The sequence below is a fragment of the Rhinoderma darwinii genome, chromosome 9 (assembly GCF_050947455.1).
Source record: "Rhinoderma darwinii isolate aRhiDar2 chromosome 9, aRhiDar2.hap1, whole genome shotgun sequence".
NCBI lineage: Eukaryota > Metazoa > Chordata > Amphibia > Anura > Rhinodermatidae > Rhinoderma > Rhinoderma darwinii.
The window spans coordinates 15,473,342-15,545,430 of NC_134695.1; positions in this window are offsets into that span (position 1 = coordinate 15,473,342).

Sequence of the window (72,089 nt, forward strand, 5' to 3'; positions counted from 1 at the left end):
TATATATGTACTGATCTTGGTTCTGCTAGTGTATTTATGTAATGAGCTTTGTTTTGCTGCTATATTTATGCAATTAGCTTTGTTCTGGTGCCTTATTTATGTACTGAGCTTGGTTCTGGTACTGTATATATGTACTGAACTTTGTTTTGGTGCTATATATATATATATATATATATATATATATATATGCTGAGCTTAGTTCTGCTGCTCTATTTATTTACTGGGCCTTGCCCTGGTGCTGTATATATACACTGAGCTTAGTTCTGGTGCTGTATTTATGTACTGAACTTTGTTCTGGTGCTGTATATATATATATATATATATATATATATACACACTAACGTTCAAAAGTTTAGGGTCACTTAGAAATTTCCTTATTTTTTAAAGACAAGTACAGTTTTTTTTTCAATTAACCCCTTCCCGCTCCTGGACATACTATTAAGTCATCGTTTCGGCCGTCCTCCCGACGCATACAGGAGATGTGACAGCTGCTGCCTCGTACAGCAGCTGTCACAGCTCCTACAGCGGGGACCGATCGCTGTGTCCCCGCTGATTAACCCCTTAAAAGCCGCGTTCTATAGAGATCGCAGCTTTTTAGGGGTTAAGCTGCCATCGCCGGCCTGCTACGCGATAGCGGCCGGCGATGGTGACTATGGCAACCGGACACCAAACAATGGCATCCGGCTATGCCATAGACGGAAGCCTAGTGGGTCCTGACAACGTCAGGACCCACTATGCTTGCTGTCAGTGAGTAGCTGACAGTTCTAATACACTGCACTACGCATGTAGTGCAGTGTATTAGAATTGCGATCAGGGCCTCCTGCCCTCAAGTCCCCTAGTGGGACAAAGTAATACAGTAAAAAAAAAGTTAAAAAAAGATGTGTAAAAATAAGAAAATAAAAGTTTTAAAAGTATTAAAAGTAAAAATCCCCCTTTTTACCTTATCAGTCATTTATTATTAATAAAAATATATAAACAAACAAATAAACTATACATAATTGGTATCGCCGCGTCCGTAACGGCCTGAACTACAAAATTATTTCATTATTTATCCCGCACGGTGAACGCCGTAAAAGAAAATAATAATAAACCGAACCACAATCACAATTGTTTGGTCACTTCACCTCCCAAAAAATGGAATAAAAAGAGATCAAAAAGTCGCATGTACCTAAAAATGGTACTGATTGAAACTACAGTTCGTTACGCAAAAAATAAGTCCTCGCACGGCTTTATTGATTGCAAAATAAAAACGTTATGGCTCTTAGAATAAGGTAACACAAAAAGTAAATGATTGTTTACAAAACGTATTTTATTGTGCAAACGCCATAAGACATAAAAAAAAAACTATAAACATCTGGTATCGACGTAATGGTATCGCCCCGCAGAATAAAGTGAATATGTCATTTATAGCGCACGGTGCACGCAGTAAAAAAAAAAGAATAAAAAAAGAATAGTAGAATTGCTGTTTATTATTCACCACGCCACCTAAAAATAGAATAAAAACTGATCAAAAAGCCGCATGCACCCCAAGAAAACTACAATGGATTCCTCAAGGGGTCTAGTTTCCAAATTGGGGTCACTTTTGGGGGGTTCCCAATGTTTTGGCACCACAAGACCTCTTCAAACCGGACATGGTGCCTAATAAAAAAGAGGCCTCAAAATCCACTAGGTGCTCCTTTGCTTCGGAAGCCGGGGCTTCAGTCCATTACCGCACTAGGGCCACATGTGGGATATTTCACAAAACTGCAGAATCTGGGCAATACGTATTAAGTTGCGTTTCTCTGATAAATCCTTTTTGTAAAAATGGTATAAAGAGGATTTTCTGACAAAAAAAAAATGTAAATTTCACCTCTACTTTGCTCTAAATTTCTGTGAAACACCTAAAGGGTTCATAAACTTTCTAAATGCTGTTGTGAATACTTTGAGGGGTCTAGTTTCTAAAATGGGGTATTTGATAGGGGTTTCTAATATATGGGCCCCTCAAAGCAACTTCAGAACTGAACTGGAACCTAAAAAAATAAATAAATGAGGCAATACTTCGCTTCTTACATTATACTGATAATGAGCCGTGCCCACCCCGAGATGACCCAGTTTTGACCATTTGTATAAACGGAGACCCCTATTAGACCATTCCAGTGCCCGGTTTTCCCAAGCATTCACCCCCGAGAAGTGTATTTCTATTGATGAGTCCCTGGTACATTTTAAAGAGAGGGTTCAATTCCGCGATTACCTGCCGGGTAAGAGGGCAAGGTATGGCGTGAAGATGTATAAGCTGCGAGAGTGCATCCGGGTATACCTACAGGTTTAGGCTATATGAAGGGAAGGCCACCCCCAAACCAGACTGCATCCTGGACTACAATAGGTACATGGGAGGGATGGACTTGGAAGATCAAATCCTGAAGCCCTACAGCGCCATGTGGTGTGGTATAAGAAGCTGGCCGTGCACATCATACAGATGGCATTGTACAATGCATACGTGCTACGTCGATGTGCAGGCCAGACGGGAACTTTCCTGGAATTTCAAGAGGTGATTATCAAGAACCTAATCTTTAGGGACCAAGAAGGGGGGGCACCCAGTACTTCTGGAAGCGGGGCCACACGCATTGTACCAAGGCGGCAACACTTTCCAGGAGAAGTTCCCCAAACTGGCAAGAAGGGAAAAAGTCAAAAGAGGTGCAAAGTCTGCTATAAGAGGGCGATAAGGGATGACACAATATATCAATGTGACACGTGTCCCGAATAGCCAGAGCTCTGTATGAAAGTCAGTTTTAAAATTTATCATACATCCCTTGGTTTATAATTTACCCCAATTTTACTTACCCTGACGCACTCCGCACAGCTTATCCCCCCTCGTCTTTCCCCTCTGAGCCCTGCTGTGTGTCCAGGCAGCTGATAACAGCCACATGTAGGGTATTGCCGTACCGAGGAGAACCCACATTACAGTTTATGGGGTGTAGGTCTCTGGTCAAAATGCTCACTACACCTCTAGATGAATGCCTTAAGGGTGTAGTTATTAAAACAGGGTCACTTCTCTGGGGTTTCAACTGTACTGGTACCTCAGGTGCTTCTGCATACATGACTTCGCACTAGAAAATCCCCAGTAGGCCAAATGGTGGTCCTTTCCTTCTGAGCCCTCCCATGGGCCCAAACGGCAGTTTATCACAACAAATGGGGTATTGCGGCACTCAGAACAAATTGCGCAACAGAATGGGGTATTTTGTTTCTTGTGAAAATAAGAAATTTTCAGCCAAAACTACATATTATTTGAAAAAAATAATTTTGTTTTCATTCCCAGCCCAATTCAAATAAGTTCTGTGAAAAAACTATGCGGTCAAAATGGTCACAACACCCATAAATGAATTCCTTGAGGGGTGCAGTTTCCAAACTGGGGTCATTTGTGGTTGGTTTCTATTGCTTTGATACATCTGGGGCTCTGCAAATGCGACATGGCACCCGAAAACCAATCCAGCAAAATCTGGACTCCAAAGAACACACAGCGCTCCTTTCCTTCTGAGCCCTCCCATGGGCCCAAATGGCAGTTTATCACCACAAATGGGGTATTGCCGCACTCAGGACAAATTGGGCAACAAAATGGAGTATTTTATTTCTTGTGAAAATAAGAATTTTTGAGCTAAAATTACATATTATTGGAAAAAAAAAATTTTTTTTAAATTCCCAGCCCAATTCAAATAAGTTCTGTGAAGAAACTATGGGGTCTAAATGGTCACATTACCCATAAATGAATTCCTTGAGGGGTGTAGTTTCCAAAATGGGGTCACTTTTGGTGGATTTCCATTGCTTTGATACCTCTGAGGCTCTGCAAATGCGACATGGCACCCGAAAACCAATCCAGCAAAATCTGGACTCCAACAAACATATAGCGCTCCTTTCCTTCTGAGCCCTCCCATGGGCCCAAACGGCAGTTTATCACCACAAATGGGGTATTGCCGCACTCAGGACAAATTGGGCAACAAAATGGAGTATTTTATTTCTTGTGAAAATAAGAATTTTTGAGCTAAAATTACATATTATTGGAAAAAAAAAATTTTTTTTAAATTCCCAGCCCAATTCAAATAAGTTCTGTGAAGAAACTATGGGGTCTAAATGGTCACATTACCCATAAATGAATTCCTTGAGGGGTGTAGTTTCCAAAATGGGGTCACTTTTGGTGGATTTCCATTGCTTTGATACCTCTGAGGCTCTGCAAATGCGACATGGCACCCGAAAACCAATCCAGCAAAATCTGGACTCCAACAAACATATAGCGCTCCTTTCCTTCTGAGCCCTCCCATGGGCCCAAACGGCAGTTTATCACCACAAATGGGGTATTGCCACACTAAGGACAAATTGGGCAACAAAATGGGGTATTTTGTTCCCTGTGAAAATAAGAAATTTTGATCACAAATGACATTTTATTGGAAAAAATGACATTTTTTTCATTTCACAGCCCAATTCAAATACGTGCTGTGAAAAAACTGTGCAGTCAAAATGGTAACAACAACCATAAAGGAATTCCTTGAGGGGTGTAGTTTCCAAAATGGGGTCACTATTGGGGGATTCCTACTGTTTTGGCACCTCAACACCTCTTCAAACCTGGCATGCTGCCTAAAATATATTCTAATAAAAAAGAGGCCTCAAAATGCACTAGGTGCTTCTTTGCTTCTAGGGCTTGTGTTTTAGTCCACGAGCGCAGTAGGGCCACATGTGGGACATTTCTAAAAACTTCAGAATCTGGACAATACATATTTAGTATTGTTTCTCTGGTAAAACCTTCTGTGTTACAGAAAAAAAAATGAATAAAATTGAAATTCAGCAATAAAAATGGAATTTGCAAATTTCACCTCCACTTTGCTTTAATTCCTGTGAAATGCCTAAAGGGTTAAAAAACTTTCTAAATGCTGTTTTGAATACTTTGAGGGGTCTAGTTTTTAAAATGGGGTGTTTTATCAGGGTTTCTAATACATAGGCCCCACAAAGCCACTTCAGAACTCAAGAGGTACCTTAAAAAAAAGGCTTTTGAAATTTTCTTAAAAATATGAGAAATTGCTGTTTATGTTCTAAGCCTTGTAACGTCCAAGAAAAATAAAATAATGTTCACAAAATGATGCCAATCTGAAGTAGACATATCGGAAATGTGAAAAAGTAACTATTTTGGGTGGTATAACCGTCTGTTTTACAAGCAGATGCATTTCAATTCTGAAAAATGCAATTTTTTCAAAATTTTCTCCAAATTTTGCAATTTTTCACCAATAAACACTGAATATATCGACCAAATTTTACCACGAACATGAAGCCCAATGTGTCACGAGAAAACATTCTCAGAATCGCTTGGGTAGGTTTAAGCATTCCGACGTTATTACCACATAAAGTGAAATATGTCAGATTTGAAAAATGGGCTCTGAGCCTTAAGGCCAAAACTAGGCTGCGTCCTTAAGGGGTTAAGATAGCATTAAATTAATCAGAAATACACTCTATACATTGTTAATGTGCTAAATGACTATCCTAGCTGCAAACGTCTGGTTTTTAATGCAATATCTACATAGGTGTATAGAGGCCCATTTCCAGCAACCATCACTCCAGTGTTCTAATGGTACATTGTGTTTGCTAACTGTGTTAGAAGGCTAATGGATGATTAGAAAACACTTGAAAACCCTTGTGCAATTATGTTAGCACCGCTGTAAACAGTTTTGCTGTTTAGAGGAGCTATAAAACTGACCTTCCTTTGAGCTAGTTGAGAATCTGGAGCATTACATTTGTGGGTTCGATTAAACTCTCAAAATGGCTAGAAAAAGAGAGCTTTCATGTGAAACTCGACAGTCTATTCTTTTTCTTAGAAATTAAGGCTATTCCATGCGAGAAATTGCCAAGAAACTGAAGATTTCCTACAACGGTGTGTACTACTCCCTTCGGAGGACAGCACACGCAGGCTCTAACCGGAGTAGAAAGAGAAGTGGGAGGCCCCACTGCACAACTGAGCCACAGGACAAGTACATTAGAGTCTCTAGTTTGAGAAATAGACGCCTCACAGGTCCTCAACTGGCAGCTTCATTAAATAGTACCTGCAAAACGCCAGTGTCAACTTCTACAGTGGAGAGGCGACTCCGGGATGCTGGCCTTCAGGGCAGAGTGGCAAAGAAAAAGCCATATCTGAGATTGGCTAATAAAAGGAAAAGATTAATATGGGCAAAAGCATACAGACTTTGGACAGAGGAAGATTGGAAAAAAGTGTTATGGACAGACGAATCGAAGTTTGAGGTGTTTGGATCACACAGAAGAACATTTGTGAGACGCAGAACAACTGAAAAGATGCTGGAAGAGTGCCTGACGCCATCTATCAAGCATGGTGGAGGTAATGTGATGGTCTGGGATTGCTTTGGTGCTGGTAAAGTGGGAGATTTGTACAAGGTAAAAGGGATTTTGAATAAGGAAGGCTATCACTCCATTTTGCAACGCCATGCCATAACCTGTGGACAGCGCTTGATTGGAGCCAATTTCATCCTACAACAGGACAATGACCCAAAGCACACCTCCAAATTATGCAAGAACTATTTAGGGAAGAATCAGGCAGCTCGTATTCTATCTGTAATGGAGTGGCCAGCGCAGTCACCAGATCTCAACCCCATAGAGCTGTTGTGAGAGCAGCTTGACCGTACGGTACGCAAGAAGTGCCCATCAAGCCAATCCAACTTGTGGGAGGGCCTTCTGGAAGCATGTGGTGAAATTTCTCCCGATTACCTCAGCAATTTAACAGCTAGAATGCCAAAGCTCTGCAATGCTGTAATTGCTGCAAATGGAGCATTCTTTGACGAAAGCAAAGTTTGAAGGAGAAAATTATTACATCAAATAAAAAGAATTATTTCTAACCTTGTCAATGTCTTGACTATATTTTCTAGTCATTTTGCAACTCATTTGATAAATATAAGTGTGAGTTTTCATGGAAAACACAAAATTGTCTGGGTGACCCTAAACTTTTGAATGGAAATATACTGAACTTGGTTCTGGTGCTGTGTATATGTACTGAGCTTTGTTCTTGTGCTGTATTTATGTACAGAACTTTGTTCTGGTGCTGTATTTATGTAATGAGCTTGGTTCTGGTGCAGTACATATATGTTGAGCTTTGTTCTGGTACTGTATATATGTATGAGCTTTGTTCTGGTGCTGTAATTATATAGGATATGTTTATAATAACAAAATTGCTGGGAAGATGGAATTGTTGCAATTCATTGTTTATTTAATGGGAACCTGTCAGGTAGTTTTAACCTTTTGAACAGCCACTATGCAGTAATTCATGACCTGACAATGTTTCCAAACATTCCCCTGTATGTTTTTATCAGATGCAGCAAAATCTATAAACTCAACTTTTAAAACGATGCACCCTAGACGCTCATTACTCTAGCTTATTTCTGGTAATGTATTCATGTACTGAGCTTTGTTCTGGTACCATATATATGTACTGAGCTTGGTACCGGTACTATATGTATGTACTGAGCTTGGTTCTGGTACTGTTTTTATGTAATGGGCTTTGTTTTGTTGCTATATTTATGCATTGAGCTTGTTCTGGTGATGTATTTAAGTACTGAGCTTTGTCCTGGTGTTGTATTTATGTACAAAGCTTTGTTCTGGTGCTATATATGTACTGAGCTTAGTTCTGGTGCTGTATTTATGTAATGAGCTTTGTCCTGGTGCTGTATTTATGTCATGAGCTCTGTCCTGGTGCTGTATTTATGTACTGAGCTTGGTTCTGGTGCTGTATTTATGTACTGAGCTTGGTTCTGGAGCTGGACTTATGTACTGAGTTTTGTTCTGATGCTGTATTTCTGTAATGAGCTTTGTTGTGGGGCTGTATATATGTGCTGAGCTTTTTCCTGGTGCTGTATTTATGTACTGAGCTTGGTTCTGGTGCTGTATTAATGTACTGAGCTTTGTTCTGGTACTGCATATATGTATGAGCTTGGTTCTGGTGCTGTAATTATATAGTATATATTTATAATAACAAAATTGCACGGCAGAGGGAATTGTTGCAATTCATTGTTTATTTAATGGGAACCTGTCAGGTCGATTTAACCACTTGAACCATGAACCACCACCATGCGGTAACACATGACGTGACAATATTTCCAAACATTCCCCTGTATGTTTTATTTTTAGATGCAGCAAAATCTATAAAATAAACTTTTAAAATGCTGCATGCAATATGCTTATTACTCTTTAGCTTGGTTTTGGTGCTGTATTTATGCACTGAACTTGGTTCTGGCACTGTATTAATATAATGAGCTTGGTTCTGGTGCTTTATTTATGTAAAGATGCTTTGTTCCGGTGCTGTATTTATGTACTGAGCTTCGTTCTGGTACTGTATATATGTACTGAGCTTCATTCTGGTACTGTATATATGTACTGAGCTTGGTTCTGGTGCTATATTTACATACTGAGTTTGGTTTTGGTGGTATATATATGTACTGAGCTTGGTTTTGGCGCTGTATTAATGTACTAAGCTGGGTTCTGGAGCTGTATTTATGTACTGAGCTTTGTTCTGGTGCTGTATTTATGTACTGAGCTTTGTTCTGGTGCTGAATTTATGTACTGAGCTTTGTTCTGGTGCTGTATTTATGTACTGAGCTTGATGCTGGTACTGTATATATTAACTGAGCTTGGTTCAGGAGCTGTATATATGTATTGAGCATGGTTCTGGGGCTGTATGTATGTATGAGCTTGGTTCTGGTGCTGTAATTATATAGGATTTATTCATAATAACAAAACTGCAGTGCAGATATAATTGTTGCAATTCATTGTTTTTTTAATGGGTTTTAACCCCTTGAACCACCACCATACGGTAATACATGACCTGACAATATTTCCAAACATTCCTCTGTGTGTTTTTTTCAGATGCAGCAAAATCTATAAAATAAACTTTTAAAACGGTGCACGCTATATGCTAATTACTCTTTAAAGAGGGTCATAGGGTCATAGGGCGGTGCCGCTTTCCTGAAGAGTCACATAGTCCTGCCTCCAAACCTACCTTTCCATATTTGATTGACATCTTCCTAGCTGTTCTACATCACTACCAGTCTGCTCCAACTTTCTTGGATGTGCCATTGCCTTGTACTTCATGGGCACGCCCCAAGCAGCCAGGTGTGCTCTGCCCGACTTCATCGCTGTGCCCTGCATGCCAGGGGAGTACAAGGCATTAGCTCATCCACAAGAGTTGGAGGAGGCTGCTAGTTATGCAGAACAGCCAGGGGGATGTCAATCAAACACGGAAAGGTGGGTTTGGGGGCAGGACTATGTGACTCTGTAATTAGGATCTGGTGGTGCCATTTTAATTTTCGCCACAGGTAGCAGAAAAGCTAGATTCAGCCCAGCCCACACCAGATCCTAAAATAAACCCAGATCCCCAGACTAGACCCAAGCATGAATTTACATTCCATTCTAGATCCCTAAATTAATACAGATAGTGGGCCTTTCAGAAGTGTTTTTCCACAGTTTGTTTTTTGTTTTTTTTTATGGGGGGGGGGGGGGGGACTAAAATGCTGCAATTACATAAATATTAAAATGTCTACATGCAAGTGTGTGTTTTTGGGGTCAATTACATTTTTATCTAAACACAGCATGCTCTAGGTATGGTATTTTTCAGGCATTTTTCGCTATAGGTATTTCAATAGGCTGGTTTCAAGAGAAAATTTTCTCTGAAATCCAGGTGTTTTTGGAGGCGATTTTTTTTCTTTTAGAGCGTTTTTTTATTTTTTGTGTTTTGAGACATATTTTGAAAGCATTTTTTGAAGTGTAAATGGTAAATGGGAAAAATCCTCTTGTAAAATGCTTTAAAAAGTGACATGTCAGCATACAAATATGCTTTGCATGAACTACACAGTGTATTCCCCTTTAAAATCAATAGGAAGCTGTTTACAGACGTGCTTTATTTGCATTTCGGAGGGTAGTAAGAGTGTTTTACGCTCTGAAATATACCTGAAAATATGCAGTGTGAACATGGCCTAACCCCAGTTTGGGGAATACAATTACTGGAGAGATGTTTGCGACATATCAAACTAAAAATCCCAACAGTCCTAGTAGCACAAGAGGTTGGTGGAAAGGAAGATCTTCTGAATGTGAGAGGGAACACCGAATACTGTGATAGAATCAAGTGGATCACTCAGAGAAAGACAGGAGAAGAGCATATAAGGCTAAGGCTGTCCCGTGAAGCCTGCCAGATGTCCTGATGTGTCTGATGAAAATAACGACTTGACACTTGGTCAGGACTACGTGGTGCTGTTCCAGGATTGACATGGGAGTGAAATGTCAGCATGTGCTAAGTGTGAAGAGCTGGAGTTCCATGTATAGCATTAACATGGTAATGGAGCTAAGTTGCTGGTGTCAGTGAATGCCGAATGGGTCAGTGGTGTACACACTGGCCTTGGTGCCCCCTGAACCTGCTGCTTGGTACACAGCACACACTGGTGACATGACTCCGACACTGGACAGCATGCAGTGGTGTAACTACCGCTTTAGCAGCCATAGCGTCTGCTATGGGGCCCACAGCATGAGGGGGCCTGTGCCGCCCGCCGACATGCCCCCCATGCCCGGAGGCGCCGCTAGCAGCCGTTATGGTCATTATGGTCCTAAGGCTATTTTTTTACTTAACGACCATAACCTTCTTCGCAGGTCCCATTCACAGGGTCGTTGCGGGCCCCTGTTAAGGCGGTAGTGGTGTCAGTACAGACCGAATCACCGAAAGACGTAGATAGTGTTTGGTTAGATGACCGCGCGCGGGCCGAGCTGTATGTATATTTCAAGGGCGCATTAGGGGCTGACCTTAAGCAGGAGGTTCGGGAGCGTACATGGAAGGATGAGTAAGTAGAATTTTTTTCTCTCCTTCCGCTTGCAAAGTTTAATTTAGACAAAGGCAAGTGAGACGAGAGCAAAAAAGAGGAAGAGGAGATACAGCGCTATTGTCTTATACAGCAAACGTTTGTCAATTGGTTGCAGACGTTTGCTTTTTTGGCCAGCGTGATAGAGGACATCGTGATAGGGAAAAAGGCGCCAGATAATTGTTCCACCCTTTTCTGTTACTTGGATGCCATTAGCGAAGCTCATCAGGAGTACGGGGGACAGGCATGGCTCCGATACGACGAGCAGTTCCGTCAGCGTAAGGCGGTATGGCCAAGCATTCGGTGGGATCAAAAAGACATTGCGTTATGGCTGAAGGTAACCGCTCTGGTCTAGCCACGTCAGTCCTTTCCCAGGAGGGTCAACTTTGCAGTCAGTCAGTAAGGACAGGCTCGGGTTCAAAACAAAGCTTTATGAGGGTTTTTTTTGTTTGTTTTATTATCCCTTCCCCTCCCTATGCGGTCCTGTTTACTCATCAGAAAAAGTCAGCTTATCAGCATTCTGACGAAGTATCTGACAAACTCCGTAAAGAGGTATACTTGGGGTGCAGGGCAGGTCCTTACACTTACCCTCCGGTAGCTGATCTCGTGGTTTCTCCTTTAGGGGTGATACCAAAATGGCTTAATATGTTTACGTTGATCCATTATTTATCGTACCTTAAAGGGGCATCAGTTAACGATGGGCTAGACCAGGGGTCTCAAACTCGGCCGGGTAAGTGGGCCGCATATAGAAAAAATGGGAAGTTGACGGGCCGCATTACTTTCAAATTTGATGCAATACAAAATTATTGTTAATCAATTAGTTATTTGAACTACTATAACACTATATTACTAGAATAATAATACTACATTACGATAATAATAGCGCTAGGTTTAAAATGTGAGATATTTCTCCACGTGCTTATTTCAACAATCCAGCTTTCCAGTTTAAGTGTCGCTAAATGCAGTCCGGCGGCTCAGTTAGCACACATGTCAAGATTGGGCAGCCCCTTTTTAGATAGTGCCGCAGTGCCCTCTGTGGATGCTGCCGCAGTTCCCCCTGTGGATAATTCAACACATCCCTAGATAAGGCCACAGTGCCCTCTGTAGATAAGGCCACAGTGCCCTCTGTAGATAAGGCACAGTGCCCTCTGTAGATAAGGCCACAGTGCCCTCTGTAGATAAGGCCACAGTGCCCTCTGTAGATAAGGCCACAGTGCCATCTGTAGATAAGGCCACAGTGCCCTCTGTAGGTAATGCAACACACCCCTAGATAATGCCAGTGTCCTCTTCAGATACTGCCACACACCCACTTGTAGATAATGCCACAGTGCCCTCTGTAGAGGCTGCCACAGTGCCCTCTGTAGAGGCTGCCACAGTGCCCTCTGTAGAGGCTGCCACAGTGCCCTCTGTAGAGGCTGCCACAGTGCCCTCTGTAGAGGCTGCCACAGTGCCCTCTGTAGAGGCTGCCAAAGTGCCCTCTGTAGAGGCTGCCAAAGTGCCCTCTGTAGAGGCTGCCCCAGTGCCCTCTGTAGAGGCTGCCCCAGTGCCCTCTGTAGAGGCTGCCCCAGTGACCTCTGTAGAGGCTGCCCCAGTGATGTCAGGGGCTTGCCCAGAGCTTGGAGCAGAGCCGCTTCTGGCACTCTGCCTGGGATTCCAGCTCTACTCCTGACATCACTGTCCATATATGGACAGAGATGTCAGGGGCAACCCCAGAGCTGGAGTCCCAGGAAGAGCGCTAGTAAGCTCTTCCTGGGACTCCAGCTGTGCTCCTGACATCACTGGGACTCCTGCTCTGGGGAAGCCCCTGACATCATTGTCGAAGCCCCAGACATCGCTGTTCATATGTGGACAGCGATGTCAGGGAATTCCACAGAGTCCCGGAGCAGAGCCGACACCAGCGCTCTGCTCGGGACTCCGGCTCTGGGGAAGCCCCAGACATCGCTGTTCATATGTGGACAGCGATGTCAGGGAATTCCACAGAGTCCCGGAGCAGAGCCGACACCAGCGCTCTGCCCGGGACTCCGGCTCTGGGGAAGCCCCAGACATCGCTGTTCATATGTGGACAGCGATGCCAGGGAATTCCACAGAGTCCCGGAGCAGAGCCGACACCAGCGCTCTGCTCGGGACTCCGGCTCTGGGGAAGCCCCAGACATCGCTGTTCATATGTGGACAGCGATGTCAGGGAATTCTCCACAGAGTCCCGGAGCAGATCCGACACCAGCGCTCTGCTCGGGACTCCGGCTCTGGGGAAGCCCCAGACATCGCTGTTCATATGTGGACAGCGATGTCAGGGAATTCCAGAGTCTCGGAGCAGAGCCGATACTAGCGGCTCTGTGTCCCGCGGGCCGCAGATGACAGCCCCAGGGGCCGCATGCGGCCCGCGGGCCGCGTGCTTGAGACCCCTGGGCTAGACCCTGAATTATGTTCGTCGTTTACACCTTATTTGACAAGTCGGTAAAGTTAGTGGAGTCATATGGTGGCGGAGTTCTACTGGCAAAAACCGACATTGAGGCAGCATTCCATTTACTACCAGTACACCCTGATAGCCAGAGGCTCTTAGGTTGTTTCTGGAAAGATTGGTTTTACGTTGACCAATGCCTTCCCATGGGGTGCTCCCTTTCTTGCGTTTATTTCGAGGCGCTCAGTTCCTTTTGACAATGGGTTACACGGGAGGTGGCAGGGGTGAATTCAGTGATTAATTATCTCAACGGTTTTCTATATATACACGTGGGCTGTTCTTCTGTCTGCTCTAACTTGTTGCACACTTTGCAGCGGGTTACGGCGGATTTCGGAGTCCCGCTCGTACCGGGGAAGACTGAGGGTCCCGTTACTACTATTTGTTTTGTGGGTATTGAGATAGACTCTGTCGCGATGAAATGCAGGCTTCCCGAGGACAAGCTAGTGGCTCTCCTTCAGCGGGCTTGTCATCTTCAAAAAATAACTTTGCGAAATTTGCAGTCTTTGCGGGGAAACTTAATTTTGCCTGCCACATCATGCCCATTGGCAGGGTTCTTTGTTGGCGCCTCGTGGCTGCCACAACCAGCAAGTGCAAACCTAATCATTTTGCGTGCTTGGGGGCTGAGCACAGGGCCGGTTTGCGGGTATGGGACAGGCTTCTTGGTCAATACAACGTTCGGTCTCTCTGGATGTCCCGTGTACAAGACAGTGGTGATTTAGATCTGTTTACCAATGCAGCAGGAGGGGCAGGTTTTGGGGCATATTGCCAGAGTCAGTGGTGCGCAGGGGGGTGGTCTTCAAACTGGGTAGACGGTGGCCTTACGCGGAACCTAGCCCTGCTGGAGCTGTTGCCCATCATGGTAGCTATGGCCATTTGGTGGGACAGGATCAGGGACAAGAAGGTCCATTTTCATTGCGATAATTTGGGGGTAGTAATGGCCATTAATAATATCTCTGCGTCCTCTCCTCTGGTGGTTCAGTTGCTATGGCATCTGGTGCTAATGGGTTTATCTTTAAATGCAAGGGTAGTGGCGGTGCATGTGCCAGGTGTTATTTACTGTGTCGCTGATGCTCTTTCTGGCTCGCAGTGGGATAGATTCCGACAGTTGGCACCTGGAGCGGATCCTATCGGCACGGTATGGATAATCTATGGGAGCTGGTTTCCGTGCGGTGAGAGACTTGATTGAGAGATCCTAGGCCAGGTCGACGTGGGTCGCTTACTCTACAAGTTGGCGTCAATGGGAGGAGTGGGTAAGGTCGCTGTAAGTTACGAAGAAGACAGGTTGGCGGCATTGTTATACTGGATGGGAGACGCCTATAAGGCAGGTTACATGGTTGCTTTAGCTGAGTCACTTCATATTGGCCCTCGCTTTTTGCCTTAATCTGTGTGGGTTAAAGGATATTATGAAGGAATTCTTGGTGGGAAAGGCATTGAGGGGTTTTCGTAGGTGCAGGTCGGCACCTGATAGTAGACTGCCCATTTCTTTCCAACTTTTATGTTTGTTGGGTTCGGCGATTCAATCGGTATGGTTGTTTTGCCTGGCTTTTCACTGGCATTTTTCGGGGCCCTTAGAATTGGGGAATTGGTTTCTCCCAGCTCTTCGCGCTCTGGTGGCCATATGCAAGATGACGTCGATTTATACGAGGACAGGATGGAATTTGTCTTGCGCCGTTCGAGGACGGACCAAGCGGGTTTGGGACAGACATATCTGATTCTTTGCGGTTCCCTCTGTCTCCGTGTGCCCTGAAGGTTGCTTTGTGTAATTTTGGTTTTTGTATTGGCTTATCCAACACCCCATTGTTTCGACACGAAGACTGTACTTTTCTTTCAAGGTTTAAATTTTCTTATGTTTTTAAAAAAGTGTCTGGCGGTAAGCGGCTTCAGCTTGGGTTTCGTATTGGCATAGCGACTGAGGTGGTGCGGTGGGGGTTAGATGATGCTGGCGAATGACGCTTTGACCAGTGGGAATCGGATAGTTTTCATTCGTATGTTCGCCCACATTTGTTGTAATGACATTTTTTCTGTTGACGTGTTATGTTGGGTGAACGGTTGAGTTTAGTGTGTGTGGGAGGCGATTGAGGCTTGATTGCTTATGTGTATTCGTGTGTATTTTCTTTTAGCTTTAGGCGTGCGCCCATGTTTGTTTTTGATAATGAATCACTCCTATGTGCACTAGGGTGCCCTGTGAACTGACGTTCGGCCAGACGGTCACCAGCTCAGGATCCCTCTGGACGACGCAGTCCTGCACTGGCTGGGATTCCGATGCATGTTGTGGAGTCAGGTTTTACCCGAATTCCAGACTTACACACAGCTGGACCAGGTTCTGGAGATCCTGGTCCTTCACGTTGGAGGGAATGACCTGAGCTTACGCCCGTTTCAGGAGCTGATACGGTACATAAAACATGATTCTACCTTGCACCCTGGCCTAGTCACAGTGTGGTCTGACATCCTGCCTTGGAGGCGCTGGTGACTCGCTCATTCAGTTGAACGGCTGAATAAGGCTAAGATTAACGTCAACCGAGCTGTTTCCAGCTTTGTTTGTAGAAATTGTGGGGTTTCTGTGAGGCACAGGGACCTCAAATCAGGTGACTGTGGTTTTTGGAGAGAGGACAGTGTGCACTTGAATGAGGTTGGAATGGACTTGTGGAGCTTGGCCCTAGCAGAGGGGATCGAAAGGGCAGTGGTTGTTTGGAGGGACTCACAGGCTTGAGGTGGTCAAGGCCTGTTGCGCTGTGGTGGGGGGAGTTCTTGAGGTTGGTCAGTACAAACTGGTGGGGGGTTGCATCAGGGGTATGCATCCCCCAAAATATTTGGGAAGGCTTCTTGAGGTGTTATCCCTTAGAAGTATTTTTCTGGTCAGAGCCATCTGCAAAGGTCATCGATGCCTCCAAGCCGGGCTATGGCTGGAGGTAAAAATGATTGGGTGCAAATGGCTAATACAATTAATTAGCTTTAAGCCCTGTTTATTGATGTTGGTTATTTATTATTATTTATTTTTATTTATATGGTTATGCATTTGAGAATGCTATGACCCTGATAGGGTCAAGTTTTGGGTTGTTGGAATTCTGTTTTGGGGAATTCTATGTATAAGGCTCTATTCACATCTGCATTGGGGTCCCGTTCTGACATTCCGTCGGACGTTTCCAACGCAGCTGTGAGCAGAGCCTTAATGATATTTTGATGATACTGAAATTTTCAATTTCTGTACAAAATTTATAATAAAAGGCTGATGTGGAAATTAAAATGCAACCTCTTTTGTCTTTGTTTTTGTTCTCTAAGACTACATTCACATGACAGTGAAAAACGGCCGTGTGACTGACGTTTTTTTAACGGCCGTCACACGGCTGTTTTCAGAACATTGAAGTTCTATGGGTGTATTCACTTGGCCATTTTTTTAACGGCCTGTGAGTATTGGCCGTCAAAAAATAGGATATGTCATGGCCAGACGGCTCCCATAGATGTCAATGGATCAGTTTTTACCTGACGTTTTTCAGGAAACAATCCTTGTAACGGCCGGTAAAAACTGATCCTGGCCGAGGACACCACGCACACAGCGCTTCTTTGACCGCTGAGCCTGGGGAAGCCCTTGATATTACTTTCCATATAAGGGCAGTGAAGTCAGGGCTTCCAACAATGTAATCCCCGGCCAGAGCATCGCAAGATCTCTGGCCAGGGACTCCAGTCTTGTAGATAGAACCTCTCCATGTAGATAGCACCTCCCTTCCTGAAGATAGCAAACCCCCCATCCCGCGTAGACAGCGCCACTGTAGCTCCCTGTAGGAGCGGAGTCCCCGACAGCCAGAAACCGCTCTGGCAGGGGATTTCACTCCTGGAGAAGCCCCCAGCGTCACTATCCATATATGGACAGTGACGTCAAGGGGTTACTCCTGGAGTGGAATCCCTGGCCCTCTCCGGCAGGGGATTCCGCTGTCCTGACATCACTATCCATATATAGACAGAGACGTCAGGGGCTCCGTCTATGAGCAGAATCCCCGGCCAGAGGGATTCCGCTCCCACAGTGAGCTACAGTGGCGCTATCTACAGAGGAGGATGGTATCGACAAGGGGGTGCTATCTACAAGGGGGGTGTTATCTACAGGAGGGTGCTATATGGGGATGTGGCACTATCTACAAGGGACACTGTGGTGCTATCTACATGGGCACTGTGACACTATATGGGCTCTGTGGCACTATCTACAATGGTCACTGTGGCACTATGTGGGCACTGGCACTTTATATGTGGGAACTATGTCACTTTATATGTGGGCACTGTGGTACTATGTGGGCACTATAGCACTATCTATAGTAGGCACTGTGGCACTATGTGGGCACTGGCACTTTATATTTGGGCACTGTGGCACTATCTACAGTGGGCACTGTGGGACTATCTGGGCACTGTGGTACTATCTGGGCACTGGCCCTATGTGGGCATAATCTACATTGCAGCATTTTCTACATGGGCATTGTGGTGTTTTCAGGGGATTGGTGCAAAAAAACCCTGACAAACTAAATCCATCCTTTTTTTTAACGGCCATGAAAAATTTATGGCAAACGGATGACAAACGGGCATTAAAAATGGACAGACGGACTTGAAATGGATGAAAATTTGAAAACACACTGATGCAAAATGAAAAACAGTTGATCTGTCTTTAATGGCCATTTTTTTCACTGTCGCGTGAATGTAGCCTAATAGGGAGAATACAAGGTGATTGAAATGGTAAGAACAACATAACACACGACTCTACTTATTCAAGTCAAGTGTAATAGGAGTAAATGATTTTAGATATTTCAGATAGGTATTTCTTAAAGAGAACCTTTCATCAGCCCATACATGTGCAGCTGAGTGCACCATGTAATAGGCACTGCTGCACAAACCTTGTGTCACTTTAAACTATGTTTCTAGCCTACTTCGTTATTTAGATATCGGTGCCATTATATTTGGTGCCCGATATGTAAATAACCCCCTGAACTGTCAATGGGGCGTTTCTTTTATTGTAAATGGACAGTGTCAGAGTGACTTGTGCTGGGTGATCTCTCTCGCAAGACCACACAGTCTTGTCGTCTTTTTCTGTTGAGAGCAAAAGAGAGAATGAGAGCGTGCGCACAACAGCATGCATGCGCGCACGCCCATACGCACACACAGCTCTGATGTTGCCTCGCGAGAGAGATCACAAAGCAGAAGCCGCTCTGACACTGTCCGTAGCTGATTGGGCAGTGTCAGAGCGTTATGTATCACGCCCCCCTGCCATTTACAATAAATGAAACGCCCCATTGACAGTTCAAATATAACGGCACTGATATCTAAATAACGGAGGTGGCTAGAAACATAGTTTAAAGTGACACAAGGTTTGTGCAGCAGTGCCTATTACATGGTGCACATGTGTGGGCTGGTGAAAGGTTCTCTTTAAATATATACTATACATTATAAGGAAGGAGACATTCAATTCAGATTCATCTTATATAGCCTATTAAATTCAGCAGATATAATTGACATTAAAAATTTCAACATTGTGAGAAACTAGACATGGACCGCACATCCACAATATATACGTTGATCTGAGCAGCTAGGCATAATTTAGAAACATGAACATGAGGTTCTTTGTAAAAAAACACAGAAAAAGGCCATACTTACAAATGGACACAGCCAGGCCAGAAATGCTGATGAAAGGGCGAGCAGGTGCTTTAAATAATAATAGCCACTCCCACTAGTCTTGAGGGGAGTGGTGTGTGGTGCATGGGATGTGTAGTAAGAAATAATAAATGTTATCAAACTGTATAAGCCCACTTGCCACTTCACGGTGACCTCTTTAAAGTGGGTCCCTACTCTATCGGCAGCTGATTTTAATTCAGGAATGACCTCATAAGTGTTCCTGCTCTTGCTTGTGCTCTCAGTTCGCCACTGGGCGCGCATGGTAATGTGAGCTCATTCCATCTGTTCACATGTTGTGGTGCTGTATGGTGGTGTCTGTTGCTGTAGTGCTGCACTTGTGGGGGGACATGGCCCAGAGCCAAGGAGGCTTGGCACGGTCTGATAGCATGGGTGCTTTTGGACCCCTGGGTTGCTCCCTCTGCAGGAGCGGTGCTGCGGTGGCGGGGGCCGCCATGCGGTGCTGCAGCCGATAGAGTAGGGACCCACTTTAAAGAGGTCGCCGTGAAGTGGCAAGTGGACTTATACAGTTTCATCAAAATGTTTACAAAGAACCTCATGTTCGTGTTTCTAAATTATGCCTAGCGGCTCAGATCAACGTATATATTGTGGATGTGCTGTCCATGTCTAGTTTCTCACAATGTTGATAATTGACATTAAATTCACTGATAAAAATATTTTCTGATACAATAAATTTAACCCCTTCATGACTGCGCAATTTTTTGATTTTTGCTTTTTTTTTTCACTCCCCGCCTTCCAAGAGCCATAAGTTGTTTCTTTTTCCGTCAATAGAGTGGTGTGAGGGCTTATTTTTTGTGCGTTCGAGTCGTAGTTTCTAGCATTTAAACTACCATATAATGTAATAAGATACTGAAAAAAAAAATTTGCAAGATGAAATTGGATAAAACTGTGATTCCTCTGCAAAGGGAAGGGCGTCCTCCCTTTAATGGAGATGGAGGGGGAGGGTGTATGTATGTATGTGTATATATATATATATGTGGGTATGTCTTATTGTCCCATGAGCCAGATCTGTAGAAACACAGGCCTGGCCATGAGGACATACTCCTAACAGGACAGCGACAATTGGTCACTGTCCTGACTTGATGATCAGGGAGGGAGACAGGAGATACTACACGGCAGGGGGCTGGAGAGGTAATTGGGGATGCATCCTGTGCACTCGACTCCCCCCGCGAGCTCTTTAGCCGGCCGGTGACGTCATATCACCGCGCCGACACATGTGAGTCGGGCGCGAGCAGCACTATTGTGCCTGCGCTTGGCTCAGGAATGAGCGTGCTGGCGGGGACACATGTGAGCCTGGCACGAGCTGCACTATTGTGCCTGCGCCTGGCTCAGGAGCGAGCGTGCCGGCGGGGTTTAAATAGCCCTGCTCCGGTACGTTTGCTCTCTGTTTCCTGCTCCCCGGCTCCACCAACCGACACCTCCTCTCCTGGTCTCCTCTTCCCTCCTGGTCTCCTTTTTCCTCCTTTTCCCTCCTGGTCCCCTTTTCCCTCCTGGTCTCCTTTTCCCTCCTGGTCTCCTTTTCCCTCCTGGTCTCCTCTTCCCTCCTGGTCTCCTCTTCCCTGGCTCACCGCTCCACCGACGTCCTCCACTCCACCAACGATCCCCTGGACAACGAGCGCTAAGTATCTTCTGCCCCTATATAATGAGCTAATACCTATACCTCCCCAGCAACCCTTTCCTGCAAGCTCCACATTACCTGCACCCCTACCTGCACATTCCCATACCCCTGGTTAACTCTTTCATCCCTAGCAAACCTTCCCATCTGCAGTAACCCTTGCTGTCCCTGTCCCTGTTAACCCTTGCTGCCCTAAGTAACCCTTGCAGTAACCCTTGCTGTCCCTGTTAACCCTTGCTGCCCTAAGTAACCCTTGCAGTAACCCTTACTGTCCCTGTTAACCCTTGCTATTCTAAGTAACCCTTGCAGTAACCCCTGCTGTCCCTGTTAACCCTTGCTGCCGTAAGTAACCCTTGCAGTAACCCTTGCTGTCCCTGAGTTAACCCTTGCTTACCTGCATATCCCCTGGTACATGTTGTTAACCCTTTTACCTGATTAACCCTTAGTGTACAGAGATAGTCATTGCTAGGTGGGAGTGGGACAGAAATAGTAAGCGTGTATTGTATTGTAACCATATTCTTATGTATGTTTAGGTAAGTGGGTGGTGGTATAATGTAGGATTGTGATACCGTGTTTATACTGTACTACGTGTAGTGTGAGCATACTCAGTATATATTAACTTGTTATATGTATTGGGGTATACTGATACTATATGGTGATCAGTTACTGTGTTCTGTGTTTGGTGTATTTTATATGTGTAAGTGTGATTATTGTTAGTAATAAATATTACCTTTTATTCACTATACAATTGTATTTACTGTACGGTCTAATTCGCTTGAGTAGCAGCAGAATAATTAGATCAACGTTAGTATAAGGAAACTGTGAGGGAACTAGGCATAACCCTAGTGACCCTGATTATAATGAAGGTAGTAATAGTGGGCGACACGAGCCAGTGAACCCCACCACTATACCAGCCCTTTAACATATGGTGAGCCGAGGCCCAAACTGTTGTCAATTTATTTCTGTGTTTGGTACAATACAATTGTGTTAAAACGTGAACTAACATAGGCGGAGGGGCGTGGTCAGGTAACGTAAGTACACGGTGAAGTGTTGTTATACTGTACGCTTAGACCTTTGAAGTTCAAACGAGTAACACAATTTTATTTAAGGCTTAATACAGGATACAATTGGAAGCAGCGAACCTAATTGTTTTTTATTTTTTTCCAAGTTATTAACATTTATTTTGCTTTAGCGTGCTGTTATAAGCGATGAATCGTCGGGCGATCATACAGAAGAGTCTACGTCAGTCTCATTCAGAAGTCCAGCTGGTCGGGAAAAGGCTTTCCAAAAGAAAAAGGACCTTTTTCAAAGTAGCAGGGGATAAGGAGGACAACGCAGACGGAGATGACTTCTAGAACAGTGAGTATGGATTTCTCCACACCTCGCCAAAAACAGTACATTCAATCCAACAACACCCAGTAGAACAAATAAGTCAGTAGAACTGCTGTGGTCCACTTTATTGGACCGGGCTTACGCACACGACAAGTTATGCATTAGCAAGAGACACGTTTTTAACAAAACCTCCAAACGGCTCCAAATGTTGGCAAAGTTAGTGTATACTTTTGAGGACACCATTTGGAAGCCTGAACACGCTAAGACAATTGCTGACACAAGAATGGCAGGTGAAGTGGCCACAGGCGACTTCCACTGCCATTGTTGTGTCGAAAACATCAAGCAAGTATACACACTGGAAACTCAGCTACAAGAAGAGGCCCAGTGTACAGCCCAGAGCAGCAAAAAGTTTTGCGTGTTGGAGGATAGGCTCTCGGAGAAAGAGATGTTTTTTTCCGACATTGACACAGGGCTTCTCAGATCTAAAACTGAGATAAATCACTACAAATATAGAACAGCATCCATGGATGCAATGATAGAGACACTCAGGGGTGATCTAGCTGCAAAGTTGCAAACCATTGCGAGTTTGCGGCAGACCATCGTTCAGATGTCCTGGCCTAGTACTAATGGCTAGGGACTCTTGCCCACGAAACAGGTTCACAGATCACAGATCCAACATTTCGGGTTCAGATACTGGGGTACAGGTGGAGCAGACGTTGATTTTTTCTCCAACACCCTTGGAGAATAGACGAAGTAGTCGTCTCCACGGAGAGGATTCCACTTCGGGATTGGGCAGCGAATGGGATACAGTACATACCGCTTCCAATCCACCACCTCATAAATCACAAGAATTTTAACGCCGTCATAACAACATGGAAAGAATAAACTTCTTGTTAAGGATCTGTAAAAAGATCCCAAAGTATGATCCAAGTGTAGATCCGTTTACGGCATGCAATATTTTTGAGGGCCATTGCAGAAAATATTCCCTTGCCCCGGAATACCGCATGGAATTGTTTAAATTATGGTTACCTACGCACCTCAACCAGAGGTACGAGGCAACAGGGAGTACATATCCAAAAAACGGCCAATTTCTTGATGAGGAAGACCGCCTTTCAATACTCATGAAATTGGCAACAGGTCACTTAGATGTCACTCCAGAAATCCTTACAAAGTTCAAACCTTCAATACAGGATACGCCTTTGACTCTCTGTGGTCAGTTTGAAGCAATGTACAGGAAGGTTACCAAAGATCAAGGTATGGGAGTTCCACAAGGCATGGTCCGCATGTATGTGGAAAAATTTACATACCTTGACACTGCAATACGGCTGAGTGCAGCAAGGGAGCCATCGCTCATTGATGCAGCCATGATTATTGAACAGTATAGACAGGATATACTGCACAATAATAAGACCATAAAAGTTAGGGAGTGTGGGGATGTAAACGTTAAATCTCAAGATCAACATGGACATCATGCTATATACCAAGATATCAAGATATACCCATCTCTGCATCCCACAGCCCCATCATGGGAAAAGTCAGGCAGCATACGATGTGTTTACAATATGGTCACATGAAAAGGAACTGTGTTAAACTGATACACACGAATCGTACCTACCCAGAGAAGGATGGCAATAATAATGGTTTCAAGATGAAGCCTAATTATGCCAAACAGGTGGGGTCAACACTTAGAGAACAGCCAGGGACATTTACAGGCGCAGACAATGAAACATGTGGCACTTGTAAATGCTCCGGACAAAGCAGGTAATGCAACGTTAAGGGCAGAATCTCCCAATTCAGTACAGAACGCTCCAGTGGACAAATTGCAGGTGGCGATTTGTTCCACAGAAGTACCCACTGGAAGTCTGGTGCAAATCAACTGAAGGGTAGGGATCCCTAAAGATTTGTCTCCAGTATGTCATATCATACTGGATTCTTCAGGAAGACCCCACATTAAAGCCAAAATAAAAGACCAGGACATGAAGATCATGCTTGACACTGGTGCGGAAGTTTCCATTACCAATGTCAAACATGATCTGCACTCAAACAGCCCTCAATGTGTTGTGATCGGATTTGATCACCAACAAGGGGGGGGGGGTAAAAGCCCACAGGATAGATGAAGTTGTGGTTCAGATTCCCAGATATGTGACCCTGAAAATCACAATGTGGTATTACCCCGGCTCCGACAACATCATCAGTACCGATGTAATGACACAAAATGGATGGATCATTGACCTGGCAAACTGCAGTGTGGAGGGGCCCTAGACAATCAAAGGTATGTGTCATACAACGGCATTGTCACGAAGGGTCTGTGGACCCACTGGGCCGTACCGCCTTGGCGGTAAGGCAGCTGGCCAACAGAGCGCAGGGCAATGTCAATAGCTCGTATTGGTTACCTGTGTCAGCTCGGACAGTAGCAAAGCAGGTTTGGCTTGGACCAGGCAGCAGGAAGACGTCAGGCGAGGTGAAGCAGGTCAGACGTGGAAACAGCACGACACGACTTTGGCACAACACAGTGCTCGACCAGGATGGTATGGGAATGAAGGAACAGGAACAGGTACAGGAACAGGAAACACACTAGGAATCCATCACATAGACAAACTAGGGAACACAACAATGCTCAGGCATAGAAGCAGGGGGATGGACCCCTCTTATAGTCCAGGGTACTCACGGGTCAAGGTTCATCAGAATGTCCGGTGCGCGCTGCCCCTACGGGATCCGGCTGAGGTGAGTGGACATGAGTGCTGGTGTCTCCTGAGGAGGTGGCTGGGGCCAGCGCTTGCTGACTCGTAGCTGCTGCTGTCAGGAGGAGGTTGGAGCTGACAGCCCGCAGCACGGACATTACAGTATCCCCCCTCTTATGCCACCTCTTCTTGGGACCAGAGAGAGAGAGACATTTCTTCAGAAGAGCAGCTGGCATTGAGGTTCTCCTCTGGCTCCCAAGACCTTTCTTCAGGACCAAACCTCCTCCAATCCACAAAATAAAAGGTCTTTCCTCTCACTTTCTTGGTGTCCAAGATCTCCTTGACCTCAAAGATGTCCGGAGGCAACCGCAGGGCTGGGAGTCTTGGTGTAGCGGTTTAGGACCACCGGCTTCAGGAGGGATACATGGAAGGAGTTGGGGATCTTGAGGGTAGGAGTCAGCCGAAGCTTGTAGGCGACAGGGTTGATCTGCTGCAGGATCTTGAATGGTCCGAGGAACCTGGGGGCAAATTTGCATGACAGCACCCTAGGTCGGATATTCCTGGATGACAGCCAGACCTTAGTGCCGGGAAGAAAACGAGGAGGCTCTCTTCTCCTTGTGTCAGCCTTCCGTTTCATGCGGTCCACTGCCATTAGGATGGAGGATCGCGTCTGCTTCCAGATGTGCAAAAAGTCTCTAAATGTGGAGTCAGCTGCTGGTACCTCGGAAGTATCAGGCACCGGGAGAGGAATTTGTGGGTGCTGGCCGTAGACAATGCAGAAAGGTGTATTCCTAGTAGACTCGATGTTGTGATTATTGTAGGGGAACTCCGCCCACGGAAGCAGCTGCACCCAGTCATCATGCTGCTTGGAGATGAAGTGGTGTAGGTAGTTCTCCAAAATCTGGTTGATCCTCTCGACCTGACCATTAGACTGAGGATGGTAGGCTGAGGAAAAGTACAACTTCACGTCAAGAAGTCCGCAGAGGGCTCCCCAGAACCTCGAAGTAAACTGAACCCCCTGATCAGACACAATATGCTGCGGCAAACCATGCAGGTGGAAGATCTGTTGGATAAACAACTTGGCCAACTAAGGAGCAGACCGGTCAGAGGAACGAAGTGGGCCATCTTCAAAAATCGGTCCACCACCACCCAGACAGCACTGCATCCAGCAGAGAGAGGCAGGTCCGTGATAACGTCCATAGCTATATGCTGCCAGGGAGCATTGGGCACAGGCAATGGCTGGAGCAGACCAGCAGGTCTGGAGTGAGCGGCCTTGTTGGCTGCACATACAGTACAGGAAGAAACAAAGTCCATAATGTCCTTGGGCAGCGTGGGCCACCAGAAATGAGGAGCAATCAGATCCTGGGTCTTACAGACCCCCCGCGTGACCTGCCAGTCTAGAGGAGTGTCCCCAGCGGAGGATTCTTCCATGATCAGCCAGGCGCACAAAAGTCCTCCCTTGTGGGTCCACATACCCCTAGATCGTGAAAGTACGCTCAGGCCATGCAACCCGCTGGCCAATCTAAGAGCATAGTTCAGGGGATACAAATGGATATGCATGACCTACCTGCACACTAGAATCAACTCCTCGTGGCTGTAAACTCCATCATCGCCCGACTGGATGAACCACCTGCCCCTCTTCCAGATGCTGCTGCCATTCCACTGCCCATTACTCCTTCTGTCTGTTCTGGATCCACAGTTTCGCTGCCTCTTCCTCCCCGCTATGACGGTGACTCCAGAGCCTGTAGAGGGTTCATCAACCAATGTAGCATTCATTTTAGGCTACGAGCTCATCTATTTCCCTCTGATGAGGCCAAGGTATTATTCATTATTTCCGTTCTTGCTGGCAAGGCCCTGGAATGGGCGAACCCCATCTTGGAACGAGAGAGACCGAAATTCTCGGACCTAGCTTTATTCTTACAGACTTTTCATACTGTGTTCGAGGAGCCGGGTCGAACATCCTCTGCAGCGGCCACTCTACTAAGCCACAAACAAGGAGGGTCCACTGTAGGAGAGTATGCTATCTCCTTCCATACCCAGGCAGCAGAGTTGGCATGGAACAATGAGGCGTTGGTGGCGACCTTTTAGCAGGGACTGTCATCACACATGAAAGACGAGCTAGCAGCCCGCGATCTTCCCTATACTCTGGATGCTCTTATCCTGTTGGCTATGAGCCTGTCGACATGAGCATCCAGGAACGTGCTCAGGAAGTTCGGCGAGACAGACATTTCCACAGACTGGCACCCTCGTTCCAGAGATTGCCTCCTCCTGTTGCTCTACCTGAAGAACCTATGCAAGTAAACAGAATAAAATTGTCAGAGCAGGAGAAACAGCACAGATGCTCTTCAGGTCTGTGTCTGCATTGCGGCCTTGAAGGTCATTTTGTGCGACAATGTCCACAAAAACCGGGAAACTCCAGCACCTACTGTTGATTGGAGAGAGAACCCTCGGTGGGACGAGTCCAAACGTCAAAAACTCTCCCAAGTTATCTATTCCTGTAACCATCATCTCTGGAGAGACATCATACTCCTCTAACGCCTATCTGGACTCTGGGGCAGCTGCAAATTTTATCCAGCAGGATCTCGTGGACTGTCTACATCTACCCAGAGTTCTTCTGGAGAGACCCCTGGCTGTTGCCTCTGTGAATGGACTACCATTGCACGACCCTATTCTGTCCGTCACTAAACCACTGACACTAAAAATCTGAGTTCTTCACTCGGAATAGATCACCTTTCTCGTTCTACCTAAAGCGATCAACCCTGTCCTGCTGAGCCTGCCTTGGCTTCGCCTACATGCTCCGGTTCTCGACTGGAGTTCTGGAGAGGTCCTCCAATGGGGGTCCAAATGCCTTGCCCGCTGCCTGCCTCAGATTCGTCCTGTTTTGCCTCCACTGCCTCAGTCACTCTCCGATCTACCGACACATTATGCTCGTTTTGCGAACGTCTTCAGTTAGAAGGAAGTGGAGATTCTTCCTCCTCATCGCATCCATGACCGCCCTGTTGAATTACTTCCTGATGCCTCACCACCTCGAGTTCGAGTTTATCCTCTCGTTCTGCCTGTGACCATAGCCATAGAACCTAAAAACGAACCAAATGGGACATATCCCTAAAGAGAATATTGTACTCAATATAAAAAGCACAAAAAATATCTTTATTAAATATAATGACAAAATAACACAATAATAGAAAAAGAGAAATAATACAGCATATACGGAGACATATACAGCAGGGTCAGATAGAAAAGACCATGACCAACAGAATCAACCATATACTAATGATCACTCACACGCTCAAATAATATCCAATAATAACACAAGCCCAGGGGTGTGTAATATAAATCCCACATGTAGCAATAGCGATGCAAAGGTGGCCTGTATAATATCAAAGCCTATACAAATAGGGAAGGGCAGAATAACATGTGGCAGCATACATATAATGATAATACGTCAAAGCCAGTACAAAAAAGGTGCAGCTAAATGGATATGCATAAAATAATGCGTTCAAGGACAGCGCAGTATAACTAAGTAGATATACGTATACTGCTAGGTAAAAGTCAGCACAAGAAAAGAATGTAGCTGTTGACGTATATCAAGAGATAGGGTAGCTCAGATAGCCATAGAAAAATGCAGCTGCCATAGTTCAACAGTATAGCCCAAAAGTCAGTACAGGTTTAGCAAAGGCACATACACATACCCTGAGACATGTTGAGAGAGCGTGGAGGATCAGAAGATCTGGGTGAACAAACGCCTCTTTTGAGGCGTTTGACGTATTATCATTATATGTATGCTGCCACATGTTATTCTGCCCTTCCCTATTTGTATAGGCTTTGATATTATACAGGCCACCTTTGCATCGCTATTGCTACATGTGGGATTTATATTACACACCCCTGGGCTTGTGTTATTATTGGATATTATTTGAGCGTGTGAGTGATCATTAGTATATGGTTGATTCTGTTGGTCATGGTCTTTTCTATCTGACCCTGCTGTATATGTCTCCGTATATGCTGTATTATTTCTCTTTTTCTATTATTGTGTTATTTTGTCATTATATTTAATAAAGATATTTTTTGTGCTTTTTATATTGAGTACAATATTCTCTTTAGGGATATGTCCCATTTGGTTCGTTTTTAGGTTCTATTGCTATAGGGACCCCACTACATGCCATTTCTTTGGTGCGAGGTTTTTGGTTAGGTTGTTTTGTGACCATAGCCATGTCTGTCTATGTTAACCCCTAGGCGCACCATGACGCAACTGAACATCCGGGTGGTCTTAGCGCACCAGGACATACAGTTACAGTTACTGGGAACCGGAAGGCCAGCTGTCTCTGACAGCTGACACTCCACTATTGCCGATCAGCGGCTCATTTCCGCTGATTTCGGCAATTAACCCCTTAAATGCAGCAAACGATTGCAATCGCCGCATTTTAGGGGTTTCTAGCACATCGGCAGACCTTACAATGAAATCGTGAGATTTGCAGATGGCTAGCATGGCGACCGGAGGCCAAGTAAGGGCCTCCGTGTCTGCCATGTACGGAAGTCTATCAGGACCAGCCTCCTGATAGACTTCCTGTCAGAGTGACAGGACATCACTGTCGTTCGAGATACACACTGTCGGTGACAGTGTCGGTGACAGTGTGCATCGGGAACCAGGAGGTCAGCTGTCCCCGACAGCTGACATTCCACTGTTGCCGATCAGCGGCTCATCGCTGCTGATTTTGGCAATTAACCCGTTAAATGCGGCTTTCGATTGCGATCGCCACACTTAGGGGGTTTGTAGCACATCGGCAGCCCCCATGCATTAGTGGGGGCTGCTGATGCTTGTAATGGAACCCGGAGGCCAGACAACGGCCTCCGGGTCTGCCATGTATGGAAGCCTATGAGGACCAGCCTCTTGCTGGTCCTCGTAGACTTACTGTCAGAATGACTGTGACGTCACACTGACAGTTGGAATACATTACACTACTTGGTAGTGTAATGTATTCTAGCAGCGATCAGAGCTGCAGGTAAAAAAATAAAGTGGAAAAAGTAAAGAAAAAAGTAAAAAAAAGTTAATAAAAATGTTTTACAAAAATGTAAAAATAAAAGTGGTTTTTTTCCTATAATAAGTCGCTCATTATAGGAAAAAAATGAAAACGTTAAAAAACAGTACACATATTTGGTATCACCACGTTCATAACAACCCAATCTATAAAACTATAATGTTATTTTTCCCGAACGGTGAACGCCGGAAAAAAAACAAATTAAAAACAATGCCAGAATCACTATTTTTTGGTCACCACCCCTCCCAAAATATAGAATAAAAAGTGATCAAAAAGTCGCATGTACCCGAAATAGTAGAAATAAAAACTACAACCCGCCCCGCAAAAAACAAGCCCTTACACCGCTTTTTTGACTAAAAAGTTAAAAAGTTATGGCTCTCAGAATATGGTGACACAAAAAATTAATTATTTTATAAACAAGTAATTTTATTGTGCAAATGCAGCAAAAAAACAAAACAAAAACTATATACATGTGGTATCGCCGTAATCGTATCGACCCGTAGAATAAAGTAAAGCTGTAATTCATAGCGCATAATGAACGCCGTAAGAAATAAAGCATTTAAAACGCCAAAATCACTGTTTTTTGGTGACCAAAGTTCTAAATAAAATGTAATAAAAAGTTATCAAAAAGTTGTATGTACCAAAAAATGGTACCAATTAAAACTACAGCTCGTCCCACCAAAAATAAGCCCTCACACCGCTCAATCGACCAAAATAATCAAAACGTTATGGCTCTCAGAATGTGTTGATACAAAACAATATTTTTTTTTTTAACAAATAGTTTTTTCTTTGTATATACATTTGGTATCACCATAATTGTATTGACCCGCAGACTAAAGTTAAGTTGACATTTTTACCTCACGGTGAAAGCGGTAAAAACGAAACACAAAAAGCAATGGAGGAATCACAGTTTTTTTCCAATTTCACCCCGCAAAGAATTTTATTTTCGGTTTCCCAGTACACTATATGGTACTTTAAATTGTGTCAGTAGAAACTACAACCCTTCCCACAAAAAATAAGCCCTCACACCGCTCTATTGATGGAAAAATAAAAAAGTTATGGCATTTGGAATGCGGGGAGTGAAAAACTAAAATGGAAAAGTAAAAAAGTATCAGTCCTGCAAAGGTTAATTAATGTCTACAAAAAAATCAATTATTACCACATGTGGGGTATTGTCATACTCGGGAGACATTGCGTTACAAATTTAGGGCGACTTTTTCTCCTTTATCCCTTGTGAAAATGAAAAAATTCAACATTTTAGTGGACAAATATGTTGATATTCATTTTCACGGCCTATTTCTACTAAATTCTGCAAAAAACCTGTGTGGTATAATTTCTCACTATACCCCTAGAAAAATTGTTTCCCAAATGGGGTTACTTTTGGGGTGATGCAAACGCGACATGGCACTGAAAACCAATCCTGCAAAATCTGCGCTCCAAGATCCAAATGGCGCTCCTTCCCTTCTGAGCATTGCTGTGGGTCCAAACAGCAGTTTATTACCACATCTGGGGTATTTCCGTAATCAGGAGAAGATGCTTTACAAATGGTGGGGTGCATTTTTTTCTTTACTCCTTGTAAATATTACAGATTTCTATGTATTTTCAGAAAAAAAGTAGATTTTCATTTTCACAGACTAACTCAAATAAATATAGCAAAATACCTATGGGGTCAAAATGCTAACTATACCCTTAGATAAATTCCTTGAGGGGTGTCGTTTCCAAAATGGGGTCACTTTTGGGGGGTTTCCACTGTTTCAACCTGACATGTTCCACTGTTTCAACCTGACATGTTTCCACTGTTCAAACCTGACATGGTGCCTAAAATATAATCTAAAAAAAAACAGACCCCAAAATCCACTAGGTGATCCTTTGCTTCTGTGGCCTGTGTTTCGGTCCATTAGGGCACTAGGACCATATGTGGGATATTCCTAAAAACTGCCGGACCTAGGCAATAAATATTGAGTTGCGTTTCTCTGATAAAACCTACTGCGTTACAGAATTTTTTTATTACAAATGAATTTCGGCAAAAAAAATGAAATTTGTAAATTTCCCCTCTACTTTGCTTTATTTCCTGTGAAACGCCTAAAGGGTTAAGAAATTTTCTGAATGCTGTTTTGAATACTTTGAGGGTGCAGTTTTTAAAATGGGGTGATTTATTGGAAGATTCTAATATATAAGGCTCTCAAAACCACTTCAGACATAAACTGTTACCTGTAAAAATATCCTTTTCAAATTTTCTTGAAAATGTGAGAAATTGCTGCTAAAGTTCTAAGCCTTGTAACGTCCTAGAAAAATAAAAGGACATTCAAAAAAATTATTCAAACATAAAGTACACATATGGAAAATGGTAACTAGTGACTATTTTGTGTGGTATTACTGTCTGTTTTACAAGCAGTTACATTTAAATTTAGAAAAATGCAAATTTTTGCAAATTTTCTCTCAATTTTGATGTTTTTCACTAATAAATATTGAATTTATAGACCAAATTATTCCACTATCATAAAGTACAATATGTCACGAGAAAACAATCTCAGAATCGCTTGGATAGGTAAAAGCATTCCCAAGTTATTACCACATAAATTGACACATGTCAGATTTGAAAAAATCGGCTGTGCCACAAGGCCAAAACAGGCTGCGTCCTAAAGGGGTTAAGGAGAACCTCAAGAGAGGGTTCATCCGAAAGTCATCCTCTCCGGCTGGAGCCGGAATCTTCTTCGTGAAGAAGAAGGACGGATCTCTTCGTCCATGTATTGACTACCGGGATTTGAACCAAATTACGGTTAAGAATAAGTTTCCCCTGCCGCTTATCTCAGAACTTTTTGATAGAATTCGTGTTCACAAAGCTGGATTTACGTGGAGCTTATAACTTGATCCGTATCCGCAAAGGTGACGAGTGAAAAACCGCATTTAACACCCGTGACGGCCATTACGAATGCCTCATAATGCCCTTTGGACTATGTAACGCTCCAGCTGTGTTCCAGGAGTTTGTAAATTACATTTTCCGAGACCTGCTGAATGTCTGTGTGGTGGTCTATCTGGACGACATCCTGATTTACCCACCTGATTTGATGACACATCGGAAGCATGTTCGTCAAATTCTCTCGCAGTTAAGGGGGGATCGCCTATGCGCTAAACTCGAGAAATGTGTGTTCGAGAGCTACTCTTTTCCCTTCCTGGGCTACATCGTATCTGACCGTGGTCTCAAGATGGATCCAGAGAGGGTAAATCCGTCTTAGAATGGCCACGACCACAGGGCCTTCGGTCCATACAACGATTTCTGGGTTTTGAAAACTTCTATCGGCATTTCATCCCAAACTTCTCATCTTTGACTGCTCCAATCTCGGTCCTCACGAAGATGTGGGTGAATGCCAAGGTTTGGTCTCCAGAGGCAGAATCAGCGTTTACTAATCTCAAGAGTGCTTTCACCTCAGCATCTGTTCTCCATCACCCTAATGCTTTTCGGCAGTTCTCTCTGGAGGTGGACGCCTCTTCCATAGGTGTGGGAGCACTACTATGCCAAAAGAACTCTAAAGGCAAGATGGTGGCTTGTGGCTTTTTCTCAAGATTATTCTCTCCAGCAGAACGCAACTATTCCATTGGGGATCGGGAGTTGCTGGCCGTCAAGTTGGCCTTAGCGGAATGGAGACACTTGCTGCAGGGTGCTATCCATCCTATTATCATATATACACTGTGTTCCAAATTATTATGCACATTGGATTTAGGTGTCATAAACATTTAATCATTAGTTTTTCAATTAAACTCATGGATGGTATTGTGTCTTAGGGCTCTTTGGATCATTGTAATCAATCTCAGACACCTGTTGTAAAGGATCTGCCAGGCACAACTTCTGTGTCAACGCCCATAGGTAATCAGTCTTCACCTGCTTCTATGTCTGTGATACTGACTCCATCTTCCACCACTCAGGATGGCAGGCTTAGGAGTGGGAGAGCCTATCACAGCCTGGCCAGACGGAGCTAGCTCCCGCCCTCTGTCTATTTATACTTGCCTTTCCTGTTCCTCCTTGCTTGTGATTCTTCTCGTTTGGTTTCCTGGCCCTGCTGCAGCTTCTTGAACTATTTGTCCCTGCTTCATACTGACCCTGGCTTACTGACTACTCTCCTGCTCTGCGTTTGGTACCTCGTACACTCCTGGTTTGACTCGGCTTGTTCACTACTCTCCTGCTCTGCGTTTGGTACCTCGTACACTCCTGGTTTGACTCGGCTCATTCACTACTCTTGTTGCTCACGGCGTTGCCGTGGGCAACTGCCCCATTTCCCTTAGCTTCTGTGTACCCTTGTCTGTTTGTCTGTTGTGCACTTATTGAGCGTAGGGACCGTCGCCCAGTTGTACCCCGTCGCCTAGGGCGGGTCGTTGCAAGTAGGCAGGGACTGAGTGGCGGGTAGATTAGGGCTCACTTGTCTGTTTCCCCACCACCATTATTACACCTGTTGTAATTAGTTTGCCAGGTGTGCCCAATCAAACGAAAACTACTTAAGAAGGACGTTCCACATTATTAAGCAGGTCACAGGTTTCAAGCAATATGGGAAAGAAAAAGGATCTCTCTGCTGCCGAAAAGCGTGAAATAGTGCAATACCTTGGACAAGGTATGAAAACATTTGATATTTAAAGAAAACATAAGCGTGATCATCGTACTGTGAAAAGATTTGTGGCTGATTCAGAGCACAGACGGGTTAGTTCAGATAAAGGCATAATGAGGAAGGTTTCTGCCAGACAAATTAATAGGATTAGGAGAGCAGCTGCTAAAATGCCATTGCAAAGCAGCAAACAGGTATTTGAAGCCGCTGGTGCCACTGGAGTCCCGCGAACCTCAAGGTGTAGGATCCTTCAGAGGTTTGCAAGTGTGCATAAAGCTATTATTCGGGCACCCCTAAACAATGCTCACAAGCAGAAACGGTTGCAGTGGGCTCAGAAATACATGAAGACTAATTTTCAAACCGTGTTGTTTACTGATGAGTGCCGTGCAACCCTGGATTGTCCAGATGGATGGAGTAGTGGATGGTTGGTGAATGGCCACCATGTCCCAACAAGGCTGCAACGTCAGCAAGGAGGTGGCGGAGTCATGTTTTGGGCTGTAATCATGGGGAGAGAGCTGGTAGGCCCCTTTAGGGTCCCTGACGTTGTGAAAATGATCTCTGCAAAGTACGTAGAGTTTATGACCGACCACTTTCTTCCATGGTACAAAAAGAAGAAATGTGCGTTCCTGTAATGTCGGGGTAGGGAGACAGACAGGTGAGCCCTAATCTACCCGCCACTCAGTCCCTGCCTACTTGCACAGCCCGTCCTAGGCAACGGTGTACAACTGGGCGACGGTCCCTACACTCAATAAGTGCACGACAGACAAACAGACAAGGGTACACAGAAGCTAAGGGAAATGGGAAAGTTGCACACGGCAACACCGTGAGCAACAAGAGTAGTGAACGAACCAAGTCAAACCAGGATTGTACGAGGTACCAAACGCAGAGCAGGAGCGTAGTCAGTAAAGCCAGGGTCAATTTGAAGCAGAGGTCAATAGTACTAGCAGGAACAGCAGAGCCAGGAAACCAGACAGAATCACAGGCAAGGAAGAGCAGGAAATGAAGGTATAAATAGACCGAGGGCGGGAGCTAGCTCCGTCTGGCCAGGCTGTGATAGGTTCTCCCACTCCTCAGCCTACCAGCCTGAGTGGTAGCAGATCGAGTCACTCTATCAGACCTAGGAGCAGATGCAGACTGATTAACCACGGGCGGCGACACAGAAGCTGTGTCTGGCAGATCCTTTACACTTCCTTAGGAAAATTATCTTCATGCATGACAATGCACCATCTCAAGCTGCAAAGAAAAGCTTTGTGTCATTGGCTGCTATGGGCATAAAAGGAGAGAAACTCATGGTGTGGCCCCCATGTTCCCCTGACCTCAACCCTATTGAGAACCTTTGGAGTATCCTCAAGCTAAATATCTATGAGGGTGGGAGGCAGTTCACATCAAAACAGAAGCTCTGGGAGGCTTTTCTGACATCCTGCAAAGATATTCAAGCAAAAAACTGTCCAAATACTCACAAATTCAATGGATGCAAGAACTGTGAAGGTGATATCAAAGAAGGGGTCCTATGTTAACATGTAACTTGGCCTGTTAAGTTTTTTTTTTTATAGAAAGAGCTTTTGATTTCTGTAAATATGACCTCCTGATGCTGCAAATTCAACAAATTACCATTTTAATTCTCTTTACCACCTTTAAAATGCTTTGATCTCTGTTGTGCATAATAATTTGAAACAGTGCATTTTGAGTTTTTTACTTCTTAAAAAAAAATCTGTTATCATTAGGAGATTTGTTCAATAAAATTTGATTGCTTGATCAAATTGATGGCTTGAAGATTATACTGACTGTCATTTGCATCGACTATTTAGGAAAATCAGCGAAAAATAACATTTGCATAATAATTTGGAATGCGGTGTACTGATCACAAGAACCAAACGTACCTAGAGTCGGCTCAACGATTAAATCCACACCAAGCCAGATGGTCGTTGTTCTTCGCCCGATTTCCGTTTTTGCTTCGCTTCCGTCCTGCAGACAAGAGTGTGAAGGCTGATGCTCTGTCTCGCTCCTTTGAAACCAATGGCTCTGAGGAGACTCCTAAATACATCATAGATCCTTCTAGGATTATTGCTGCTAACCCTCTGCAAATTAGAGACATTCCTCATGGAAATTTTTTTGTCCGTCTAGCTGACAGGAAGAGAATTCTCAGTTGGGGACACAACTCTAAACTAGCTGGGCACTCTAATTTCCGTAAGGCACAGGACTTGATAGCTCATCGCTATTGGTGGCCTACTCTGCCTGGAGATGTTGCAGACTATGTCTCCTCATGTATGAACTGTGCCTCAAACAAGTCTACTCGCTCCAAACCTGCTGGTTTGCTACTACCCCTGTCTGTCCCTGATGCCCTTTTGGCAGCATATCACTATGGACTTTATCACTGACCTTCCCCCCTCAGCTGGATGTACTACGATCTGGGTAGTAGTGGATCATTTCGCTAAAATGGCACATTTTATTCCCCTTCCGTCTGCTCCTCGCCTGGCAAATCAGTATATTTTGCACATTTACCTGCTACACGGACTTCCTCTGCATATTGTCTCGGGCCAGGGTGTACAATTTACATCCAAGTTCTGGAGAGCCCGGTGCAACCTGCTAGACATAAAACATGACTTCTCTTCTGCCTATCACCCACACTCCAATGGTCAAGGGGAGAGGACCAATCAAATTTTGGTTAATTATCTCTGTAATATAGTTTCCGCCTAACACGACAATTGGGTGCAACTCCTGCCTTGGGCGGAATTCTCATACAACAATCACACAAGTGAGTTTACTGCATCGTCTCCCTTCTGCATTGTGTACAGCCAGCATCCTCGAGTTTCTCTTCCTGTGCCAGCCATGACTCAGGTACCAGCAGCAAATTCATCTTTTAGGACTTTTATTCACATCTGGCAGCAAACTAAGGCAATGGATTATCTCAGTGCAATTGCTCTTTTAAGAAAGGGTTTCTTAAATAACATTTAAAAAATTTTGGGACCACAATTCCGCTTTCAACAAGCCCAAAAGGCAAATGTTAAGCTCCAACGTCACCTTCAGGAATACCAATTTAGACAAAAGTGAAACAAAGACACCACTCCCCCATTGCATGTATATAAGAACCCTACCACTTCATGTGCCAAAAGTAAGTGATTTGCCCATATTTATCATGCCAAATGCACTTGTAATTGCCTTAATCCAATCACACAATTTTTGCCACCGACTGATATTTATTTAATGTATATTACAAAGTAAAAGCAAAAGCAAACTTTTGACTGCCCCCCTAGGTGCCACACGCAGCCCCCCTTATAGATAGTGCCCCCTGTAGATTTTGCCATAAAGCCCCCATGTAGACAGTGCTATACAGCCCCCACTGTAGACAGTGTCACACCCCACTTGTAGATAGCGCCCCACCTCCCTCTTGTAGATATCGCCATAAAGCCCCCCTTTATATAGCACCATACATCTCCCCCTGTTTATAGTGCCACACAGCCCCCCTCCCTTGTATATAGTGCCACACAGCCCTCCCTTAGTAGATCGTGCCACATAGCCCCCCCTTAGTAGATAGTGCCATACACGGACCCCTGTAGATTGCGCCACACACAGACCACTGTTGATAGCGCCACAGCCCTCCCCCTTGTAAATAGTGCCATACAGCTCCCCTAGTAAATAGTTCCACACAGCCCCCCCATAGTAGTGCCACACTGTTCCTTGTATATAGTGCCACACAGCTCCCCCTTGTGTATAGTGCCACACAGCCCCCCTGTATAGTGCCACACAGCTGCCCCTTGCGTACAGTGCCACACAGCCCCTCTTTATAGTGCCACAAAACCCCCCCTGTATAGTGCCACACAGCCCCCTTGTATATAGTGCCACATAGCCCCCTAGTATGTAGCGCAACCCTGCTCCACCCTTATATATAGTGCCACCCTGCTCCCCGTTGTATACAGTGCCACCCTGCCCCCCTTTAATATAGTGCCACCCTCCTCCCCGCCTTCTATATAGTGCCACACTGCCCCCCCAATATATATTGTACTTGCCTTGCCCCGTTCTTGTAACGGACAGAGTGCTGCACAGGCTCCGGTCGGGACACATGCGGAGACTAGCGTGATGCAGTAACGTCATAACGCCGGCCTGCGCAGGGTCTTCCCAGCACCTTATAGGCTGCAGGCCTAAAGTGGCCTGCAGCCTCAGGGCCAATTCTAGATTTTCTTCTGCCTGAGGCAAAAATTTAAATGGCACCGCCCCCCAGATTTTGATTGACATTCCCCTGACTGTTCTTCATCACTACCAGCCTCCTCAAACTGTTGCAGATGCGCCATTGCCTTGTACTCCCCTGGCATGCGCGGTGCAGCGATGAAGCCGTGCAGAGTACACCTCACTGTACGGTGCGTTACGAAGTAGTACCAGGTAATAGCGCATCCGAGAAATTTGTATCAGCCAGGGGGATGTCAATCAAACATGGAAAGGTGGGTTTGGAGGCAGACGATGTGACTCTTCTGGATAGCGACACCGCCCTATGACCCTTTAATGAGAAATTAGCAGGTAGTGTGCGCCGGTTTAAAAGTTGATTTTATAGATTTTCCTGCATCTGAAAAATACATACATTTGGAAATAGTGTCAGGCCATGTATTACCACATGGTGGCGGTTCAAGGGGTTAAAAATACCAGCCAGGTTCCCATTAAATATAGAATGACTTGAAAACAATTCCACCTGCCCTGCAATTTTTTTATTATAAATATATTCTATATAATTACAGCTCCAGAACCAAGCTCAGTACATAAATACAGCCCCAGAACCAAGATCAGTACATATATACAGCACCAGAACCAAGCTCAGTACATATATACGTAACGAGATCCAAGCTCAATACATATATACAGCACCAGAACAAACCGAAGCCCGTGGTTAATCAGTCTGCATATGCTCCCAGGTCTGATAGAGTGACTCGATCTGCTACCACTCCGGCTGGTAGGCTGAGAAGTGGGAGAACCTATCACAGCCTGGCCAGACGGAGCGAGCTCCCGACCTCTGTCTATTTATTCATTCATTTCCTGCTCCTCTTTTGCCTGTCATTCTGTCTTGTTTCCTGGCTCTGCTGTCCTACTAGTACTATTGACCTCTGCTTCTAATTGACCCTGGCTTCACTGACTACGCTCCTGCTCTCGTTTGGTACCTCGTACACTCCTGGTTTGACTCGGCTCGTTCACTACTCTTGTTGCTCACGGTGTTGCCGTTGGCAAATGCCACTTTTCCCTTTTCCCTTAGCTTCTGTGTACCCTTTTCTGTTTGTCTGTTGTGCACGTATTGAGCGTAGGGACCGTCGCCCAGTTGTACGCCGTCGCCTAGGATGTGTCTTGCAAGTAGGAAGGGACTGAGTGGCGGGTAGATTAGGGCTCACCTGTCTCCCTACCCCGTCATCACATAATCACAGACCCATATACCTTTTCTACCCTGGTTCCTACTACTATGGACCCCCTTGAGACCCTGGATCAGCAAATGCAGGGTGCGACCAGCGTGATGCTAACCAGCTAGTGCCGTCCACCTCACCTCTTGAACCCCATCTCAAGTTGCCTGACCGGTTCTCAGGGGATCGGAAGACTTTTTTCTCCTTTCGGGAGAGTTGTAGGCTCTATTTCCGATTAAGGCCCCACTCCTCAGGTTCTGAGAGCCAGCGAGTGGGTATAATTGTCTCCCGGTTCCAGGACGGCCCCCTCCTTGGCTCCTGACGCCCCTGAACTTTCCTCTGTTGACCTTTTTTTTCCGCTTTCGGGCTCATCTATGACGAGACTGACAAGACTGCCTTTGCCGAGAGTCAGCTGGTGGCCTTACGTCAGGGTAAGAGACCCGTTGAAGAGTACTGTTCTGACTTTCGGAAGGGGTGTGTAGCTTCTCACTGGAATAACCCTGCCTTGAGGTGCCAGTTTAGATTGGGTCTGTCGAACGCCCTAAAACAACCTGTTAGTTAGCTATCCCTCTTCTGATTCTCTAGATCAGGTTATGGCTTTAGCAGTACGTCTTGACCGATGTCTCAGGGAACGACGACTTGAAAGTTTTTGTGCCTTCTCCTCTGGCTCCCCCATGATGGCTCCCGAGGTTCCGTTGCTTCGTTCTTCCATGGAAAACTCGGATGAACCAATGCAACTCAGGGCCTCCGTGTCTCCCCAACAATGTAGAGAGCTCCGCAGGAAGAATGGTCTCTGCTTCTAATGTGGGGATGACAAGCATCAAGTGAACGACTGTCCTAGGTGTAAGAATACTCCAGCCGGAAAACTTCCGCGCCTAAGTGACCATCGGGGAGGTCGCTTGGGCGCACAGATATTTCCCGTAAATATGAAACCTAATAAGATATTGCTTCCCTTTCAGGTCACTTTTGAGGGTAGGTCTGCCACCGGCAGTGTCTTCGTGGATTCAGGGTCTTCTTCTAATATTATGTCTGTGGAATTTGCTATGTCTCTAGCTATGCCATTAATTGATTTGCCTAAACCTGTCCCGGTAGTGGGTATCGACTCCACCCCACTTGCTAATGGTTATTTTACGCAGCATACCCCTGTTTTTGAACTCTTTGTTGGCTCCATTAATTTGGAGCAGTGTTCTGTACTAGTGATGCAGGGATTGTCGTCCAATTTGGTTTTAGGTCTTCCCTGGTTGCAGATGCATAATCCCACGTTTAACTGGAGTATTGGGATCTTACTAAATGGGGTAATGAATGCATGACGTCCTGTTTTTCTGTTAATTTTATTTCTCTCCCTGAGGAGGTGAACACTCTACCTGAGTTTATTCAGGACTTCGCTGATGTTTTTTTCTAAAAAGGCCTCCGAAGTGTCACCTCCTCATAGAGAATACGATTGCGCAATCGATTTGGTACCAGGAGCTAAGCTCCCTAAGGGTAGGATATTTCATCTCTCTTGTCCCGAATGTGAGGCCATGAGAGAATATATCCAGGAAAACCTGGCCAAGGGTTACATTCGCCCCTCTACTTCTCCGGTAGGTGCTGGCTTCTTCTTCGTAGGGAAGAAGGATGGTGCTCTTAGGCCGTGCATCGATTACCGAAACTTGAATAGGTCACTGTAAGGAACCAGTATCCCCTTCCTTTGATTCCTGATCTCTTCAATCAGGTTCAGGGGGCCCAATGGTTCTCTAAGTTTGATCTTCGGGGGGCTTATAACCTTATCCGAGTCAGAGAAGGGGATGAGTGGAAGACTGCGTTTAACACGCCCAAAGGTCATTTCGAATACCTCATCATGCCCTTTGGGTTGTGTAATGCTCCCGCGGTCTTCCAGAATTTCATAAATGAGATTTTGAGAGACTACCTGGGGGTATTTCTTGTAGTGTACCTTGATGACATACTTGTGTTTTCCAAGGACTGGTCCTCCCACATTGAGCATGTCAGGAAGGTGCTCCAGGCCTTTCGGGAAAACAAACTCTTTGCTAAATCCGAAAAATGTGTGTTTGGGGTGCAGGAGATACAATTTTTGGGTCAAATACTCACTCCTAAAGAATTCCGCATGGACCCTGCCAAGGTTCAGGCTGTGGCTGAATGGGTCCAACCTGCCTCCCTGAAGGCGTTACAGTGCTTCCTGGGGTTTGCTAATTAATACAGGAGATTTATTGCTAACTTCTCGGTCATCGCTAAGCCTCTTACGGATCTTACTCGCAAAGGTGCTGATCTCCTCCACTGGCCTCCAGAGGCGGTCCAGGCTTTTGAGATCCTTAACCCGTTAGTGACTACCAATACGCCTTTTCACGGCGGCCACTAACTGGCTTTATTCTGATGCATAAGCCTTTTTACGGCGCTGCATCAGAATAAAGTAAATAGAGCATGGAGCCGTTAAATCTCCCTGCTCTCAGCTGCCAGACGTAGCTGAGGGCTGGGGGCGTCCCTGCTCGACCGGGTGAGATCGATATAAGTATCGATCTCACCCGTTTAACCCTTCAGATGCCGTGCTGAATAGCGTGCACCACATCTGAGTGGTTTTTGGAGAGAGGGAGGGAGCTCCCTCTCATCCCACTGACACCCGGCGATAAGATCGCCGAGTGTCTGTGTCTCCGATGGCAGCCGGGGGCCTAATAAAGGCCCCCAGGTCTGCCTGTAATGAATGCCTGCTAGATCATGCATGACCTAGCAGATGGCTGTCCGTGTTAAAAGTGGGCAACCGCAAACTCTTAAATGGGCATTTGAAGAGTGGCGACACTTCTTGGAGGGGGCTAGGCACCAGGTAACTGTCCTTACCGACCACAAGAATCTGGTTTTCCTAGAATCTGCCCAGAGGCTAAACCCGAGACAAGGTCGATGGGCGTTGTTTTTTACCAGATTCAACTTTGTGGTCACCTATAGGGCTGGGTCTAAAAATATTAAAGCTGATGCACTGTCGCATAGCTTCATGGCTAGCCCTCCTTCAGAGGAAGATCCTACTTGTGTTTTGCCCGCAGGTATAATCATATCCTCTGTTGATTCTGACTTAGTCTCCGAAATTGCGGCTGATCAATGTTCAGCTCCCGGGAACCTTCCTGAGGACAAGCTGTTTGTTCCCCTGCAATTCCGGCTAAGGGTACTCAGGGAAAATCATGACTCTGCACTATCTGGCTTCCCAGGCATCCTGGGTACCAAACACATCATTGCTAGAAACTATTGGTGGCCTGGGTTGCCTAAAGATGTTAAGGCCTACGTCGCCGCTTGTGAAATTTTTGCTAGGTCCAAGACTCCCAGGTCCCGACCAGCGGGCTTACTATGTTCTTTGCCCATTCCCCAGAGACCTTGGACCCATATCTCCATGGAATTTATCACCGATCTGCCTCCATCTCAAGGCAAGTCGGTGGTGTGGGTTGTAGTCGACCGCTTCAGTAAGATGTGCCACTTTGTGCCCCTCAAGAAACTACCCAATGCCAAGATGTTAGCTACCTTGTTTGTCAAACACATCCTGCGTCTCCATAGGGTTCCTGTCAATTTTGTTTCTGACAGAGGGGTACAATTTGTTTCATTGTTTTGGAGAGCTTTCTGTAAAAAGTTGGAGATTGATCTGTCCTTCTCCTCGGCCTTCCATCCTGAAACTAATGGCCAAACTGAGAGGACTAATCAGTCTCTAGAACAATATTTAAGGTGTTTTATCTCTGACTGTCAATATGATTGGGTCTCCTTCATTCCCCTCGCAGAATTTTCCCTTAATAACCGGGTCAGTAACTCGTCAGGGGTCTCCCAATTTTTCTGTCATTTTGGGTTTAATCCACGGTTCTCCTCCGTTTGACCTGGTGGTTCCAACAATCCCGAGGTAGATGTAGTTAATCGGGAACTGTGCACAGTCTGGGCCCAGATTCAGAAGAACCTAGAGGCATCCCAGAGCATACAAAAGACTCAGGCAGATAGAAGACATTCTGCTAACCACTTGTTTGTGGTCGGGGATCTGGTGTGGCTGTCTTTAAAAAATTTGCGTCTACGACTTCCGGTTCCGGCGCTGACATGTGTGGAGGGAGAAAGGAGCTCTCCGGACCTACCTGGCAAAGAAACCGACTTATATATCTCGCAAACCCTAACACAACCTCTGAGGTGGGGGCATCTGCCTGACAGCACGTTGCAGACGTGACAGGAAATCTTTGAAGCGGCAGCCATTTCTCCATCCTTGACGGAGGTATCTACTACAAGCTCCGGTGATCGGAGAATCTCGGCGCAGACGGGGACAGGTTGCGGACTAACATCCCTGCTGTGCTGGATGTCTGTGGGGAGAGGTCACCCTACTGAAGAGGTACCACAACCCTCTTATATAGATTACTAGCGCTGTCCGACCCTGAGCATTTTGGCGCCAAATACTCGTGCAGCATATCTAGTGAAGGTGCACGCCATTTTATTCTTTCGCGTCATCTCGGACCTGCATTATTAGAAATTATACTTGTGCTGCATCATAACCTTACCATAGGCCGGACTCACTCTTGGTGAAGGCCTTCATAAACTCGACAGAAGCTACGATGCCGCCGGTGACCAGGAAAGAAAAGCAGGCGGTGAGCCGTTCATCATCAGACCATGAAGACTTAATGTCTGACGAGGAAAGTGTGGAATTGGCCTCCGGTGCGGCGACGATCGATTATAAAAAGCTAGCCATTGAAGTGGCCAAGCGTATCACACACGATATACAGGACACTTTGGCGACTACGATATCAGCCTCACTGAAGTTAATACAAAACGATGTTATACAACATGTTCTGGACAAAGCAGAGCAACGAATATCGATGTTGTAAGATGATGCAGCTGACACGCATGGCAAAATTCAGGAGCTATTAACTGAGAAACAAAGGATGCTCTCTAAAATTGACGATCTAGAAAATAGATTGCGACGAAATAACATTCAAATAGTGGGTCTTCCAGAATCTATACTGGCTTTGCACCTAAAACGCCTTTGTGAATATGACCTACCAAAAATGCTGAATATGGAGGGGCCATGCAAAGTCGAAAGAGCGCACAGAGTGGGCCCAGACAGATAGAACTTACAACAACAACAACAGGGCCTCACTAAGAGAGCCCGACAGGTTATAGTACGTTATCTTGATTACTCTGATAAGGAAGCGTTGCTACGCTTGTATAAGACCCGGCGGGGAACGACGAAGTTGAGTGGCGTTACAGTCATTCTATTTGGGGACTATTCAGCAGAAGTCTCGAAGAAACGTAAAATGTTCAGCAAGATCTGCACCGCGTTTAATAACCGGGGAATGAAGTTCCAACTACAATACTCAGCGATCTTAAAGGTCACTACTCCAAGCGGCACCCTGCAAGTTTACACGGATCATCAAGAAGCAGAAGCGGTATATCGAGACCTGTTTAAGGACTCTGCTCCCCTGCAACTGATGGCGAGTCTTCTGGAGGGAGCTTACAGCAGACTGCGCCCTACCTGAAGGGACACCCGCCTAAAGACAAAGACTGCCTCAGACCCCACGACATGGGTAGCAACCTACATGGAAAAGGAACGTGTCAGCTCCTTTGTTAACGGGAGTAGTGAGTACAATAGGAAATTGACTTGATTGCTTTTGTTCATTTGTTCATCTGTTATTTTCACCACAACGAGATAGTAGAAGCACAAGCTTAAATTAGGGGCTATATACGTCTACATGTGATACTAGCGTTTTGATCAATGTGGTTTGCTTAGGCCTCATGCACACGACCGTAAAAACTCCCGTTATTACAGGTCGTAATTACGACCCGTAATAACGGGCTCATAGACTTCTATTGGCCACGGGTACCTTCCCGTTTTCTCACGGGAAGGTGCCCGTGCCGTTAAAAAAGATAGAACATGTCCTATTTCAGGCCGTAATAACGGCACGGACAGTCCATAGAAGTCTATGGAGCTTCCGTAATGACGGGTGGCTACATGTGTGCACCCGTCATTACGGCAGCGTTGCTAAGCGACATCAGTAAATAGTCACTGTCCAGGGAGCTGAAAGAGTTAACTGATCGGCAGTAACTCTTTCAGCACCCTGGACAGTGACTACCGATCAAAATAAAGAGCAACCTGTAAAAAATAAAAATAAAAGACGTTCATACTTACCGAGAACTTCCTGCTTCCTCCAGTCCGGTCTCCCGGCCATTGCCTTGGTGACGCGTCCCTCTCGACATCCGGCCCGAAGTCCTGGCCGTCCCTGGATGACGTTTCAGCCCATGTGACCGCTGCAGCCAATCACAGGTCAATCACAGGCTGGAGTGGTCACATGGACTGCCGCGTCATCCAGGGATGTCGGGCTGGATGTGAAGAGAGGGACGCGTCACCAAGACAACGGCCGGGTAAGTATGAATTTATTTAACTTTTATTACAGAAAGGGCTGTCCCTTCTCTCTATCCTGCACTGATAGAGAGAAGGGGCTGCCGATTAGTGCAGTGCTATTTTGCCGCCAAAAACGTGCCCGTAAATACGGGTGGAATACGGGTGACACCGGACCCATATTTACGGGCACGGGTCCGTAAATACTGGTGCAATACGGGTCGAATACGTGTGACACTGGACCCGTATTTACGCCAGTATTTACGGGTGGGAAAAAATACGGTCGTGTGCATGAGGCCTTACTATGTTATATCTAAAAGTAGGTTCGAGAAGGCAACATGTTAGAAAAAAGAGAAGTCCAGAGTAATAATGAAGGGGGGAGTTGGGGGTCCCTGATGGCAACGGGGAGAGTTACATTAATTCCTGACAGTTGGGGCTTTTTGTTAAATGGCAGACATTTGCGCTTATCTGACACTGACTCCACGGAGCTAGGGCACCTTATTTATCCCTTATTGGTACACACGGCACATTGCATCTCCAGTGTAATGTCCGTGGCTGCGGGCTGTCCACTCCAGCCTCCCGCTGACAGCCGCAGCCACGAGTCGGCAAGCGCTGGCTCCAGCCTCCTCCTTAGGAGACGCCAGCGCTTGCATCCACTCACCTCCGCCGGAGGCCGCAGGGTGCGCGCGCACGCTCGTCCCTGCTCTTAAAGGGGCAGCGCGTGCACCGGACATCTTGAACGACCTTTGACCCGTGAGTACCCTGGGCTATAAGAGGGGTCCAGCCCCCTAGTTCGATGCCTGAGCATTGTTAGTCTTTCCCAGTCTGTCTCGCAAATGGTTCCTTATTGTCTCCCGTTCCAGCTGTTACCCGTGCCCTGTTACCATTCCTGTATTCCGTATTTTTCCTGTGTCTGCCACGTCAAGTGCCATCTGCCACGTCAAGTGTCATCTGCCACGTCAAGTGCCATCTGCCACGTCAAGTGCCATCTGCCATGTCTAGTGTCATCTGCCATGTCTAGTGTCTTCTGCCACGCCAAGTGACATCTGCCATGTCTAGTGTCTTCATCGGATACTGCCCGCCACGTCTGGCGCCACTTGCCGCACCTGCTTCCATCCGTGCTGAAGCCACAGCCACCGCCCGGACTATTTCAGGTACCCAAGCATTACTGTCTGCCATTTACTTCCGCATAGACTGTGACCTGGTCAGCTGCCTCCCCGCTACGGCGGAGCGGCCTAGTGGGTCCACATACCCTGTGCCCGTGACAGTACGCTCAGGCCATGGAACCCGCTGGCCAGCCCAAGACCCCAGTACAGAACATTCAGACAGAGATGCATGACCTACGCACACGTCAGGATCAACTGCTTGAGGCGGTGAATTCTATCCTGGTCCGCCTGGATCTACTCGCTGTTCCACCTCCGGTTCTTCCTCCTGAGGCTGTTGCTGTGCCACTGCCTGTTGCTCCCCCTGTTTGTTCCGGATCCTCAGTTCCTCTGCCTCTTCCTCCTCGCTACGACGGTGATCCCAGAGCATGTAGATGATTTCTCAAACAATGCACGGTGCATTTTAGGCTACGGCCTCATCTCTTCCCCTCCGAGGAGGCCAAAGTGGCATTTATGATCTCCCTCCTCGCTGGCAAGGCCCTCGCATGGGCGAACCCAATCTTGGAGCAACAAGGACCTGTATCCTCGGACCTAGACTTGTTCCTGCAGTCCTTTCGTGCCGTATTCGAGAAGCCGGGTCGAACATCCTCTGCCGCAGCCACTCTGTTGACCCTCAAGCAAGAAGGCTCCACAGTAGGGGAGTATGCGATCTCCTTCCGTACCCTAGCAGCCGAGCTGGCATGGAACAATGAGGCACTGGTGGCGACCTTCTGGCAGGGACTGTCCTCTCACATCAATGACGAACTGGCAGCCCGCGACCTTCCTTCTACCTTGGATGCCCTCATCCTGTTAGCCACCCGGGTTGATTTGATAATCAGGGAGCGCTCTCAAGAGGTTCGTCAGGAGAGCCGGGCCCACAGACCAGCACCCTCTGCCCAGAGACAACTATTGTCCACTCCTAGTGCGCTACCTGAGGAACCCATGCAGGTAGACAGAGTCCGGTTATCTGAACAGGAGAAGCAGCGCAGACGCTCCTCTGGACTTTCTATGTATTGTGGCCTCAAGGGTCATTTTGTGCGCCAATGCCCACAGAAACCGGGAAACTCCAGTACATAGGGTTGGTTGGAGAGGCAACTCTAGGTGGAACGTCTCCAAACGTTAAAACCTCTTCCAAATTGTCGATACCTGTGGCCATCGTCACCGGACAGACATCACATCTTCCTCCGCCTATCTTGACTCTGGAGCGGCTGCTAATTTTATCCACCAGGATCTAGTGGATCGGTTTCAACTACTCACAGTCCGTCTGGAGAGACCCCTGGCAGTTGCCTCTGTGAATGGTCTACCGTTGCCTGATCCAATCATGCTCATCACTGAGCCGTTGACACTACGGGTCAGAGCTCTTCACTCAGAACAGATCACCTTCCTGGTACTACACAAGGCTATCAATCCTATCCTGCTGGGCCTGCCATGGCTCCGTCTACACGCCCCGACACTTGACTGGAGCTCTGGAGAGGTTCTTCAATGGTGTCCCAGATGCCATAGCCATTGCCTGTCACAAGTCCGTCCTGTTGTGCCCCCTCTGCCTCAGTCACTCTCCGATCTACCTTCTCAGTATGCCAGTTTTGCGGATGTCTTTTGTAAACGAGAGGCTGAGACGTTGCCTCCACATCGGAATTATGACTGTCCCATTGAACTGGTTCCCAATGCTTCTCTTCCCCGTGGACGAGTATATCCTCTCTCCTTGCCAGAGACTTTATCAATGTCAGCCTATATCAAGGAGAACTTGGAGAGGGGATTTATACGAAAATCTTCCTCCCCGGCCAGGGCAGGCTTCTTCTTCGTTAAAAAGAGAGATGGATCTCTCCGACCCTGCATTGACTACCGTGGTCTCAATCAGATCACGGTCAAGAACAAATACCCGTTGCCACTTATTTCCGAGCTGTTTGATCGCATACGAGGAGCCAAAAAATTTTCCAAGCTAGATCTGCGGGGGGCCTATAATCTAATCCGGATTCGCCGGGGTGACGAATGGAAGACAGTATTTAACACCCGCGATGGGCACTACGAATACCTAGTGATGCCCTTCGGACTATGTAACGCTCCCGCAGTATTTCAGGAGTTCGTTAATGATATCTTCCAAGATCTCCTCTATACGTGTGTTGTAGTTTATCTCGATGATATTCTAATTTTCTCCCCAGATCTGATGACCCATCGGAGGCAAGTTCGTCAAGTTCTCCTGCGACTAAGAGAGAATCGCTTGTATGCCAAGTTAGAAAAATGCACCTTTGAAAAGAGGTCTTTGCCCTTCCTGGGCTACGTCATCTCGGATCAAGGCCGTAAGATGGAACCTGAGAAACTAAAGTCTGTCCTGGAATGGCCACGTCCTCAAGGCCTAAGGGCCATACAGCGGTTCCTAGGTTTCGCCAATTTCTACCGGCAGTTTATTCCGAACTTTTCTTCTCTGACGGCTCCAATCTCTACCCTTACCAAGAAGGGCGTAAACGCCAAGGTGTGGACTCCAGAGGCAGAGTCCGCATTCATTAGCCTCAAGAAAGCCTTCACTTCAGCTTCGATCCTCCATCACCCTGACGTATCTCAGCAGTTCTCACTAGAGGTGGACGCTTCCTCTGTTGGTGCAGGCGCACTTCTGTTCCAGAGGAGCTCCAAAGGAAAGGCAGTAGTATGTGGCTACTACTCAAGACTGTTTTCCTCTGCTGAGCGCAATTACTCCATTGGAGATCGGGAGCTACTGGCTATCAAATTGGCCCTGGAGGAGTGGAGACATCTTTTAGAAGGCGCAGCTCACCCCATCCTGATCTTCACCGACCACAAGAACCTCACCTACCTTCAGTCCGCTCAAAGACTGAATCCCAGTCAAGCCAGGTGGTCACTGTTCTTCATCCGTTTCCAATTTCTGCTCCACTACCGTCCCGCTGACAAGAATGTGAGGGCCGATGCCCTGTCCAGATCATTTGAGACGGAAGACACGGTGGAGTCCCTTCAGACGATCATAGACACATCCTGCGTTGTCACCGCCAATCCTCTGCAGCTTAGGAATATCCCTACGGGGAGAACTTTTGTTCGATTGGCAGACAGAAAAAGAATTCTCCGCTGGGGACACAGTTCTAAACTGGCTGGGCACGCTGGTGTCCGTAAAACCCAAGACCTGATTACTCGTCACTTTTGGTGGCCCACGCTACCTAAGGATGTTCTGGACTTTGTCTTTGCTTGCACGGTGTGTGCCTCTAATAAAGTGACTCACTCCAAGCCTGCCGGCCTGCTTCAACCCCTGCCTGTACCCAGTGCCCCCTGGCAGCACATCGCAATGGACTTCGTCACAGACCTTCCTCTCTCAGCAGGATGCAACACCATCTGGGTGGTGGTGGACCGGTTCTCTAAGATGGCACATTTTATCCCGCTGACCGGCCTACCTTCTGCTCCCCGACTGACGAGTCTCTTCATTCAGCACATATTTCGCTTGCATGGCCTGCCTCTTCACATCGTGTCTGACCGGGGGTTCAGTTTACCTCTAAATTCTGGAGAGTACTCTGTAAACTCCTGGATGTGAGTTTGGACTTTTCCTCTGCCTATCACCCCCAATCCAATGGGCAAGTTGAGAGGATCAACCAGATCATGGAAAATTATCTCCGTCACTTCATCTCTTCTCAGCACAATAACTGGGTAGAGCGTCTTCCTTGGGCCGGGTTTTCATATAACAACCACACAAGTGAGTCCACCACCTCCACTCCATTTCACATCGTGTACAGTCAACATACCAGAGTTCCTCTTCCTGCGTCGACTTCTTCTCAGGTTCCCGCTGCTGACTCTGCATATGGGGACTTCCTGCAAATCTGGCAACAGACCCGGTCCTCTATTTTTCTGGCAGTTTATCGTATGAAGCGAAAGGCAGATACCAAGAGAAGAGAGCCGCCTCAGTTTCTTCCGGGGACTAAAGGCTGGCTGTCCTCTCGGAACATTCGCTTGAAGGTGCCCTCATACAAGTTCGCTCCCAGGTTCCTTGGACCATTCGAGGTCCTGCAGCAGATCTACCCTGTCGCCTACAAGCTTCGGCTGCCTCCTACCCTCAGGATTCCCAACTCCTTTCACGTCTCCCTCCTGAAGCCTGTGATCCTAAACCGCTATTCCAAGACTCCCAGCCCTGCGGTTGCTCCAAGCGGCTCCTCGAACATCTGTGAGGTCAAGGAGATCTTGGACACCAAGAGAGTGAGAGGAAAGACCTGTTATTTGGTGGATTGGAGGGGGTTTGTTCCCAAAGAGAGGTCCTGGGAACCAGAGGAGAACCTCAATGCCCCTACTCTTCTAAAGAAGTTTCTCTATTGCTCCGGTCCCAAGAAGAGGGGGTGTAAGAGGGGGGATTCTGTAATGTCCGTGGCTGCGGGCTGTCCGCTCCAGCCTCCCGCTGACAGCCGCAGCCACGAGTCGGCAAGCGCTGGCCCCAGCCTCCTCCTCAGGAGACGCCAGCACTTGCATCCACTCACCTCCACCTGAGGCCGCAGGGTGCGCGCGCACGCTCGTCCCCGCTCTTAAAGGGACAGCGCGCGCACCGGACATCTTGAACGACCTTTGACCCGTGAGTACCCTGGGCTATAAGAGGAGTCCAGCCCCCTAGTTCGATGCCTGAGCGTTGTTAGTCTTTCCCAGTCTGTCTCGCAAATGGTTCCTTATTGTCTCCCGTTCCAGCTGTTACCCGTGCCCTGTTAACGTTCCTTTATTCCGTATTGTTCCTGTGTCTGCCACGTCAAGTGCCATCTGCCACGTCAAGTGTCATCTGCCACGTCAAGTGCCTTCTGCCACGTCAAGTGTCATCTGCCACGTCAAGTGCCATCTGCCATGTCAAGTGCCATCTGCCACGTCAAGTGCCATCTGCCACGTCTAGTGTCATCTGCCACGTCTAGTGTCTTCTGCCACGCCAAGTTTCATCTGCCACGTCTAGTGTCTACCGCTTTATCGGATACTGCCCGCCACGTCTGGCGCCACTTGCCGCACCTGCCTCCATCCGTGCTGAAGCCACAGCCACCGCCCGGACTATTTCAGGTACCCAAGCATTACTGTCTGCCGTTTACTTCCGCATAGACTGTGACCTGGTCAGCTGCCTCCCCGCTACGGCGGAGCGGCCTAGTGGGTCCACATACCCTGTGCCCGTGACATCCAGTTTGTCTACGACATACAATCGAATATCACATCCATTTATCCTCTATTGCTTTTATGAAAGTAGTGACATGGAACGTTAAGGGGCTTTTGTCCCCTCACAAAAGATCAATGGTCCTGCGACACCTCGGTAAACTGAAAGCTGATCTGGCTCTGCTTCAGGAAACACATTTGGAGGAGAAAGATTTTTTTAGAATGCGTACATTTTGGGTGGGCGAGGTTCATGGCTCTCCAGCAGTTCATAAAAGAAATGGAGTAATGAATTTAGTACATAAAAATTTTGCTTCCACTTTACGCTCAAAATATATAGACGCTGAGGGAAGATTAATACAAGTATTATTAGATACGCAGTTGGGCGAGGTTAGTGTTTATAATGTCTATGCACCTAACACAAATAATCGCACCTATTTTCAGACTCTCCAATCTACACTTCTAGCTGATACTTGTTTAATGAAATTGGTAGGGGGTGACTTTAATTCAGTCATGCACACTTCTGAAGATAGGAAAAGAAATGTTTCTGCATCGTCTCTAGCCACTGATGGTGTTTTGCCGGATTTCTCACATGCCACACAGCTAAGTGATTGTTGGAGATATGTACATCCTGACGACAGGGAGTACACTTACTTCTCACCATATCACAAATCTTGGTCTAGATTAGATTATATCTTTTTGAGCTCGAGTTTACAGCAAAGGACAGAACAAGTGGACATCACCAACATGATCATATCTGATCATGCTCCAGTGAGGCTGGTGTTAGCGGATACTCACCCTAAGGGGGGGATTTCCAGTGGAGATTTCCATCCATTCTGGCAGAGAATGGAGATTTCCAACAAATGTTAAAGGAATGGTGGTTAGAATATGCAAATGATAATGCGGTACATAGCACTGATCATGTGTTGTTCTGGGAAGCGGCCAAGGCTGTCTTACGAGGGTTTTCTCATATCTTATGTTACGTACAAGAAAAACAGACCTATCAGAAATACAGGGAATGCAGTGACATTCTTAGAGCGGCATATTCTTCCTTTCTGGCTGATCCGTCACCTGATAAGCAAAGTAAATGGATAGAAGCTAAACGACATTTTGAGTCATGGTTGGACAAAAAGGAGAAGTTTGGTAGATCAATTTATGAAGCTAAACTTTTCAGGTTTGGCAACAAAGCAGGGAAGATGTTGACAGGACTGTCCAGAGGGTTTCGGCCACACACTCATATAACCAGCCTGAAAGATCACAGGTGACCTATCCATTGTGACCCTAGAGAGATAAACAACATTTTCCAAACTTTCTATCAGCAGTTATATGAAACCACTAGCACGCCAAATGATACACTAGGGACTCAGTTTTTATCAAATCTGACCCTGCCTACCTTGACTTCGGAACAGCTAGAAGGCCTGAATGCACCGATAACACTGGAGGTACTACAATTAGCTATAAAAGCTCTGTCAAACGGGAAAGCACCGGGACCTGATGGTTACCCAGCTGAATTCTACAAAGTATTACAGGAACAGATTACCCCGACATTATTATCCTATTTTAATTCATTGTTGCAAGGTGCAACCATTCCTGCTGCAGTGAATACAGCCTACATCAAGGTCTTGCCCAAAGCTGGGCAGGACCTCTTACAACCGAGCTCGTATAAACCCATTTCGCTTATAAAGCAAGATCTTAAACTGGTATCAAAAGATTATGGTGGCTAGACTCGCTCTACTGATGCCTCTTTTGGTAGGGCCGTCACAGATGGGTTTTTATCAAGGGTAGAGCCGCAGTTACAAATATCAGGAAAGTTCTAGGAGTAATGGATGAGATTGTGGTTCGGCCATCTTTATTCAACCAATCAGCACTTGTGTTATTGGACGCTGAGAAAGCATTTGATAATGTTGAGTGGCGGTGGCTGGACATGGTCCTGGATAAATGTAATATACAAGGGGCATTTAGAATTTATTTAAAAACACTGTATAATAGCCCCACAGCGGCAGTTTGCAGACCAGGATTTAGATCTCAGGCGTTTCGGTTACACAAAGGTACACGACAAGGTTGCCCCTTGTCACCGCTACTGTTTGACCTAGCACTAGAACCATTGATTTATGTCTTGGAACATGAACGGCTGTACACTGGTATACATGTGGGTAAAGTTGAAGTAAAGTCCGCAGTATTTTCAGACAATATTATGTTGTTTCTATCACACCCATCTAGCCATTTACAATTTTTTTTTTATTTGATTCAAAGTTACGGATCGTTTGCGGGGCTAAAAATTAATCCAAATAAAAGTGAGCTATTAGGTTTAACATCTTACAATCATACAAGAGATAGGGGGCTCCAACAGATGGGTATTAAAATTGCGAAATCGCATATAACATACTTAGGGATCCAGATAGGACATACGTCGGTATCTCTGTACCACTTAAATTATGGACCTCTCTTCCATAAAATAAAACTAGAACTCCAAATATGGGCCACATTGCCGCTTTCAATGCTTGGTAGATGCCATCTGGTTAAGATGATATCCTTTGCCAGATTATTATACCTATTCTACTGAAACATACGGATGTCAATGCTTTTAACACCGCTATATCAAAATTCATATGGTCACACAAACGCCCCCGGATATCGTTAACTAAGTTACAGGGCTATCATTGGCAGGGGGGAGTAAACATTCCACATTTGAGGGGATATAATATTGCCAGTCATTCCGGCATGTCTTAGACTGGATTCACAAAACTAGCCATTATTCCAATTATGGACTGGAGTCAGCACTAGCAGGAGAATGTGAACTTTCGGCTCTATTACATAGTAAACTTATGTCTCTTCCGCGGCATGTCAAGAATTCTATTGTGTTAAGGGATACTATTATGTGCTGGAAGGAAGTGAGGAAAAAGCAGGGCTTGTCTTTCCAGTTGTCCAAATACTTACCTTTATGGTCACATATGCGCTTCCCGGCTGGGATGTCCAGTAATCTGTTTAATGTATGGAAGACAAATGGGATAACAACAGTAAAGCATATACTACATGCCACAGAACCGAGGTTAAAAACATTATCTGAACTGGTGGGGGAATTTGGGATCCTGCCAACGCACTTTCTCCAATACATGCAGGTTAGATCTTTCTGCACAAAGCTGGTAGGGAATTTGGAGAGGGAAATTGTTGATAACCCATTTGACGAGTTTGTTGGTGATGAGCCACATAGAAAATCTTTGTCGGTTTTATACAGATCGATGAAGGACTTCTACATACGGATAGATCCGATGAATCATTTTCCCTATTGGAGACAAATTTTTAAAACGACAGATATAAATGTACAAATATTGGAGGGATGGAAAGCAGTACAGAAGCATGTTATTAATGATGTATGGAGAGAGACACATTTCAGACTGATGCATGCGGCCATCTATGCTTTTAACATACCACCCAATGCTAACAACCCAGACAGATTGCATGCATGTCCTAAGTGCACCCAACCACACACTGACCTGTACCATGGCATCTGGTTATGCCCTGCTACCCAAGGATATTGGAAACAAATACTAGACTACATTAAGCAACTCTGGGATGGATCTCTACCGTTGGCCCTATGCTTCTTTTGTTTCACTCCATGGCCTCAGTAGACACAGAGGAGGAAGGGTCCTTGAAATATATACCATCGCTAGTACATATAATATTACTCATTGCCAAAAGATGTATTTTGAAAAATTGGTTAGACTCCAACATACCGACACTAGAACAACTAATTCAGCAATTAAAGATCTGTCTATACTCAGAAAAGATTGACACAGTAATGCACAAAGAGCAAAAAACAGCGGGCTTTTTCAAACGATGGAAGCCATTCCTGCTGCAATTGTCTGACTTGGACATTGGGGAGGTGGTGGCAGGATTTCAACATACTAAATGGTATCTTACAGAAGATCTTAAAGGGGCCTTAGGCAAGCTGAAGGTCGTAATGCCAAGAAGTTAGCTGGAGATGTGTAGTTTAGATTTATAAGATGTGATAAGGGATAGGATTATCGAACTAAAGGTAAAAGGTCTGCCAAAGATGTTGTATTAACTGTTTAAAGGTTTTATTATGAGGTTTGCAATTGGGAATAGTGTACAGATTAATTGTAATTTTTTGACAATCTGCAAATGTTGCTTAATGTATGACTATGTACTTTCTTCAAGGTATGGGCAATGTCATACTTTGTTTTTGTAAATGTTCAATAAAACGTTTTGAAAAAAAAATAAAAAAAAATAATTTGCGTCTTAAAGTTCCGTCCAAAACATTTGCTCCCCGGTATATAGGCTGGTAGGCTGAGGAGTGGGAGAACCTATCACAGCCTGGCCAGACGGAGCTAACTCCCGCCCTCGGTCTAGTTATTCCTTCATTTCCTGCTCCTGCTTTGCCTGTGATTCTGTCTTGTTTCCTGGCTCTGCTGTCCTGCTAGTACTATTGACCTCTGCTTCTAATTGACCCTGGCTTTACTGACTACGCTCCTGCTCTCGTTTGGTACCTCGTACACTCCTGGTTTGACTCGGCTCGTTCACTACTCTTGTTGCTCACGGTGTTGCCGTGGGCAAATGCCCCTTTTCCCTTAGCTTCTGTGTACCCTTGTCTGTTTGTCTGTTGTGCACGTATTGAGCGTAGGGACTGTCGCCCAGTTGTACGCAGTCGACTAGGATGGGTCGTGCAAGTAGGCAGGGACTGAGTGGCGGGTAGGTTAGGGCTCACCTGTCTGTCTCCCTACCCCGTCATCACAATAGCATGCGTAGTCTCGCGAGATTACTCTGTAAACTGTCATTTACAGCGAGATCTCGCTGTGCTGTGCTGTAGTCTCACACAGACGCTACAGAAGTGGTCAGGATTCTGAATACACATCACGTCCTGGCTGGAGGTAATGTCTATTCATTGTCAGGACACTTGATTAACGTATATAGCTATATCTCTATGTGCTGTGTAAATGAATGGAGGGAAGTGTATGACGCTGATTGGTCAGCGACGCGTCATACACTTTTCTCCACAACGCCCACTTGGTCAAAAAGTAAAACACGCCCAGTTGGTCATAAAGAAACTCATTGGCATAAAGCTAAAATAGGTCATAACTCTGTCAAAAATGATAGTTTTTCTAAATAAAAAACACTGCTGTAATCTACATTACAGCGCCGATCACATCATGTACAATGTAGGCCACTTATAATGTGGTGTCAGAGCCTCTTTAACAGTAATACCAAGAGATAATTTAACACGTTTTCTTTATATAAATATCTTTTCAACATACAGTGCACACCAAAAGTTCCGGAACACCCTCATAACAATTGAACAGCTCGAGGTAGAGGGTTGAAATTTGGTGGGATTTAATGGGGTCATAAAATCTACCAGTTAACGAAAAAAAACAAAAAACACCCCCTTGGGCACCGTGGGGAGGGCAGGGGCAGCAAAACCTTAAATAGCACGGGGGGGGGGGTAGAGTGGGGCTCATTTGAAAGCTCTTTTCAATACAAAAACAATGCTGCAAATTATTTTGAGATAGGATTTATTTTTGCTGAGATATTTAACGTTAAAGTTATCATCTTCATTATCGGCTACCGCTGGTGTTAGCATTACCCAAAATGTACCGCGCGGAGGTTGCACAGTCGGATATACATCTCATTGGGGTGCTAGATTAATGTGAGTACCCTTGCCTCTCACTTCTGTGTGTGTGCGCGCGCATGCGTGTGTGTGTGTGCGTGTGTGTGTGTGTACACAGCCCGAGATAAGGACCCTGGGGTTCGTCATTCCCCCTGTATTTAACGACTGCTAACCCTCTCTGCACTGTGTGTGTGTGTGTGTGTGTGTGTGTGTGTGTGTGTGTGTGTGTGTGTGTGTGTGTGTGTGTGTGTGCATGTGCGTGTGTGCTGTTCGGCCAACCACAGCAAGACCGAGGACATGTATTATGTGTATTAGTACAAACATAACAATTACTGTATTAAATCAAATGTTCAAACTGATGTCCTTCAACAACTTGACGGTTTGCTAAGCGAACGTAAAACGTGTCGATAACGTTATCTATAACATCTGGTGTGATTGAATTTGAAATGTTCACTATTCTTTCCCGCAGCTGGTCTAAGTTTGCGATCCTAGTTTCATAGACTTTACTTTTTAAATACCCCCAGTTAAAAAAGTCTAATGGGATCAGATCTGGTGATCTCGGTGGCCATTCTATCGGGCCTCTTCTACCAAACCATTGATCAGGAAAATTAGCGTTCAGAAGATTTCGAGCTCGCAGAGAAAAATGAGCCGGAGCTCCATTCTGCTGATACCAAACATTGCGGAAAACTTCTCCAGCAATATTTTGAATTTCCAGTATCACTTGGCTTCTTATTCACTGTACAAACTGATAATAAGTTCCCTTCAATTGTATTATAAGGTCACCACCTAGAAATTTCCTGAACCCTTGCCAAGAAGAAGTATGACTTCTTGGCAAGGGTTCAGGAAATTTCTATAACATAAGGAGAGATTGCGGTCTATGGGTGGATTCACATCCTATCACCTATCAGCGCCTCCTATACCTCTGACCACTTGCTTTTGCCTGTATTTGATACATTGGGCTTCAAGAGCCTGTTTTAGAATTTAGCAAATAAAGAGATATTTTAATTGTACTTTCAGGGGGTGACTTTATCACTTGGTCTCTTAGCAAATTGCAGTAATTTTCTGCATTTATGTTTCCTTCAATGAAAAACGGTCCTACAATATGATTGAGCAATATTCCGGCCCAAACGTTAACCTTCTGAGGATACTGGGTATGACTGTCTCTCATCCAATATGGATTTTCGTCTGCCCAATACCTCATGTTCTGTCGATTTACAGAACTGTTTAGTTCAAACGTAGCTTCATCCGAAAAACAGGTCCAGTTGAAAATCTGATGATTATCATGAAATCGTGTCATCATTGTATCGCAAAATTCCACTCTTCTGTCATAATCATCTTCAGATAGCTCCTGAACAGGACGTATTTTATAAGGATGATAATGATGCCTCTTCAAAATTCGACGGAGTGATGTTGCGCTGATATCATTTTGTTGTGCTCCACTCGAGACAGATGTATGAGGATTATAATGTACAGTGAGCAGAACATCTAAAAGCTTATTCATCATTACTAGCATGTTTGGGCCTTCCGGATCTTGGTGCGTCTTTAATTGAACCGGTTATTTAGAAACGAGGAACAGTTCTTTTAACAGTTGAAAATGAGATTGGATCACGGATATGATAAGTGGCATTGAATAATGCCACTACTTCTCGATAGGATCTTATTTTTTCTTCGCCATACCCTCTCATCATCAATAAAGTGATCCTTTCCATTTCGGTCAAATGCATTTTGTGATATGACAATAGAAATGTACAAAAATGAAAATTACTCTCCGAATTAGCGGTCTCTGAAATTCACAAGCGACTACCGAAATGTGTACACATGATATCATGTTACAATCATAGACAAGGACCATTTTGTATTGCCGAGGCCGATTGTAATAATATGAAATTTAAAGTCACCTTGATGTGAGATTCCCAAGCTCACACACACACGCACACACGCCCACACACATTTAGGATTTTACCCGCACAGTACATTTTGGGTAATGCTAACACCGGCGGTAGCCGATAATGAAGATGATAACTTTAACGTTTAATTTCTCAGCCCAAAAATTTATTGCGGAATTGTTTTCGTATTGAAAATAGCTTTCAAATGAGCTCTCATTTTACCCCCCGTGCCTTTTAAGATTTTTCTGCCCCCGTCCACCCTACCTCCCTCAAGGGGGTGGGTGTGTTTTTTTTGGTATTAACTGGTAGATTTAATCCCATTAAATCCCACCAAATTTCAACCCTCTACCTCTAGCCGTTCAAAAGTTATGAGGGTGTTTCTGAACTTTTGGTGGGCACTGTATATTGCTATAATTATAGTACGTAACTTCACAACTTTTAACCTCTGCAAATACTTTATTTTATCATAAATACAATTGGAAAAATGTATATCTAATTGATTATAACTTCTGTGTTCCCCAGCAGGGAACAGGTTAATGGAATCTATAATCAATGAGGCTACACTAACATCCCTCTCTAGCCGTCACCACCTCGGCCAGTCTCCGACATTGTCGGATTCACACGACCGTGATTAGGCCGCAAAAAATGGTCCGTGTGTCAGCCGGATTTCGTGGCCCGAACACAGGACATGTGAACGGAACTCCTGGCATCATAGTCATTTAGGCTACAGTCACACGATAGTGGAAAAAAAAGGCGATTAAAAACTGTTCAATGGTCAGTTTTTCATGTCCATTTTGCATCAGTGTCTCCAAATTCTCATCCATTTCCAGTCCGTCTTTCATGGCCGTAAAAAACAACAAAAAAAAAGGATGGATTTAATTTGTCATGGTAGATAGTGCCCCAGTGCCCACATATAGTGACATAGTGCCACAGTGCCTGCATATAGTGACATAGTGCCACAGTGCCTGCATATAGTGACATAGTGCCATAGTGCCAACATATAGTGACATAGGGAAATAGTGCCTACATATAGTGACAATGCCACAGTGCCCACATGTAGAGACAGTGCCCACATATATTGACAGTGCCACTGTGCCCACATGTAGTGACAGTGCCCACATGTAGTGACAGTGCCACAGTTCCCACATGTAGTGACAGTGCCACAGTGCCCACATGTAGTGCCCACATAGTGCCACCACCCCAATATAGTGCCACAGTGCCCATGTAGATAGTTCCACACCCCCTTGGAGATAGCACCCCTTTGCAGATAGCGCTCCCACATAGATCGTACCCCACCTTGTAGATCGCAGCACCACCCCCTCCCTTGTAGATAGCACAGCCACATGTAGATCTCACCCCCACATGAAGATCGCAGCACCACCCCCCTCCCTTGTAGATTGCACCCCCACCCCCCCCCCTTGTAGATCGCAGAACCAACAGCCTCTCTTATAGAGTGAACCCCTTGTAAATCGCAGCACCACCCTTCTCCCTTGCAGATCGCACCCCCACCCACCATGTAAATCGCAGTACCACCGCCCTTCCTTGCAGATCGCACCCCCCTTCCTTGTAGATCGCATCACTGTAGCTGCCACTAGGAGCTTAATCTCCGGCCAGAGGTTGCTGACGCATTGGCAGGGGATTCAGCCACTAGTCGGAGCTACAAAGGCGCAATCTATAAGGGGGGGTTGTGGTGCGATTTACAAGGTACAAGGGGGTGGGGTGTGATCTACAAGGGGGGTTCTATCTACAGCGGCGCGATCTATAAGCGGGCTTGTGCTGCGATCTACAAGGTACAATGGGGGTGGTGTGATCTGCAAGGGGATGCTATCTACAGCAGCGCGATCTATAAGGGGGGGTTGTGGCGTGATCTACAAGGTACAAGGCGGGGTGGTGTGCGATCTGCAACAGGGGTGCTATCTAAAGCTGGGCGGTGTGGCTATGTACTAGGAGTCCCTGCTTCCTCGCAGAACTGCTGTAAGGTGCTGTATAATTTTGTCCAGTACAGAACAACAGTTTCATTGGGAAGCAGAGACGGACCAGGAATTGCCACTATTAAAAAACAGAATCGTGAGAGTCCTTGAGGGCGAATTAATCAAATTAACATGATTAATCTCTCAGCCCTACATATATACAATACCAGAGCCAAGCACAGTACATAAATACAGCACCAGACACAAGCTCAGTACATATATACAACACCAGAACAAAGTTCAGTACATAAATACAGCACCAGACCCAAGCTCAGTAGATAAACACAGCACCAGAACAAACCTCAGTACATAAAAACAGCACCAGTGTAAAAGATCTGCCAGACACAGCTTCTGTGTCGACGCCCGTGGTTAATCAGTCTGCACCTGCTCCTAAGTCTGATAGAGTGACTCGATCATCTACCACTCGGGCTGGGAGGCTGAGAAGTGGGAGAGCCTATCACAGCCTGGCCAGACGGAGCTAGCTCCCGCCCTCTGTCTATTTATACCTTCATTTCCTCCTTTGCCTGTGATTCTGCCTGTTTCCTGGCTCTGCTGTTGCTGCTTGTACTATTGACCTCTGCTTCATATTGACCCTGGCTTTACTGACTACTCTCCTGCTCTGCGTTTAGTACCTCGTACACTCCTGGTTTAACTCGGCTTGTTCACTACTCTTGTTGCTCACGGTTTTGCCGTGGGCAACTGCCCCATTTCCCTTAGATTCTGTGTACCCTTGTCTGTTTGTCTGTCGTGCACATATTGAGCGTAGGGACTGTCGCTCAGTTGTACGCCGTCGCCTAGGACGGGCCGTGCAAGTAGGCAGGGACTGAGTGGCGGGTAGATTAGGGCTCACCTGTCTGTCTCCCTACCCCGTCATTACATAATCACAGGCCCGTATACCTTTTCTACCCTGGTCCCTGACACTACTTTGGACCCCCTTGAGACCCTGGCTCAGGAAATGCAGGGCCTCTCCCTAAAGGTCCAAGCCCTGGCTCAGAGGGACAACCAGCATGTTGCTACCCTGGTAGTGCCCCCCACCTCACTTCTTGAACCCCACCTCAAGTTGCCAGACCGGTTCTCAGGGGACCGGAAGACTTTTTTCTCCTTTCGGGAGAGTTGTAGGCTCTATTTCCGCTTAAAGCCCCACTCCTCAGGTTCTGAGAGCCAGCGAGTGGGTATAATTATGTCCCGGCTCCAGGACGGGCCCCAAGATTGGGCCTTCTCCTTGGCTCCTGACGCCCCTGAACTTTCCTCTGTTGATCTTTTTTTTTCTGCTCTCGGGCTCATATATGATGAGACTGACAAGGCTGCCTTTGCCGAGAGTCAGCTGGTGACCTTACGTCAGGGTAAGAGACCCGTTGAGGAGTACTGTTCTGACTTTAGGAAGTGGTGTGTAGCTTCTCGGTGGAATGACCCTGCCTTGAGGTGCCAGTTTAGATTGGGTCTGTCGAACGCCCTGAAAGACCTGTTAGTTAGCTATCCCTCTTCTGACTCTCTAGATCAGGTTATGGCTTTAGCGGTACGTCTTGACCGACGTCTCAGGGAACGACGACTTGAATGTTTTTGTGCTTTCTCCTCTGGCTCCCCCATGATGGCTCCCGAGGTTCCGTTGCTTCGTTCTTCCACGGAAAACTCAGATGAACCAATGCAACTCGGTGCCTCCGTGTCTCCACAAACAACGTAGAGAGCTCCGCAGGAAGAATGGTCTCTGCTTCTACTGTGGGGATGACAAGCATCAAGTGAACAACTGTCCTAGGCGTAAGAATAAGCAGCCGGAAGAACTTCCATGCCTAAGTGATCATCGGGGAGGTCACTTGGGCGCACAGGTATTTCCCGTAAATATGAAACCTAATAAGATCTTGCTTCCCTTTCAGGTTTATTTTGAGGGTAGGTCTGCTACAGGCAGTGCCTTCGTGGATTCAGGGTCTTCTGCTAATATTATGTCTGTGGAATTTGCTATGTCTCTAGCTATGCCATTAATTGATTTGCCTAAACCTGTCCCGGTAGTGGGTATCGACTCCACTCCACTTGCTAATGGTCATTTTACGCAGCATACCCCTGTTTTTGAACTCCTAGTTGGCTCCATGCATTTGGAGCAGTGCTCTGTACTGGTGATGCAGGGATTATCGTCCGATTTGATTTTAGGCCTTCCCTGGTTGCAGATGCATAATCCCACGTTTAACTGGAATACTGGGGATCTTACCAAATGGGGTAATGAATGCATGACGTCATGTTTTTCTGTTAATTTTATTTCTCTCCCTGAGGAGGTGAACACTCTACCTGAGTTTATTCAGGACTTCGCTGATGTTTTTTCTAAAAAGGCCTCCGAAGTGTTACCTCTTGATAGAGAATACGATTGCGCAATCGATTTGGTACCAGGAGCTAAGCTCCCTAAGGGTAGGATATTTAATCTCTCTTGTCCCGAACGTGAAGCCATGAGAGAGTATATCCAGGAATGCCTGGCCAAGGGTTACATTCGCCCCTCTACTTCTCCGGTAGGTGCTGGTTTCTTCTTCATAGGGAAGAAGGATGGTGGTCTTAGGCCGTGCATCGATTACCGAAACTTGAATAAGGTCACTGTAAGGAACCAGTATCCCCTTCCTTTGATTCCTGATCTCTTCAATCAGGTTCATGGGGCCCAATGGTTCTCTAAGTTTGATCTACGGGGGGCTTATAACCTTATCCGAGTCAGAGAAGGGGATGAGTGGAAGACTGCGTTTAACACGCCCGAAGGTCATTTCGAATACCTCGTCATGCCCTTTGGGTTGTGTAATGCTCCCGCGGTCTTCCATAATTTCATAAATGAGATTTTAAGAGACTACCTGGGGGTATTTCTTGTAGTGTAGCTTGATGACATACTTGTGTTTTCCAAGGACGGGTCCTCCCACATTGAGCATGTCAGGAAGGTGCTCCAGGCCCTTCGGGAAAACAAACTGTTTGCTAAAACCGAAAAATGTGTGTTTGGGGTGCAGGAGATACCATTTTTGTGTCAAATCCTTACTCCTCATGAATTCCGCATGGACCCTGCCAAGGTTCAGACTGTGGCTGAATGGGTCCAACCTGCCTCCCTGAAGGCGTTACAGTGCTAACTGGGGTTTGCTAATTATTACAGGAGATTTATTGCTAACTTCTCAGTCATTGCTAAGCCTCTTACGGATCTTACTCGCAAAGTTGCTGATCTCCTCCACTGGCCTCCAGAGGCGGTCCAGGCTTTTGAGGTCCTTAAGAAGTGCTTTATCTCGGCACCAGTGCTGATTCAGCCTAACCAAATGGAGCCATTCATCGTGGAGGTTGACGCCTCCGAGGTGGGAGTGGGTGCTGTCTTGTCCCAGGGTACGAGGTCCCTCACCCATCTCCATCCCTGTGCCTACTTCTCCAGGAAGTTCTCGCCCACTGAGAGTAACTATGACATTGGCAACCGCAAACTATTAGCCATTAAATGGGCATTTGAAGAGTGGCGCCACTTCTTGGAGGGGGCTAGGCACCAGGTAACAGTCCTTACCGACCACAAGAATCTGGTTTTCCTAGAATCTGCCCAGAGGCTAAACTAAACCCGAGACAAGCTCGATGGGCATTGTTTTTTACTAGATTCAACTTTTTGGTCACCTATAGGGCTGGGTCTAAAAATATTAAAGCTGATGCACTGTCGCGTAGTTTCATGGCCAGCCCTCCTTCGGAGGAAGATCCTGCTTGTGTTTTGCCCCCAGGTATAATCATTTCCTCTGTTGATTCTGACTTAGTCTCCGAAATTGCGGCTGATCAAGGTTCAGCTCCCGAGAACCTTCCTGAGAACAAGCTGTTTGTTCCCCTGCAATTCCGGCTAAGGGTACTCAGGGAAAATCATGACTCTGCACTATCTGGTCATCCAGGCATCCTAGGTACCAAGCACCTCATTGCCAGAAACTATTGGTGGCCTGGGTTGCCTAAAGACGTTAAGGCCTACGTCGCCGCTTGTGAAATTTGTGCTAGGTCCAAGACTCCCAGGTCCCGACCAGCGGGCTTACTATGTTCTTTGCCCATTCCCCAGAGACCTTGGACCCATATCTCCATGGAATTTATCACCGATCTGCCTCCATCTCAAGGCAAGTCGGCGGTGTGGGTTGTTGTAGACCTCTTCAGTAAGATGTGCCACTTTGTGCCCCTCAAGAAACTACCCAATGCTAAGACGTTAGCTACCTTGTTGGTCTCCTTCAGTTCCCTCGCCGAATTTTCCCTTAATAACCGGGTCAGTAACTCGTCAGGGGTCTCCCCCTTTTTCTGTAATTTTGGGTTTAATCCACGGTTCTCCTCCATTTCACCTGGTGGTTCCAACAATCCCGAGGTAGATGTCGTTCATCGGGAACTGTGCACAGTCTGAGCCCAGGTTCAGAAGAACCTAGAGGCGTCCCAGAGCATACAAAAGACTCAGGCAGATAAAAGACTTTCTGCTAACCCCTTGTTTGTGGTCGGGGATCTGGTGTGGCTGTCTTAAAAAAATTTGCGCCTTAAAGTCCCGTCCCAAAAATTTGCTCCCTGGTATATAGGGCTGTACAAGGTCATTGAAGTCCTTAACCCTGTCTCCTTCTGACTGGAGTTACCCCCGTCTTTTCGAATACACGACATGTTTCATGCCTCCCTCCTTAAACGCTGCTCCCCATCCTTGGCTACCTCGAGGAAACCTCCAGTCCCTGTTCTCACCCCTGAAGGGGTAGAATTCGAGGTGGCCAAGATTGTGGACAGCAGGATGGTTCAAGGCTCCCTCCAGTTCCTGTTCCATTGGAGAGGATACGGGCCTGAGGAGAGGACTTGGGTACCCGCCCGGGATGTTCACGCTGGGGTATTGCTCAGGATGTTCCATCTTCGGTTTCCCAATAAGCCAGGTCCACCTAGAAAGGGTCCAGTGGCCCCTCATAAAAGGGGGGTACTGTAAAGGATCTGCCAGACACAGCTTCTGTGTCGACGCCCGTGGTTAATCAGTCTGCACCTGCTCCTAAGTCTGATAGAGTGACTCGATCATCTACCACTCGGGATGGGAGGCTGAGAAGTGGGAGAGCCTATCACAGCCTGGCCAGATGGAGCTAGCTCCCGCCCTCTGTCTATTTATACCTTCATTTCCTGCTCCTCCTTTGCCTGTGATTCTGCCTGTTTCCTGGCTCTGCTGCTGCTGCTTGTACTATTGACCTCTGCTTCATATCGACCCTGGCTTTACTGACTACTCTCCTGCTCTGCGTTTGGTACCTCGTACACTCATGGTTTGACTCGGCTTATTCACTACTCTTGCTGCTTACGGTGTTGCCGTGGGCAACTGCCCCATTTCCCTTAGCTTCTGTGTACCCTTGTCTGTTTGTCTGTCGTGCACATATTGAGCGTAGGGACCGTCGCCCAGTTGTACGCCGTCGCCTAGGACGGGCCGTGCAAGTAGGCAGGGACTGAGTGGCGGGTAGATTAGGGCTCACCTGTCTGTCTCCCTACCCCGTCATTACAACCAGAACCAAGCTCAGTACATAAATACAGCCCCAGAACAAAGTTTAGTACATATATACAGCACCAGAACAAAGCTCAGTACATAAATACAGCAGCAGACCCAAGCTCAGTACATAAATACAGCACCAGAACTAAGCTCAGTATATAAATACAGCACCAGAACAAAGCTCCATACATATATACAGCACCAGAACAAATACAGCTCAATTTAGTGCAACCCCTGCCGGATAGGTTTGTACGGTGTAAAAATAGCACCCAGCATGGCCCAAACAATGGTAAGGATATGCTGGGAGATGCTGTTTCACACAAAAAAAACTCATATCATAATCATACCACCCATCATCTCACTGCAGATCATACAGTGACTACATTACTGATTAGAGGCAGAATAAACATTTACATTAAGTGACTCACTGGTAACGTCTCCCTCTGATCCAGAATTCTATGATGACTTCTCCCGGCCACAGCCCATTTGTGCAATTTTCCACTCAGATGTCTTCAGCTTCTCACTTTTCTGCACTTATAAATGAAGATAAAATTCTCAACAACTCTAAATATAATAGCACCATACACTGCACCTCTTATTATAATAGTGCCATACACTGTGTCCCTGATTATAGGGACACAGTGTATGGTCCCCGTGTCGGCTACGGCTGCTACAGTGGTAGTTACGCCACCACAAAGCGTGTGTACTTTGTGATCTAAATTAACATTTGTGCTCAACTACTTCTAAACCTTTATTATACAGCCTTACATCTACCTCCCTTTGCAAGCATGCCACTGCTAGCCAGATCCAGCACGGTCTGCCAACAGCATTAATAAGCATAATATGCAATACCCATATACCCAAACATGTGAAATGTGACATGCATTAAAACTAACTTGCTTGTCTGAGAATTCCAGCATCACCTGACATGGAACAATTCCATGTCATCCCCCCCTCAACTGTACACAGAATGCTCTTTTACTGCAGTGGGTCGAAATGAGCCACCTTCATATAGGAGCCAAGTAGCAGTAGTCTCTTTAAGTTCAGTGTATGCTTCAAGTATAGGTTTACTATTGAACAATTTCTAATCGCTTCCAACCTTTATTCCCTGCATGTGATTCCATTACCTGAACATTATAAATAATAACAATATGTAACAGAGCTGTACTCATACAGTATATATGAAAAACAATACAGGACTTGTAGTCTTGAAGCTCGATAAAAAGAAATACTTTATTCATATATTTAAAAATTTATTTGACAATATATATAAAAAATGAATCCACATTGATGAACAAAATAGAACTACCACAACAGGGATATTGTATAACATTACTGTACCAACTTATCAAATACATATACATATGATATAAAAATAACATATATTAAAGTGCAATGTGTACAGGTAGTATGGACATGAAAGGCTAAATTGCTCTTAGTTAGCAGATGGGCATACAGTCAGAAAACAGTTGTTGCTAAATAGCATAAATGTCAATAAACTTCCACTTTGATGATTGAAGCTGCATATATGGTGCTAAGTGCAGTTTCGGCTAGCGCCTTCATCTGGGGGTGGCATCCTACATAAACTACTCCCTATTTATGGGGCTATTAACCGAACTTATATGTATTGTTCCATATGTCTCGGTTTTATAATTACAACAATCCAATAGCCACGCCATGCTTCACTTCTCCATGGCAAAACCTCCCCATAAGAGCAGCATCAAGCACCACGTGATGCGTACACGTGCAGAGAACGTCATTACATCATGACCCATCACGTCCACATAGAGATACTGAGTCATTAGAGGTTACCATGGACGCCTGAGCATGCGCACAGGACCCGGCACAAAGACATCTGAGTGAGGCAGAGGCGTGTCTAACCAATTATGTTAACCCTATAAATGATATATGCGCTTTAACTTATTTTTTCATAGGGGAAGCAAAAAGTTATAATTATTTCCAAAGGAAGCTGGTAACTAATATAAAACAATATATCCAGTGGCGGAATATCATATGGGCAGTTCGGGCGGCCTCCCGGGGCCCGAGGCTCCCAAGTGGCCCATGGCCGCTCGAACCGCACATAGTCTTATAAAACTATTCAGCGTGCTAGCGCTGCTAACTGCCACTGCGGAGGTGGGGAGAAGGAGCGGGCCTTGCCGGTATAGGGCTAGCTAGCAGACGTAAAGCATGTCTGCTAGTGTTTAGGACACGCCTCTCTGACACTGGGGGCGCCGCCAGAAAGGAACAGGAGAGCGATCCCGTGACAAAGCTGGGAGTGAAGAGCAGGGCAGTCACCGGTGGTGAGGTTAGTGGTACTGTCTGATGATTTATCCTCCTGCCCCAACTAACATTAAAGTCATAGGCCGACGCTAGGTGGGGGATTATGCAGTAAGGGGGGGGGGTCTAACCATCTAACTGACTGCAGAGGGCTCTATGTGGGGGATAATAATTTCCCCCATAGAACCCTCTGCAGTCAGCTAGATGCTTAACCCAAATCCCCCCCCCCCCCCCCCCGTTGCAGTATAATAACTACTGAGGACTCTGTGGGGGATTATTCCTAGAGCCCTCTGTCTGCATTCAGATGGTTATATCCCCTTGCAGTATAACCCCCCCCCCCCCCCATAGGGCCCTCAGTAGTTATTCTATTGCAAGGGGAGGTCAGACTGTCTGACTGACTGTGGAGAGCTCTATGGGGGGCTATGTAGACCTTTGAAACCCTTTTCTTTTATAAATAAAAATGTGTGCTTGGTGCAACTATTACATTTTATTGTTTCCTGTAGCAGTCAGGTCAGCAGGACTGACGGGATCAGTGACACCGGTCCTGCGCTAAGTTATAATCTTAGATGTGATAGATTACAGGTGGATCCTGTGTGTCAGAGACACGCAGGACCCGTGTCACTGATCCCGTCAGTCCCGCTGACCTGACGGATACAGGATACAAAGCAGCTGTATCTCAAAAAGTAAAAATATTTTTTAATAAAATCAATCACACTGATACACACATTCCCTAATGTAACTGTATTTAATCATGTTTTTACTTCTGTGGTTGCAGCCATCTTTATTAGCATCTGTTTATATGTCTCTGCACGACAGATAAACAGGTTCTATACGCAGTGGCGGATCATCACCGAACAGGCTCACTCATGTCTGGTGGCACCGCTAGAACCAGAGGGGGCCCCGGTGCTAGCGACAGCCACATTCACTTGTATCTACGTCCTCAGGACACAGATACAAATGAATACTATAGGCTGCAGGTCACGTATATAGGGAGCTGGGAAGAATCCCTGCGCAGGCCACCTTGATGACATCACTGCATCACACTAGTCTGCGCATGCGTCCTGCCTAGAGGATGTGTATAGATCGATCTGTCACGGGAACGGGGCAAGGTAAGTACAATATTTTTTTTTATTATATTTTTTTGGGGGTGGAGTGCTGTGTAGCACTATATACCAGGGGGGGGAGCGATGTGTGGCAGTATATACAAGGGGGGAGCGCTGTTGTAACACTATAAACAAGGGGGAAAGGATTGTGTGGCACTATATACAAGGGGGGAGCGCTTTGTGGCACTATATACAAGGGGAGAACTGTGTGGCACTATATACAAGAGGGGAGCGCTGTGTGGCACTATATACAAGGGGGCGCTGTTTGGCCCTATATACAAGGGGAGCTGTGTGTCACTATATACAAGGGGGTGACTGTGACGCTATCTACAGGGGATGTGTGTGTCGCCCAACTACAGGGGGCTGTGTATGAGGCTATCTACAGGGGGAGAGTATGGCGCTATCTGCAGGTGGGCTGTGTGTGACGCTCTCTACAGGGGCAGTGTGTATGTGGTGCTTTACTTTACAATGTTTGGTACTATTTTATTCAGGGGCACAGTGTGCGACACCATGATAATTTTATCTTCGTTTATAGGTGTGGAAATGTTGGAAAAGTCAGGAGCAGAAGACATCAGAGTGGCAAACTGCAGAAAGTCGTCATGAAGTCTGGACCGGATGGAGAAGAAAAGAGGAAAAAAACTACTAGAATCTGAGAAGTCGTCACCTGTGAGTCACTAGATTTATGGAGAATCTATCACTTCTACTGACATGTTTATTATAGGAAATCCTTGTATTTCACATAAAGACTTTGTGCCATCCAGGACTGATAGACAAAAGCATGTTACCATCCCCTTGTCAGGTGGATGTGTCCCTGCACAGTGTAATACTGTCAGCGATGGTTGGAGACTGTCAGTCTGTAGGGACATAGCCCTGTGACAAGGGAATCGCAACACCCATTTGTTAATGCTAGCACAAAAAGGTGGTGTTAACAATAGATACGGTGCGACAGGGCGGCGGTGGAGAAGGGGGGCCCAAGTTTGGGTAACAGTCCAGGGCCTATGGTCTACTTAATCCGCCACTGAATATATCCCTGCACCTTTTATAACTAATCAACAGTTAGTACCCACATTCGATATACTCAGATACCCAATAACTATGTTACATATTTTATCATTAATTCTAAATTATTAATGTGTGTATATTGGTGGAAAAGAGGAGTGAAAAGAAAAGATGTGCATCACAAATTAATTCATTAATACTGTGAATGTGCATATTATTAATTAATCAAATTTATTGTTAAGGTATATATAATATATTATATATACAAAGTATATGTGACAATACACACTTGTGTTGTGTAAAATATAGCAACATACGTGTTAATTAAGCCTCACATAATATAAACTCACAATAACGTATCGAAATACAAAAAAGAAACAATATATATATTTATATATATGTATATATAGTACAAACAAATCCACACAGAAAAAGTGAAAAAAGTGAAAAAAAAGTGAAAACTGTAATTTCGGGGTAGGGAGACAGACAGGTGAGCCCTAATCTACCCGCCACTCAGTCCCTGCCTACTTGCAACGACCCGCCCTAGGCGACGGGGTACAACTGGGCGACGGTCCCTACACTCAA